The 60,948-nt window shown below is 36.2% G+C and overlaps 5 protein-coding genes across 5 annotated transcripts in view; 3 read left to right on the top strand and 2 right to left on the bottom strand.

Annotated features, from left to right (window-relative positions):
* Nucleotides 1-564, bottom strand: part of LOC105038450 (cytochrome b-c1 complex subunit 6-1, mitochondrial) — a 5,736-nt gene extending 5,172 nt beyond the window's left edge. Inside the window, exons 1-2 of the mRNA XM_019847727.3 lie at nucleotides 437-564; nucleotides 210-254 (exon numbers count right to left, since the gene is read on the bottom strand). Of these exons, the coding sequence (XP_019703286.1) occupies nucleotides 210-211 (2 nt within the window). The 5' untranslated portion in view covers nucleotides 212-254; nucleotides 437-564. The remainder of the gene's footprint in view (nucleotides 1-209; nucleotides 255-436) is intronic.
* An 8,356-nt stretch (nucleotides 565-8,920) lies between these two features.
* On the top strand, nucleotides 8,921-11,987 carry LOC105038335 (actin-101). Its single transcript, XM_010914104.4, has 5 exons — nucleotides 8,921-9,284; nucleotides 10,268-10,352; nucleotides 10,443-10,836; nucleotides 10,917-11,530; nucleotides 11,761-11,987. Exons 2-5 carry the CDS (start codon nucleotides 10,293-10,295, stop codon nucleotides 11,824-11,826), a joined length of 1,134 nt encoding a protein of 377 aa, XP_010912406.1. The 5' UTR covers nucleotides 8,921-9,284; nucleotides 10,268-10,292; the 3' UTR covers nucleotides 11,827-11,987.
* Nucleotides 11,988-14,815: 2,828 nt separating this feature from the next.
* On the top strand, nucleotides 14,816-15,468 carry LOC105038336 (histone H3.2). Its single transcript, XM_010914106.4, has one exon. It carries the CDS (start codon nucleotides 14,900-14,902, stop codon nucleotides 15,308-15,310), a length of 411 nt encoding a protein of 136 aa, XP_010912408.1. The 5' UTR covers nucleotides 14,816-14,899; the 3' UTR covers nucleotides 15,311-15,468.
* A 2,196-nt stretch (nucleotides 15,469-17,664) lies between these two features.
* On the top strand, nucleotides 17,665-33,828 carry LOC105038337 (VAMP-like protein YKT61). The gene is made up of 6 exons (XM_010914108.3): nucleotides 17,665-18,006; nucleotides 19,803-19,900; nucleotides 29,582-29,686; nucleotides 30,473-30,538; nucleotides 33,245-33,331; nucleotides 33,529-33,828. The coding sequence occupies exons 1-6, from the start codon at nucleotides 17,799-17,801 to the stop codon at nucleotides 33,577-33,579; spliced, it is 615 nt and encodes a 204-aa protein (XP_010912410.1). The 5' UTR covers nucleotides 17,665-17,798; the 3' UTR covers nucleotides 33,580-33,828.
* A 460-nt stretch (nucleotides 33,829-34,288) lies between these two features.
* On the bottom strand, nucleotides 34,289-59,375 carry LOC105038338 (uncharacterized). Its single transcript, XM_010914109.4, has 7 exons — nucleotides 58,637-59,375; nucleotides 56,075-56,153; nucleotides 54,536-54,690; nucleotides 39,629-39,752; nucleotides 39,346-39,531; nucleotides 36,309-36,380; nucleotides 34,289-35,337 (listed from the first exon to the last, which is right to left on the bottom strand). Exons 1-7 carry the CDS (start codon nucleotides 59,068-59,070, stop codon nucleotides 34,522-34,524), a joined length of 1,866 nt encoding a protein of 621 aa, XP_010912411.1. The 5' UTR covers nucleotides 59,071-59,375; the 3' UTR covers nucleotides 34,289-34,521.
* Between the last annotated feature and the right edge of the window lie 1,573 nt (nucleotides 59,376-60,948).

The raw sequence follows: 60,948 nt of genomic DNA on the forward strand, positions 1-60,948 counted from the left end.
GGGAAATTGCATCCTACAATAACTACTGCATTCATTTCAATCATCTATTCTCCCCATGCCTATGGATTCAAGAAGATGGAAAGAAAAATATATGCCCATAAAACATTTATATAAAAAACCAATCAACAGTGGAAAATACACGGGCAAAAAATTTATAAAGAAAGAAAAGAAAGAAAAGAAAAGGCAGTGAGCTAGATTTAAACACTCACATGGAGAACAAAATCGAGAGCTGGATACGGATTTGGAGATTCCTCCTGAGAATATTCAAGAAAAAAAATCAATTCTTTTACAGTTTAAGCATCAAATTCCATTGCAACTGCGCAGAAAAAGGGCTCGATCTATTCAGATCTTTGATCGCCGGAATTGGGATCACCGCGAGGAAAACATTTGAGGAACTGAGATCGTGGATCGCGTGAATGCGATCTGGAATCCTTACCTTTTTGACTGGATGGCTTTGGGCGTGGACTTTTGGAGGGCTCCTGGACTTCTGGGGGCGGGACGCAGATGAACCCTAGAAGAGGCGACAGCCTTATTATTCTCGTCCAGCACGTCCAATTTGGTGGCGTTCGATCTGGTCCGTCCAAACCGTGAATTTCAAAAACTGTGGGCACACGGTTCGATCCGGTTCGGACTTCTAAGAGAGCAGAGAACCGAACCGAGAATAAGTTACGGACGCACAAAATTTATATGCCACGTGGAGTGTTGCCACTGGGATTTCAAAAATCTTCCTTCTTCCAATTCTTATAATTCAGGAGAAAAAATAATCATTTGATTGAACAAGGCTGGGTTTTATTTCGTAAACTCAAAACAAATGGGGTCTTGAAAAAGTTGCAAATAACTATTTTTAGATATCTACAACAAGATGGATAGATCTCTATTAATCTTCTGAGCAATACTAATCTAAATATAAAATACCTCTACAACTTTTTTGACCTCAAATCAGATGTTGTCAAAATTGATTTTTATTTTCTGTGCACCTTTTTTTACCAAGCTTGTAACACTCTAAGACCTCATCCAAAAGACTAGCCATGAGATATTATTTGAAATTTTTGATCTTATATAAATATCGATAATCTACTAATTGTATAGTCGATACAAAATTAAATATATGCTCGTATAGATCCTCATATTCTCTTCTCATTTAAACCATAGTATTCTTATCAGACTAAGAGTCTAAATCTATTCAATCCAATTATAAGCACCACAAATTCAATCTAGACTCACATTGCATTATCTTTTAATCCATATGAGCCAAAGGTCGGATCTACTCTGATATCATTTATAAGATTTTAGATCTCATTTAAAAAGATTGGTCGAAAAATATTTCTTAGATTTCATATTCTTGTATAAATATCTAAGGTCTATCAATTGCATAGTTATTGTAGGGCAATTATATACTTGTACATCTCTTCATATAAATAAAAGTTAATTTGTGTACTGTAAGATCTAGCAACATGGAACTTTGGGAATAGAATAGCATGTTAAATATGAATTCACTTGCCTTTGAGGCTTTGACAAGCTCTCCTCGCTACGGAGGTCTCTATCTCTTGAAAAATACATAAATATATTAATTATAATCATATATAGTGAAAGAGATATAGTTTTAAGGATTTCAATTGCAATTATATACCATATGGGAAGAAGATGTGTGGAATATAAAATCTCAATTTACTCAATGAAAAATTATGAGTTTGTGCTACGAAACATTACCAGTTAAGGTACATAGATTAGCCTACTTCTACTCCCTTTTACTTCATAATAAATTGCTCCATCTTATACTGTAGAGTAATTTATTCCTGCATTATGTGGACTAAAAAAGGTTGAAAAGCAAAAGTTGTTCACCAACTCATCAAAAATATCCGTTCTATCCTTTTAAACAAGCGGTTTCACTCCGGTGAGTGTTTGATTTTTCTTTTTTTTTGGGGGGGGTGGGGGGTGTAAAAGTGAGTGTTCGATTGAAAAATGGTGGTATAGCTAGGTTAAATGATCTTTCCCATTTTTCCGTTTTCAAAAGCAGCCACACAGAGTCCCCTTGAATCCATACATGAGAAGCTTTGAATATATACATCCATACACATTGCCCTTCCCCAGTAACTTTTAATTCAGCAAGTGGCACAAAAAGAAATTGTAAAATAACTAAAAACAAAGTAAAAATACTCATAGCTATGAGAGTAGTTGCTCTGTCCAATTTCATAGAATGATAGGCAAGCATAGATGAAAACTCTAAATGATGAATAGTTTATGATAGCTTCTTGTTGGAATAATTACATACAACATAAGCAAACTGGTTCAAAAAAAGCGCTTAGTGCCCGCTGCCATGGTCCCCCTATGTTGCCTGAACTGGGGGCGCCCAATGGGTTAATAGGCGGGCGGCCGCAGATCTATGTCATGTGGTATGAAAGCCAGGCAAATGTGTCACAGCCCAATGGGTCATGGACTCTTACTAAACAATACCGGATCGCGTATGACCCCGGTAGGGGTGAGAGGGACCTGGGGAGCATAGGTGGCCCCTCTCTGTTGCTAGTGAATGGCTATAAGGTGGGGTGTGACCTGGGCTACATTTGTAATGAGTGAAAGGAGTAGATTGGAATGGGGAAGTGCCATAGTCCCACATCAATTGAATAGCGAGTACCATATGGATTTAAAGACCTCGAAGGTCCTTCATCCAATAGCTTAAGCTTTGTTCGAACTTGCTTTTCAAAATTTGTTTAGCAGATTTAAATTCATTTTAAACGTCATGTCTATTTTTCCCCAGATCTAATATTTACTGATTCTTTCTGCGTACCATAGCAAGTTAAATATGTACTGTGGTTGCCAAGGGGGCAGAAGGGAGGTGTAAATATATCCACAAAAATCTGAAAATAAATTAATAAAAAATTGCTACAAAGATATATAGAAGAATCCCATGACATAGATCCAATATAATTAGTTATATAGCTTGCGATCCATTCGGCAATATTGTTAGCTTCCCTATAGGTGTAAGAGATCTTAATAGAAGATAAAGTATGCATCATCCACCGATAAAAATGTAAAAGTATAGCAGCATTAATAGAAAATGGATCAAAAGCAATGAATCTTTCTTTAGATAAATATGGAAACATTCAAGTTTCATGTAATATAAATCAATCCTTTCCATGCAGCTCGTAATTCCATCATGTTATAGTACTATCAAAAATCTTGATATGGTTAGTTGCTAAAAAAAAAAAATTCATTAGTGTTTCTTATTACAAAACCTGCTCTCCAAAATTTGCTAATAGTTTATGACGTGAGAAACCTTGGCATCTCGTTCTTTTGTTAGTCTCGCCAGGAAGCACCGGTCCTTCGTATCAGGGAAGCGGGTACAAATATTACAAAATAGAAATAAGAGATACGGCAGAGTCCTTTACCTAAATAATTTATAAAAAAATTATTTATAAAAATAATATAATTTTTAATTTATTTATCAAACTAATACAAATCTTATAAAATGTCATTTAAAATGACGTTTTATAGTGTCCACGTCACCACACTTTTTCTATTCTTTTCCACATGAACGACGAAAAAAAAATTCAAAAATATTATTTCAAATGACATTTTTGAAAACGTCATTTGAAATGGCATTTTCAAAAACACCATTTCAAATGACGAGTTTAATTATTAATTCTTCAAAAAAATAAAAAAATAATAAAAATAAAAATTTTAATTTTTTTAAAAAATAAAAATTAGAATTTTGATTCAAATAAAAATCATCATTTCAAATTAGTATCCCCATTTCAAATTATATTTTAAAAAAAAAATTGAAAAAAAAATTGATGTAAAAAAAAATAAAAAAATATCATAAAAAAAGAAAAAAGGAAAAAAAAAGAATTGAAAAAAATAAAAATTATAATTCTAAATTTAAAAATAATAATAATTTTAATTTTAATTTAAAAAAATCATCATTTCAAATTACAATCCATTTTTCAAATTAATTCTTTTGAAAAAATATCCAAAAAAAATATCTTAAAAAATATAAAAAATAAAAAATACCATAAAAGAAAAAACAAATGAGAAAAAAATAAAAATTATAATTTTAAATTTAAAAAATAAAAATTTTAATTTTAATTCAAATAAAAACATCATTTCAAATTACTTTCCTAATTTCAAATTAATTTTTTTAAAAAAATATCTCAAAAAAATATCTTAAAAAATTAAAAAATAAAAAATATCATCAAAAAATGAGAAAAAATAAAAAAAATAAAAATTATAATTTTAAATTTAAAAAATTAAAAATTTTAATTTTAATTCAAATAAAAAATATCATTTCAAATTACTTTCTCCATTTAAAATTATTTTTTTTAAAAAATATTCCAAATAAAAAAATAATTTGAATATTTTTTAAATTTAATTTGAGTATTTTTTTTCTTTTGTTTGGAATATTTTTTAAAAAATTTAATTTTAAATGGGGAAAGTAATTTGAAATGATGTTTTTTATTTGAATTAAAATTAAAATTTTTATTTTTTTTATATTTAAAAAATATATTTTTTATTTTTTTCTATGTTTTTCTCATTTTTTATTTTTTTGGTATTTTTTATTTTTTTAATTTTTAAGATATTTTTTTGGGAAATTTTTTTTAAAAAATTAATTTGAAATATGGAAAGTAATTTGAAATGATATTTTTTATTTGAATTAAAATTAGAATTTTTATTTTTTTAAATTCAAAATTATAATTTCTATTTTTCTCATTTTTTTAATGATATTTTATATTATTTTAATTTTTTAAGATATTTTTTTGGGATATTTTTTTTAAATTAATTTGAAATGGGAAAAGTAATTTGAAATGATGTTTTTTATTTGAATTAAAATTAAAATTTTTAATTTTTTAAATTTAAAATTATAATTTTTATTTTTTTCTCATTTTTTTATGGTATTTTTTTTATTTTTAAGATATTTTTTTTGAGATATTTTTTTAAAAAATTAATTTGAAAAGGAGATTGTAATTTGAAATGATGATTTTTATTTGAATTAAAATTAAAATTTTTATTTTCTTAAAATTTAGAATTATAATTTTTATTTTTTTTCAATTCTTTTCCCTTTTTTTCTTTTTTTATGGTATTTTTTATTTTTTTTACACCAATTTTTATTTTTTTTAATATTTTTTTAAAAAGATAATTTGAAATTGGGATACTAATTTGAAATGATGATTTTTATTTGAATCAAAATTATAATTTTTATTTTTTAAAAAATTTAAAATTATATTTTTTTTATTTTTTATTAATTTTTTTTATTTTTTTTTGAAGAATTAATAATTAAACTCGCCATTTGAAATGGCGTTTTTGATTTTTTTTGTCATCCACATGAAAAAAGGATGGAAAAGGGGTGGTGACGTGGACACTATAAAATGTCATTTTGAATAGCGTTTTATAGAATTTGCATTAATTTGATAAATCAGTTAAAAATTATATTATTTTTGTAAATAATTTTTTTTTTAATTATTTAGGTAAAGGACTCAGATATGGCATCAGGGCTCATAGCACGAGTCCCAACTCCCATGCCGTGCACATTTCTGACATGATCACCATCCACCCGGAGAGTAAAAGAACCACGAGGGTATAATACCAATTGTTGCCCAGCTTTGATTAAATTAAGCACGATAGGCTAAGGTGAGTGCATAAATTAAAGATAGGACAAGCAAAATATGATTCGATCCACCAACTTGATTGATCTATCATAAATAATTTTGAATTTAGATTAAATGGATTTAGATCATAAATAGGTCGACTCATTTAATTCGTTTAATAATTGAATCTGATTTGGATTTTAAATATCGATCTATTTAATATTCAAGTCGGATTGAGTCAGATAATCCATTTAACTTGTTTAATCTATTTAATCTATTTTTGACTCATTTAATCTAATCTGCTTAACCTGTTTAACCCATTTAAGACCCATTTAACCTATTTAAAATATGTTTAACCTATTTCTGACCCATTTAATCCAATTTGTTTAATCCGTTTAATCTGTTTAACCTTTTTAACCTAATTTGATATATTTAATAAATAGGTTAAATGGGTCGAATCGAGTTACCTGTTTAATAAACAGTTCGGGTTCAGATTTGAATTTTTGATCCATTTAATAAACAGATCGAATTTGGATTGATGATTTTCTAATCCGACCTGTATTGATCCGATCCATTCATAATCCAACCTGATTGCCACCCCTAATTAAAGGGCAAAACATAGAAACATGGCATGAGATGCCTCACACGCTCCAACCTTCACGATTCCCACACACCCACGTGGTGCTTATGATTCTAGCTTTTTTTCAGTCCATGCGCTCCGAGCACATGTGAGATAGCTCATGGATCTCAGGGTCGTGAGTCTCACAAAACTATTAAGCACGTGAGCTTCAACTCTTCATCTTAGATTAGTAGAAATTATGATAAATTATTGCAATGGAGAGAAAAAATGAAGAGGTATATATTTTCATAATCCTAACTTCGATATATAATATTCTATATCCAATTTATTTTAAAAAATAATCAAAAATATCTAATTAAGTTTAAATTTAAAGTAGCTATCCACTTAAGTTTCCAGTAAAAGATCCTCTCCATTTGAAATATAACTTAAAAATAATTATCTAAATGAGTTGAAATGATTCAATTACCCTTGCAGTTACAAAGTAACACTACACTATTATAAAGTAATACCGTACTATTATAAAATAATATTACACTATAATAAAAATAATACTATACTAATATAAAGTAATACTATACTATTATAAAATTATACTATACTATTATAAAGCAACATTGCATAATTGTAAAGTAATACTATAATAAAAGAATAATACACTAATATAATATAATAAAGCAACACTGTATCATTATAAAAGAATACTACACTAATATGATGTAATATTATCTTATTATAAAGAAATACTATACTAATATAACACAATAAAGAAATACTACATTATTATAAAAAAATACTACACTAATATAATGTAATACAATTTTATTATAAAAGAATACTGCACTATAATAATGTAATATTGCAGTATTTTAAAGAATATAAGGGTGTAAAGATAATTTCAGCCAAAATGAGTAGTTACTTTTAACTTATGTTTAGAATGGATAGATACTTTTGTATAAAACTCATTTGAAATATTGCTTTTAAATTAAAAGTAAAGCTGGAGATTTATTTTTAGTTCTCTATTGATTTTATATTTCATTGTTGTTGATCTTTCTCTTAAGCAAATGATTCAAAATTTGATGAAAGATATTTTCCATAGTACGATGCAGTAGTCATACATGTTGAAATGAATAATCACTTTTCAAGCTATTTGCTTTTGGATAAGTGCTGTCATATAAGCTTATCGCTATATCGCACTGGATAGATTTTTGGTATTTAAATAGGATTAAAAAATCTAAATAATATTTTTTAACTAATCTTTCTGGATGAAATTCTATATTATTATAAATGATATCAGAGTAAATTTGATCCATAGCCCATATGTGTTAGGGGATACCGTAATACAGACCTATTAAGACTGGCCACGGGCTGATCATAGTGTCTATGATTGGATTTGAATAGATTTTGACCTATAGCCTGATGAGGGTGCAAGGGTTTAAATGGAGAGAGTATGTAAGGACGTGTGAATTCGTGTTTAGTTTCATGTTAGCTATACATAATATAAATCTTGAGTAGAATCAAGGAATCTAAGTAATATTTTTTATTTTTTTTGGATGAGATCCTGAATTGTAACAAACTTCTAAAATGCTGTTTATAAATGGTTTGTCTCCGATTAAAATTATTTTGCAGCCTACCTAGCAGGGGAAGGATGGGCTCAAATTTTAGTCAAATCCATTTAATAATATTTAAAAAGCATGATCTAATTAGGGGGATGTGTTATGAAGTGGATTTTTGTAGTAGAATCTAGGGCATCTATGCAACCTATACCTTCCCAATTAAAAAACTAAACTAGTTTAGGGGACAAATGGTTAAATCTCAAGCATACTCTCAAAAAACTAATCGATGACTTAACTCTTTATACACAAAAAATTGACATAATGATAAATCAATATCATTGCCTTGATTAAGATTTGAATGATCATTACCCAACCACACATATGCGATTGAAAGGATATCAATAATACCTATCTAAATACCTAAAAATAAACTTTTTATTTTGGTTCTTTCCATCAAAATGAAATGTATGCAGGAGTATATGACACTATTAACAAAAAAGTAGTGTTATCAGGGAAAAACACAACCTTGGATTATTGTATTTGCAACTTGGAAAATGCTCTAGGATGCTTAATAATTTCATGTGCATGCTTTTTTTTTTCAATATTTTAATACAAAATTTTCAGATCCACCAACCACGACAACTTAACATTCAACCACTCATTATGTGTGCCGCAAATTTTTATAGCGGCACTAATTTCTTTCTGCTATGTGATAGAAAACTTGTTATATATATATATATATATATATATATATATATATATATATATATATATATATATATGAATAAAGAGTTCAGTCATATCTTTTGCACACAAAAGAATGGTTCTTCTTCTTTCTTTTTTTTATGGGGTCAATTGTTGGATCATGTCGTTGCAGCTTTGAGAGTTGCACTGAAAAATAGAAAAAATTGCATTCTTTAAGCCTCGTGAAAGATAAAAATTGAATGCTTAAAGCCTTGTGAAAGATACAAGCTGATATTTGACATTGAAAAAAAAAAAAAAAAAAATCAATCGTCCTTTTGCACGAAAGATACAATCCGAACTCAGCAGCCGTACGGCATAACTCATCTAACTCACTTTAGTACGGTGACTTACAAAAAAAAATCATAATTACTCATATAATTTCATTAATTTGGCAACCACACCAAATTGGGTCTGGCTGGCTGTGGGCAGTCTGGGTTCTTCCTGCGAGGAAGGGGTGGATGACTGGTTGGCGTAAGCGCACGCCTTCCCGGCGCCCACCGCACGTTCCGCCCGGCCCGCCTTGCACGACGCGCCAGTGCCGATCCAACGGCCAATACCCTGCCGAACCTTCCCCATCCGACGGCCGTCTTTCCCAAGAGCCTATCCGCGCCAGCTCCCCGCACTCTCTCTTCTCTCTCTTTTTTTCCCATAATTTTTTTAAAGCGCGGCGCAAATGATTCACCCAAAATTTTGTGGAAGAAAGGTTTAGGCAAGTTCATTCGAATTTTTCTCCACAAAGCCCGACCCTATATAAAGGGCTATCGCCTCTCTTACCTCTTTCGTGTCGCCGTTCCTTCGGAATCGCCTCCACTCTTCTTCGGAAAAAAGGTCAGCCTGTCTCTTCTCTTCTGCTCTGGTCTCCCGATCTGTCGATTTAGCTTAGTTGGTGTTTGATAAAGAAATCTATTTGTTCAAGATGCTAACTGGAGATCTCTGATTGTCTTAGATCGAGAAATCGGAGATCGAGTATTGGGTTGTGAGTGTTTTCTTTGGAGTTTTTCTTTCTCTTTTATCTGCTGGCTAGATCGAGTAATTGGAAGTGAGATCCCGAGAAATGTTGATGATCCGTTTGTATAGCTTGCTTTTTATGCGAAGATTTGTTTTTTTGGTTGTCTCGTTGACGGATTTTTGAATGCTTTTGTCGAACCGGTGGCTGGTTCGACGGTATCCAGTCAGAGGTGCTTTTTTTGGTGGATTTTATTGACTCCACCTGATATTTTTCACACTACTTGCTTGGTTTCTTTCGTGCATGCAAGACTTTGTTGATAAATTTCTGATTACTTCAGTTGGTGAGCTCGTACTATCCTGTTTTGCTTTTGATAGTGCCCATTTGATATGTTATTTCGTGAGGACTTGCTTTCTTGATTCCTACAAAATCATATGGATTGCCATAAATATCCACTGTTTCAGTATATTACAATGGATCGAAGGTTAGGGTCTCTTGATGCCAGCAATAAACGAGATTATTGGTGCTGCATTTTAAACTGCCATGGGCAATTAGATCGCATGTCTTCAAGCTTCTTGCATCAAATATTTTGAAATCTTTTACATTTAACGTCAGAATATAAGGCCAGCAATTCTTTCTTGTATCCAACAGAAATTTGCTTATAAGTATTTCAATGTATTTTTCACTCATCTTACTTGGCACATTTGAAACACTTGGGATTACTATTTGAATAATTAGGTTCTCTCTGTGTAAGGAGACTCGATGCTTTTGATGAAAAAAGATGAGATTTTTCATCTTTTAATTTAACATTGAAACAGAAGGTAAATGCCCATCACTTACAATGGTAGACGATGCTTTAATGCAGTGCACGTTTAGGAGATCTTGGGAAGATGGCTGATGCCGAGGATATCCAGCCTCTTGTCTGTGACAATGGCACTGGAATGGTCAAGGTCAGGCAATCAACCCCATCTCTATTGCACTCTCGTAGGGCTGTTATAAATTGCCTGGTTGTATGGTCATGTTTATCATTCATCCTGCAGGCCGGCTTTGCTGGAGATGATGCACCTAGGGCAGTTTTTCCTAGTATTGTAGGTCGACCTCGCCACACTGGTGTCATGGTTGGGATGGGGCAGAAAGATGCGTATGTAGGTGACGAGGCACAGTCAAAAAGAGGAATCCTTACCTTGAAGTATCCGATTGAGCATGGTATTGTTAGCAACTGGGATGACATGGAGAAGATCTGGCATCACACCTTTTACAATGAGCTCCGTGTTGCCCCTGAGGAGCACCCTGTGTTGCTCACTGAAGCTCCTCTCAACCCCAAGGCAAACAGAGAAAAGATGACCCAGATTATGTTCGAAACCTTCAATGTGCCTGCCATGTATGTTGCTATCCAGGCCGTTCTCTCCCTTTATGCCAGTGGTCGTACAACTGGTAGGTATAATTGTCCGCGAACGAAATCTTCTGCCTTGTGTTCTTCTCTGTCTGAGTTGGTTGCACTCTTTTGCTTGCAGGTATTGTGCTGGATTCCGGTGATGGTGTGAGTCACACTGTCCCAATTTATGAAGGGTATGCTCTTCCTCATGCCATCCTTCGTTTGGATCTTGCTGGTCGTGATCTGACCGATGCCTTGATGAAGATCCTTACTGAGAGAGGGTATTCCTTCACTACCACTGCAGAACGGGAAATTGTCAGGGACATGAAGGAGAAGCTCGCCTATGTTGCCCTTGACTATGAGCAAGAGCTGGAGACAGCTAAGAGCAGCTCCTCTGTGGAGAAGAGCTATGAGCTGCCTGATGGTCAGGTGATTACTATTGGCGCAGAGAGATTCAGGTGCCCAGAGGTCCTCTTTCAGCCATCGCTGATTGGCATGGAAGCTGCTGGAATCCATGAGACCACTTACAACTCCATCATGAAGTGTGATGTGGATATCAGAAAGGATCTGTATGGTAACATTGTTCTCAGTGGTGGCTCAACTATGTTCCCAGGTATTGCTGATCGTATGAGCAAGGAAATCACGGCCCTTGCCCCGAGCAGCATGAAGATTAAGGTGGTTGCCCCACCTGAGAGAAAGTACAGTGTCTGGATTGGAGGTTCTATCCTTGCCTCTCTTAGCACTTTCCAGCAGGTAAATACTGATACCTTCCCCACATGGAACCCCCAACCCTACATGATTATAAAGCAATCAATTTGCCATTTTGTCAGATTTTGCTTCCTCTTAGTTATCTGTTTTCTTGTATATATATATGTATATATGGTAAATCAAAGTTATATATTTCCTTTTGTACATCAAAATTGGCATAATAGTTGTCTCCAAATTGTATGACACTAATCTGTCTGTTAACTTTGGATCAACAGATGTGGATATCTAGGGGAGAGTATGATGAGTCTGGTCCTTCGATTGTTCACCGGAAGTGCTTTTAAATTTCCAGGGTTGTTGTCTCCTCTCTTCAGGTGGCTTTTGAGTGAATCATGTAAGCTTTTCTAGTTGAGATTGTTGTGGCTTTATTGAGGATCTGTTAAATTTGCTTGGATCTTGTATACGTTAGATATTATCAGTATATTTCGTGGATACCATGAGATCAGTACTCGATCTTCATTCTTATTTTGTTCCAGCTTTGTAGGCTGTTACTGTATGGCAGTTCTAGCAGAGCATCTAATCATCAAATTTGGTTTTTGGTTTTTAGATGTAGCATCTTAAAGCACCCTTCTATTTAATCTAATTACTTGTTAATATATTGTGTGTTGAAATTTGGTACTCAGCTTGAGGTACTGAATTTTTATCATTCACCTTCAAATATATTTGTGTTGGTACGTAGAAGTTGCACACACAGGTCAAGATAACATGATCAATGATGATCGAACCCTGTTTTCGCCAATAATCCTGTTACCAGAAGTTTAACATTATTTCCCTACCGCACTTGAAGGTGTCTTCATGAATTTTTAACAGCATGCAATTTGATCATTAACCTAACAGTGGGTGCTTTTTAACAACTGCGGCATGTGTTAATGATGCATATAGCGGCGCAAGCGACTGTTGCATCGGCATGTGGCAGGTTGTATTTTTGCACCCTTATCTGTCCGACCTGATGAGTAAGACTATTTTTGCGTGGAGAGGACCGTGAGGCGGCAGCTACCCTGGCCTTCTTTAGCAAGGCAAGGCAGGCACGGATTGCTTGGTCTAGAACTATGGACCGCTTGGCATATGTTCTTCGTTTGGGAATCTATTTGATTGCTCCATGTGTGGTCATATTCCGTACTGTTCCTGACCACGTCTTGCCGCTGTCAAATAATGGCCACAACGAGATTTTCTGGTTCCCATGTGGTTTCACGAAGCATAATCTAAAGAATGCATGCCAAGCCCATACCAGAACACAATATATATATTCTATATGGCATGCATCATGTAGCCATACATGCCATCAATCACGGCTGCTTGTTTTTATAGCGATGTACCAAGATAAGCGTTTGATGAATAGAGCCCATGGACACAAGCGGTTGTGGCTTGAGGCATGCATGGCCACACTGTAGGATTTAAGTTCTCCATCATCAGGCATGAACTCAGGCTTAGAGATGGAAGTAGTTTTAATTCTCGGTACCTAGAAGGCTTTGATACTATTTGATCCTCCAGGTAAACTTCTACTACATGTAATTGTTGGGCAAATAATCGCTCTTCTAGCATGAGATTTGGGTCACAAATCTGCATCTTGAAGGAAGAAACAGGATCACTGGACCTGCAGTTATAGCCTGTGATATCTCTTCTTTCACTATTGCCCTTCTCAATCTTCCACCCTGCCACTGCCCTGGCCAGCTTTCAACTGTTCCCGGAGTTCATCCATGTTTATGAAACCCATATACGGTCGTCAGTTACTGAAAGGCCACTGATGTTATTCGAGCCAGTCGTTTGGGAACAGAACGTAGCCTAATTATAGTGAGTAATTACCCTTGGGAAAGGTTCGCTCACTTGCTTGACCCACACTGTAAAATGTTGAATGTCTGGCTGATGAGCATCTTGCCCTACCTACCTGTGGGAAGTGTGCCCCCACTTGCATGACTTGATCCACTGTAATCTGTAGGAAAGTGAACCCAGCATGAGCATCTAAAGTTCTGAATACGAGTCTCATGGTCTGCTAGTAGTAGTTCTTTGTATCCGATCTGTAGTGGAACTAAATCTCACCCATTTTTCAAAGCATGATGTATTCTGAAGGTTGATTCGTCTATCAAAATGAGAGATTATGTCAATTGTGCTGTAACACCTGATTCCACGATCTTTTGCTGCGTTCAGGCTGTTTCAAAAAACCATACCATCATGTGTGCAGAAAAGTTGGACTGTTGCTTTTTAGTTTCATGGATGCCAAAAGATGGCCGGTCATCAATTTTTAAAATGGGGTCAATCTGCCTGGATTACATTTTTCGTTTTATGCAAGTTCCTCGTATATCAAAGGATAGGCAATTGTTCCAACTCTTATCAGCATCCTCACTCCAACAAAAGAGCTGGTCTATGAAGCATTTTGATGAACACGCTAGGGGGTTGAAGGTTCCACCTCTGTTTATTAGATAAAGGCAGAAATAAGTTCTTTTATTCAAAACAAGAAATTTTACCAAATTAGCCAATTGGGTTTTTGTGGTTGAACTAAAGTGAAAAAATCACTTCCTATTATCAAACTTTGTGTCCCAGATTTACGAGAATGAAGCGCTTTCCGGAACAACATAGATCTCAATAAATAGCTAGCGAGGAATTGGCTCATTGCATGTTTGGTTGTTCTGGAATTATGGAAGGAAGAAAAAAAAAATTATTTTTTTAAAATAAAAATTATAATTAATTTAAATTTTTTTATATTAATTATAGTTAATTTATTATTTAAATAGTTAGAAATAAAATTTTAAATCTGATGAAATTTCTGATAGAATGGAATGTATCACTATCCCATCTCGTTCTGATGTTTGGGATAATAGATGTTTCAAGAAGTCCAGATTGGAATACTGGTATGATAATGGGATCTGTATCAAAGTTCAATATTTTTTCTGCTATTTTGATGTTCCAACTGATTTTCTGTTTTGGTAGAGCCGTGAACACGCATGTCGAGAATGGTAGAATAAAATCCTAGTATACTACCTTTGATAATAACTAGTTCAAAATTTTCCTAGACATCCATGGAAAGAAACTATATCAATCGCTCCGCTTTCGTCTGTCGGACCAACGCACCAGCACTTTTGGAAATCGCGCCGTTCGATACGCCAACAGAAGAGCGCCACGGATCGCGATCCGCGTGATGTTTTGGAACGAGATCTCGACCGTTCACCGGCAAACAATCCAACGCTCTAAATCAACGCGCGCCTGCAAAACTCCAGAATTTCGAACCTCCCGTCCCACCCCCCGCCTCCCGTCCCCTACAAATATCCCTCCCCCACCAAAAGATCCTGCATCCCTGCTCTTCAAAGCTCAAATCACCAATTCTCTAGTTCGAAACCCTGTCCCTAGCTTTCGTCTTTCGAGATGGCGAGAACCAAGCAGACGGCTCGGAAGTCGACCGGCGGCAAGGCCCCCCGTAAGCAGCTGGCGACGAAGGCGGCCCGGAAGTCGGCCCCGGCCACCGGCGGCGTGAAGAAGCCCCACCGTTTCCGCCCTGGGACGGTGGCGCTGCGGGAGATTCGCAAGTACCAGAAGAGCACGGAGCTCCTCATCCGCAAGCTCCCCTTCCAGCGCCTCGTCCGTGAGATAGCCCAGGACTTCAAGACCGACCTCCGCTTCCAGAGCTCCGCCGTCGCCGCCCTCCAGGAGGCCGCCGAGGCATATCTCGTCGGTCTCTTCGAGGATACCAACCTCTGCGCCATCCACGCCAAGCGCGTTACTATCATGCCCAAGGACATCCAGCTCGCCCGCCGCATCCGTGGAGAGAGGGCTTGATCTTGTTCCCTGTCTACTGTTCTCGTGTACTCTTGTGTTTTTATTCCCCTTTGCTTGGGATGCCAAGTGGCGGCAATCTGTTTGTAGAACTGTGGAAAGGAAGTGGTTGTATGTTCTGGTGAAATCGTAAAGCAATGGATCTTTTCTTTCTAACCTTATATCTGTTTTGATTCTTCTAAAATTTATTTATTTATTAGATAAAAAGGAGGCTCAAATAAGCCACCGTAATTTTATTCTGAGAAGAGGAATAGTTACAGAGTCGTCAGAGGGTTTTAGGACCAAGGAAACAGCACAAGGAGGCAAAAAAATTCGGCCAAGTCATCTTGTTTGCAGAGCAAGGATCAGTTTTTTTTGAAGAACTACAATCCCTCTGCGGCGATGGAGGCAATGGATTTGTGTTTGTTAAGGAACAATCTGCCGTTCCTCTCAATCCAACAAGATCATGCTATAGCATCAAGATGATCCGTCCTTTTCCTCTGGTAAAGTTGTGTTGCAACCAATCTGTGCAGAGATAATGGAAGGGGGCTCGAGGGTGAGGAACTTCCAAAGCCACGCAGATTGGTTTCCATATGGTGTAGAAAAAGGGATGGGAGGAGAAGGAGGTGATCAACCATTTCTGACGTTTGTCCGCAATTCCCGTGCGTGCCAAGATATTTGCGCGCAAAGGAGTAGAAGATACTCCTGAGGCTCAGAAAGTTGTACAGGGATGAAGTAAAAGAAGGAGCTGCTCTTCGACTTCCAAATGAAACGGGAGCTACATGAGAGAGAGATATTCGAGACCGAAGGGTGTATAGGTCATCAAACTGCGATCTAGTGTCAAGTGAAGCGTTACAAGGTAGCTTGAAGGATCAAGTAAAGGATCTGCAATTGAATATCTGAGCAATCATTCCATTCTTTTTTCTACTATGGGAGTAGAGACGTGGGAAGATTAAGTTTTAGTGGGGCATCAATACAATGAAGGATCCTTCCAAGAGAGAGTTTGCTGCCCATCATCAATTTGGAAGAGGATTCGATTCCAGAAGGCGGGGAGTGGGTTGCATACGTCGCACCAAGGGCTAGAGAACTTAAAAGGGGAGTGGGTTGAATATGTCGCACTAAAGGCTAGAGAACCTTTTAGGCGATCTTCAATTGCAATATACAAGATTAATTTGCTTCTTCTATAACCCATTTTCCATGAGAAGCATCCTCCAATCTATTTAGAAAGAAGAGATCAGTTCAAGAGATTGATATGTTTAATTCCAAGATTTCAATTCATCTTACAAGACAATCTGCTCCAAGAAAAGGATGCAGACCACAACAAAGATCTTCGACAACAGTCAATCCTTTTACCCATCCACAATGGCAATATAAAGAGTGGCGTAAAGTGGTAGGGAGGTGAGCATGGAGCTTACCTAACTGAGTTAGCTGGTGAAGGAGAGGAATTTAGCCCTTCAAGAGGAAAGCCGGAACTCGACGCGTTGTATGAGGATTATCAAGTCATCTTTGGGGGGCCTACCTCGGCCTAGAGGAAATTCAAGATATATGAAAGAAGTAGGCACCAAAGTACGGTCGAGCGAGCATGCAAATCTTCTTAGATTTAAGGTTTCGGAATCTCGTAATTCTTTCAAACCTGAAATTTTTTGATCTTTTGAAGGGAAACCATGATGTGATGGCTTGTTTACTTTGTGGGATACATATGATGCGATTTTTGTGTTGAAATATTTCCACTCAAAATTACTTTTGACCTACTAACATCAGTATAGAAGGTTATTGATCAAGTACTGCTAATGGGTATGAAATGATTACGGTCTGAAGTTTTAAATAATACATAATAGTAATTGCTTTGAATGAGAAATGATATAGGCTCCTCTTTGTGTTTGTCTTGTGTACACAACAAAGCTGCTTCGCCTATTTATGCTTGGGTCCCATAGCATATTGGATACTCGCCCATGAATAGTTGAGTAACACTTTGAATAGCGTTATCAAATTCTCAAATAATTATCAGCAATGTTGTTCTTCCAGTAATTATGTCAGTAAGCAATCAACATTAAGACCATGAACACAATATATACTTTAATGATTGAACTTTCACCAAAAAGAAGGCTTCTACTTTGGGGGAAAAAAAAAAATCTCCTTTGTAAATAACCCTTTGCAGCAAAAAAGTAATTATCTTTCGAAGGTGATAACTTAAAACAGAGGATCCGAGCCGGGTTCATGCCCATCGGCAAATAATACCCGACCGGATGAAAAGCCGGTTCGATGATCACAGATCCCCGCTTCAAAGACACCAATTCCCCAAAATACCCCCAACAACCAACGGAATGAGGAAATAGCGCGCATCTTACATATTTATATCCCTGCGTCTTCTTCCTTTCTTTCCCATTAATTGCTCATCGTTCCCTCTGTTTTTTTCGGCCCCCTCCGTCGAGATCGGAGAGAAGATCTTCGCGTCCTCTCCCCTTCCGCTCCTAGGGTTTCTCTACCGGGTGCCGCCGATCCGTCGACGCCGATGAAGATCACCGCCCTCCTCGTCCTCCGATGCGCCGGCGGCGACTCCTCCTCTGGGACGGCGGATCCGGTGGTTCTGGCCAACGCCTCCGATGTAAGTCACTTCGGTTACTTCCAGCGGACCGCCGCCAAGGAGTTCATCGTCTTCGTCGGCCGCACCGTCGCCAAGAGGACGCCTCCCGGTCAGCGCCAGTCCGTCCAGCATGAAGGTTTCCTCTCTAGATCTCTCTCCCCATTACTATGGTTCGGTTGTTGGATTATTATCTAGAGCGCGTGCCGTTCTGTTCTTATATTGGTTTCGAATTGCGGCTGGACTTTGTTTGTCTGAATCGTGGGAGGTCCTGTTGAGGATTTTGATCATTTTGAGTTGAATCCGATTATTCAGGGTTTCCTATTGATGTATAGCTTAATTTTGAAATGTATTCCAAATCTGAACACGTGTTCACCCCTTTTTTACCCTTCTCTGCATTGATTGGGTCCGAGATACAGCATGAGTTGTGCTTCATCAATTTGCCATGTCTGATCAGTGCAATTATTCACCAAAAAACAAAGTGAGGTTCGGGGAGCATCTGGTGTTGCTAGTGGTGCGTGTTACTTAGGATGACGTCAATGAGGGACAGCAAGATTGGCGTTTTACAAAGATATATGGGAACATGCATATCTAAACAGCATTAAAAATATGTATTATGTGGGAACAATGCAAACTAGGTACTTACTTGTGGCAGTAGGCATTTATTGAGGGTCAGTTGTAAGCCCGGACTTTAACTCTTTTTAAGGAGGTTCCTTGAGGCATATATCTGTCAGTGATAAAAGTTTTGTGCCATCAATGAACATATGACTGTTAAGTTGGAATTATGAGAGGGATTTTCTGATAACAAGAGCATGATATTTTTGGGTCATAGATTTGTTATTTGATTGGGATTGGGATGTGTTTGGGCCTGCAATTGTGATTAGGTAATGGGAGATTCACCAATTAAACTTCCCCATATATATCTTTTACAATCTCTATCTATGTTAGCATCCTACATCTTTCATGCATACATTAAAATACCCACCTTTATTGGAGCCTCTGTGGATTTTTCTTTATTAGATCTAATTGTGGAGAAGAAAAAGATTTCCTTCGACTTGTTCAATTCGGACATCTTGAATGAATAGGGAAAAATAAAAGTATTATCAAAGCAGGGTTTTAAGCCCTCTTTTCTTTCATTAATTGAATAATCAAATGGATTATAATCACTTTATTTATATTAGAGATGTCTGCCCTTGTGGAATCTGACTTGGATTCTTCTTCTAGTTGAAAGAGGTTATAATTGTTCTAAAATAGCCATGACTAATGAAAATAATCATGAAAAAGCAAAAATTCTATTAGAGCTAGATCTTGACTTCTGCATCAACTTTATATGCAAACGATTTGCTTAGTTCTTCTTAGATTGTGAGTTATCGCCAGTCAAAATCCTTCTCAAAAAAGAAGCTTCTATTTTGACCAGACCATTTTGAGATCCAAACATTGTCAAATTCTTACGATCACTTTGTGCATAAAACCTTTAAGGTGGATTTATTTGCATAGGTTTCGAAATTACTTAGGCTATAGCTCAGGGTGAAGCTTCTAGCACTTCTCCATCATGTGCCTACTGGTCATACAATTATTGTCGTAATTTTTCCAAGTTGTACTAGCTCTCTTCTTGATCTGCTTCCTTTTTGGCTCGGTTTTCCACAACTTTTATGTTGTCTTTTTTTTTTTTTAATCTTATCACCCTTCCCACCTTACCTTGTTTTATGTTTCTCCTCGATTCTCATGACCTTTATTGCTAGTTTCACTGATTTCTTCAACTTTAAAGAGCCTCAGCTCCTTTCGAATGTTCTTATAGAGACATGCAATGTACTTTATAAGAACACACATGATAATCACTAGAGATCTCTAGAGCAATAGCTTATTTATAAAACTTGGTGTTGTAGTCTTGGATAGATTGATCATACTTCTCTATTATTTGGACTTGTCTTGTAGAATATAAGGTGCATTCTTACAACACAAATGGGCTCTGTGCATTGGCATTTATGGATGATCATTATCCTGTGCGAAGTGCATTTTCTCTTCTGAACATGGTAAATGCCCTAGACTATACTAATTATCCTTTTTGTCGGTTGGAAATGATAAAAATTTTAGCTTTGCACTAGATTGCTTCTCGAATAATGTTGATTCGCTAGAACTGGTAAAATTTTAGTAGCAAAATTGTTTTTGGATTATGTTGAAATTTTAGTATTCATTGGCATGACTCTGTTTCTTTTCAATTCCCTTTTGTAGTCTAGTTCTATTAGTTTTATGTTAGTTTTCATGATTTGTGATTCTTTATTTCAGTTTAATCCACTATACTCAAATTGCAGTTTTCTGTGTTGGAAATAATCTTAATAAATCTTTTATTCTCAGTGATCTGAGCTCAATGTGTCACACTTTGTTGATCATCATAGACATTTCATAATAGAAAAAGAAATAGGTCAGCACTTCGTGGCCATGGTAGGCTTCCTTGACCACAGTCACAGAACTGGCATCTTTGTGTTAAAGATTATAGCTCATAGCATTTTCTTTACCATTCAATAAAGACAAGATATCTTCTTGAAAATTAATGAATGTATTGTTATGAGATATCTCAGAACAGCTAAAAACTTTAGAAAAGGATAGTGGTTAATTTGTCATCATTATCATTATGCAAGCCTCTTTTTAACAAATTTGGGGTCTACAGGTGAGTGCAACTCAAAGTTGAGAAGGCTCCATGGAAGGATTAATCAAAATTTTCAACTGGTTGTCATTTTAACATCAACCCTCTCATATGTACATATATGAGAGTGAAAAATTTAGGGGATAGGGAGAAGGAAGATGGAGAACTTTTGGTGAAAGTTTTTGAGGAAAGAATTCTGATCATCTATGTGGTTGTTTGAATTTATCTATGCTCAAAGTGAATGAAGAAAATTACATTTGCACATTTTGAGTGAAAGGATGAAAGGAGGAAGAATTCTCTGATAAGTGTTAAAAGTTCAATTATGGAATGCTGTGCATTCATTTATCCACTTAATTTCTTAGCAATCAGAACAAGATGTCAGTCTATGATTACTTCCATATTAGTGAATGTGAGTCCATTTGATTATTCTGTTGATTTGATTAATATGTATGCTGACATTTTAGGCACATATTTTGTTTGGTCCACTTAACTATGCTTCTTGAAATTTCAGCAGTTAATACGCCTTCAATATGGAATAGGAGAATTTTTTTGCAAGCTACCTCTGCACCTCAGCACCAAAGCTTCTAATAGACTGCATGAGAGAATATTATATTGAAGTGGTCTCCAAGTGGGCAAACTCATTTGATATTTAAAACACATTAGTATTTTGTCTGAAAATTGAGCATAATTAACTTCTCCAGTTACCTCTTCAAATTCTCTTCCTTGATAGGTCTTCCTAGAAACAGGACTCTAATTTATATCTTAATAGTTGAATTTGATATATTTAACCTGGATTTTTTCATTTGTACTAGCTACTGGAATATATATTTAATACCGGCCCCTAAAATTCTCCCTTGCACGAATCTTGGGGCCTGAATAAGAAAAAAAAGAAAAAAAAAGAGAACATTGAAGACTCCCACTGGGAGTCTTCTTCCACGAGAACAAATCGGAGAGAAAGTCGAATCCGAGAAGGATTCGGCCTCTCCTATGCCCTATAAAAATCCTCTCTCTTCTCCTCTAAGGCTGGCCACGATGAGCACCAGATCTCCCCTCTTATTTTCTTCGATTTTTTTCGTTGAAGCCGCGGACGCTCTTATCGTGTTTGTCTTAAATCCTCGTCGGAGATCTCACCAGAACCCAAGGTAAGCCCATCCCCTATTACTCTCTTCCTTCCTCTCCTTCCCATGCCATTGCACACGGCCGCTGACCGTTGGACTCGTCGGAAAACCCAAGAGAATGAAGACCCTGTTTTTTCCCTATTTTTAACAAGCCCTTTTTCCCTTTTTTCAGCCACCGGCGCTGCTTACTGTGGTGCCGCACCCATGGAACATGACCCTCCGACCTCTCTGCTACCTTTCCCAAATGTCATGGCCATCGGTGATCGGCCAATGACTGGTGAAATCCAAGAAAGAGATTGGATCCCTGTTTTCCATATTTTTGGCATGTTTTTCTTGACCGGCCGGTCACCACCGCCGGCCTTCCACTGCTACCTGTTGTCGGCCACCGCTATCAGACTTTCGGTTGTGCTGCCACACCTCGCTGAAGCACCAGGCCCCTCGTGTCCCTCCTCTGTTCGGCTAGGAAAAGAAAGAAGAAGAAGAAAAAAAGAAAAGAAAAGAAAAGAAGGAAAATTAGAGAATGGATTTTCTCTCTCCTTCTCTCTCTAGAATTTTTCTCTCTCTATTTTCTCTCCATCTAATTCACGGACCCTCATATGAACTTGAGATGATGTACCCAAAGAAGTTCGAAACTACTTTAATATCCATGCAAGATGTGGGACCCCACCCTGGTTATGTCGAGTGCCCTTGAAATCCCTATTGATTAACCATATGATTGATCTTGGCCTTGATTTCAATCCATCCTTCATGATTTCTTGATCGAGTCACCTAGATTTGATCATCGTCTAAAAAATCCTGAATTATCCCAGCATTCAGACTGCTTGTCGAACTAACCATATGATCTATAGTCTTCTTTCTTTATGATTGAATAATAAATAAAAATTAATGATGCTTTTAATATGTTAAATAGGTTTGATAAATTCATCTATTAAAGCTTGAAGGGATAGGACGAAAAAAGTAAATAATCTCGATACTTCTTACTTTTGAAATTATCGACTATTTTATCATAAAAAAATTTATTCTGTATTTTCATAAAATAAGGATCAAGTATGTGCATTGTGAAATTAATGATTTATCATAAAATAGTAATTTATGAATATTTTAATATGAATGACTTTTTATGAAATATGAACTCCATATTTATGAAATATATGCCTTGTTATGAAAAGAATGATTTTACGATTGTTTCACTGTTAAAGATTATTTATGGATTATGAACTTTATGAAATTATCTGGTATCTTATTTATGCATGATTTAAAAAAATGTGATTTGATAAAATATAATTTAAGAATGCTTATCTGAAGAAACATAAAAAAAAGCTCTCAGATAGATATGTATGACCCTGCTAGTGGATAATAGTAATTGGCATATGATTCTGCCAGTGGGTAATAGTAATTGGTATACAATCCTGCCAACGGATAATAGTAGTTGGTATACGATTCTGCCAATGGATAATAGTAGTTGGTACATGATTATGGCTTTGTCATGGGTATAATAGTGACCTTAGCATTTAGTCTGAGAGAATTATTAAGAAGCATGATATGACAAAAGAATAAAAGATTTATGACTGTATTGATAAAGGTAACATGATTTATAAATTTGTGATTGGTAATAAAATGACATTAGAAACTATGTTTACGAAAATTGTATGATTTATACATATGCAAGAGTACGATTATGAAAGTTTTATATTCTAATGATCATCATCTTCTTTAAGTGATTTATTGATGCATGCATAAACTTATGCTTGATCTGGATAAGATATTGTAAGATTTACTTACTGAGCTGATGTAGCTCATATCTTTTTTTTTTCTATCCAAACAAATAAGGTTAGGAAGCAAGGATGATCTAGGCTGGAGAGTTTACGCCAATGAGCATGGAGATTTGCAGTTGAAATTGAATTTATAGGATTATTATGGACTTATAATCAACTACTGATGAATTTTGAGATATTGGTTGGGTATTATCTTTTGGATTTAGTCATTCTGAATCAATATTGGTATATTTACTTGATGAATAATGAAATTTGATCTTTTATTATAACTTATTTTTAATGGATTTTAGCTGATTATAATTGATTGGCTTCATGTTATTGTGGGCCACATCTCTCGGTAGCATGGTCGTGTTATGTCTCGGATTTGGGGTGTGACATTTTATGGTATTAGAGCAATAGGTTTGATCATAGGTAGACTTAAAGTCTAGCAATGGATAGATAGGTCTCCTTCAGCTAGATCATGTTTAATTAAATAAGAATAGATAAGTTTTTCTTAGAATTTTCGTTGCTCATTTAAGGAAGTTAATTAATACTAGTATTTTTTATTTAGGTGACAATGAGCAACAAAGAGAATGAAGTCTCAATGAATCCTGCTAGTAGAAAGAGAGGAGCAAGAAGGACTACAAGAAAAAATGCCAACCAATTGATTGAGCAGGCCCCTAATGCACCGGCCACTTAAGCAGACATTGCTAGAGCAAGCCAAGTAGTGACTCAGTTTATTCAACAACAACAGACACAAGTCGCTTCTCAACTCCACCATCTTTAGAGTCATATTACGAGAGGATTAGAAGGCTTAATCCACCACTGTTTGAGGGTGAACCTGAACCTGTGGTTGCAGAGACATGGATTTGAGAAATGAAAAGGATGTTTGATGCACTACAGTATTCTGAGGATGTGAAGGTTAGGTTAGCCATTCCTATGCTAAAAAGAAACATCGAGTTTTGGTGGACCGCAATAAAGGCCGCATATGAAAATAATGATAATCAGTTGATATAGGAGTTCAAAAAGAGATTTTATGATCAATATTTTTCTGAGCCAGTGAGATTAGTGAAAGAAAATGAATTTTTGGATTTGAGACAAAAAGATGATATGACAGTACTAAAATATCCAAATAAATTCAATGAGTTAGATCGATTTTGCTCCCAGCTTATTGAGTCTGAAAGAAGCAAAGCAAATAGATTTGAGCATGGTCTAGGATATAAAATTCGGTCCTGCTTGTCCTCTCACCTTTTTAACAACTACAATGATATACAGGAATGAGCTTTGAAAGTTGAATCAGATATTAAAAGATCAGAACAAGAAAGAAAAAATAGAAAAAGTTCTAGATCAACTGGGACTCAGAATGACCAACATGACAACTTAGAGAACCACTCTAACAAGAAGAAAGGAACCAAGACTTGTGAGTACTATGATAAAAATCATAATGGGCCTTGCTATAAGAAACTCGGAATGTGCTTTGAGTGCGGCAAGAAGGGACATTTGGCACGAGATTGTCTTCATAAAAAGAATGACTCTAAGTCTGTCAAACTCACTGATCAGAACCAAAAAGAGAATGCACGAGTATTTGCTTTGACTGAGCAGGATGCCAATACAGGTAATCAAGTCATTACAGGTACGATTCTAGTCAATGCCCATGTGTTGTTTGATTTTATATATATATATATATATATATATATATATATATATATTATATTGCATTCTTTTGCATCTTTCAAGTTTAACTATATATTTAAAGAATTGAATAAATCATTATATGTTATCCCTTCAGTTAAGAAAAGTTATTTTCACTGCTGCCTTATTTAAGAATTGCGTCATAAAAAAGCTAGGGTTGACGGAAACTGATCTAAAGTATGATAAAGATGATATGAAGATAAAGTATCCTCACTTATTTGAAAATGAAGATATGTTAAGTTTCGAGGATGAAACTTTTTTTAAGGGGGATAGAATGTAATATCCGCCCTTAAAATTTTTTCTTGCACGAATCTTAGGGCATGAATAAGAAAAAAAAGAGAATATTGAAGACTCCTGCTGGGAGTCTTCTTCCATGAGAGCAAATCGGAGAGAAATTCAAATCCGAGAAGGATTCGGCCTCTCCTATGCCCTATAAAAATTCTCTCTTCTCCTCTAAGACTAGCCACGATGAGCACCAGATCTCCCCTCTTATTTTCTTCGATTTTTTTCGTTGAAGCCGCGGACGCTCTTATCGTGTTCATCTTAAATCCTCATCGGAGATCTCATCAGAGCCCAAGGTAAGCCCATCCCCTATTACTCTCTTCCTTCCTCTCCTTCCCATGCCATTGCACACGACCACCGACCGTTGGACTCGCCGAAAAACCCTAGAGAATGAAGACCCTGTTTTTTTTTCTATTTTGAACAAGCCCTTTTTCCAGCCACCGGTATTGCTTGCTGTGGTGCTGCATCCATGGAACATGACCCTCCGACCTCCCTGCTACCTTTCCCAAAGGTCATGGCCATCGGTGATCGGCCAGTGACCGGTGAAATCCAAAAAAGAGATCGGATCCCTGTTTTTCATATTTCTGGCATGATTTTCTTGACCGACCGGTCACCACTGCCGGCCTTCCACTGCTACCTGTTATCGGACACCACTATCAGACTTCTAGTTTTTCCGCCACATCTTGTTAGAGCACCAGGCCCCCTCGTGTCCCTCCTCTGTTCGGCCAAGAAAATAAAGAAGAAAAGAAAAGAAAGAAGAAGAAAAAAAGAAAAGAAAAGAAAGAAAAATAGAAAAAAAAGAGATTTTTCTCTCTCCTTCTCTCTCTAGGGTTTTTCTCCCTCTATTTTCTCTCCATCTGATTTACGGATCCTCGTATGAACTTGAAATGATATACCCAAGGAAGTCCGAAACTACTTTAATATTCGTGCAAGATGTCGGACCCCACCTTGGTCATGTTGAATACCCTTAAAATCCCTATTGATTAACCATACGATTGATCCTGATCTTGATTTCAATCCATGCCTCATGATTTCTTGATCGAGTCACCTAGATTTGATCCTCGTCTGAAAAATTCTGAATTATCCCAGCATCCGAACTGCTTGTCGAACTAACCATCCGATCTATAGTCTTCATTCTTTATGATTGAATTAATAAATAAAAATTAATGATACTTTTAATATGTTAAATAGATTTGATAAATTCATCTATTAAAGCTTGAAGGGCTAGGACGAAAAAGGTAAGTAATTCTGACACTTCTTACTTACTTTTGAAATTATTGACTATTTTATCATGAAAAGAATTATTCTATATTTTCATAAAATAAGGATCAAGTATATGCATTGTAAAGTTCATGATTTATCATAAAATAGTAATTTATGAATATTTTAATAGGAACGATTTTTTATGAAATATGAACTCCATATTTATGAAATGTATGTCTTGTTATGAAAAGAATGATTTCACGATTGTTTTACTGCTAAAGATTATTTATGGATTGTGAACTTTATAAAATTATCTAGTATCTTATATATGCATGATTTAAGAAAATATGATTTGATGAAATATGATTTAAGAATGTTTATCTTAAGAAATATGAAAAAAGGCTCTCAGATAGCTATGTATGACCCTACCAGTGGGTAATAGTAATTGGCATACGACCCTGCTAGTGGGTAATAGTAATTAGCATACGATCCTGCCAACGGATAATAGTAGTTAGTATACGATCCTGCCAACGGGTAATAGTAGTTGGTACATGATTATGGTCTTGTCACGGATATAATAGTGACCTTAACATTTAGTTTGAGAGAATTATTAAGAAGCATGATATGACAAAAAGACAAATGATTTATGACTTTATTGATAAAGTTAACATGATTTATAATTTATGATTAATGGTAAAATGACATTAGAAACTATGTTTACGAAAATTGCATTATTTATGCATATCCAAGAGTATGATTATGAAAGTTTTATATTTCAATGATCATCATCTTCTTTAAATAATTTATTGATACATGTATAAACTTATGTTTGATCCAGATAAGATATTGTAAGGTTTGCTTACTGAGCTGGTGTAGCTCATATCTTTTTCTTTTTCTTTTTTTTTTTCTATCTAGACAAATAAGGTTAGGAAGCAAGGATGATCTAAGCTGGAGAGTTTACGCCAATGAGCATGCAGATTTGCAGTTGAAATTGAATTTGTAGGATTATTATGGACTTATAATCAACTACTGATGAATTTTGAGATATGAGTTTGGTATTATCCTTTGGATTTAGTCGCTCTGAACCAATATTGATTTATTTACTTGATGAATAATAGAATTAAATCTTTTATTATAACTTATTTTTGATGGATTTTAGCTGATTATGATTGATTGGCTTCATGTTATCGTGGGCCCCATCCCTCGGTAGCATGGCCGTGTTATGTCCTGGATTTGGGGTGTGACAATATAACACGACGTGCAAATAATTAGGCATGCCTTAAAGATTTGGTTAACATTAATTTTATAACAATTTCCTGCAGCCTTCTTTTAAGGTTCTAAGTTTGGATAGTATGCTCCTTTTCCAGTAAGACTGTCCATTTTCATATAAGAAACTCCAATTGATTATATGTTACTGTAATTTTCTCTTTTTTGCCCTTGTTTTTACCTCTTACCATTCTTGGTAAGAGATGGACACAATCCCAGTGGCGTTGCATTTTCACTCTACTAACTTTTTAAACATAATTTGTTGCACCTAGGAGTAAGTTAAATTTTGTTCTCCCAGATATTCACCTCAGTGGATAGTTTCTCTTTTTCTTTTTGTGATTTTTTGGCACCTCAAACCCATTATATGCTCTTTGCACCACACCTAAATTTTTCTTAAGAAACGTCAAATCTAGACAATGCTTCAATGGCAGCATGAAGATTAGTCATGATCGGGGAACTTGGCTGAATATGTAGACTTTTCATGCGTAGGCTTTTAGGTACTGCTGTCTGTTGGTTGTTATGTGACAATGTTTAACAAAACATATTTGATGCCAAAGGTTGCTGAAGCTTTACTGCTGCTTGCTCCTGATATGTTCGGAATTTTTTTGGAGGTCCATTAGTGAGAATTGAGAAGGGCAGTTCTGGCTTTTTGATTTCCCCACTTTTAGGCTTCCTCAGGGGTTATAAATTGAGCCATTAGAAAGCATTAGGATGGCGCATTTTTTATTAAACTTTTAATGATTGTTGAAAAGTATCACAATGCTGAAACTGTATACCCAAAATTTCCAACTTCCAAAGATTACAATATACTCTAAAATGGCACAATTCTAAACTTGTTTTATTTTTTATATCTCTGTTTTTTTTTTCTAATCTTTTCACTCTTCATTATTTTTTGACAGAAAAATTTGGAGTTGAAGAAAACTGTTGAAACTGTATAAATCAGAACTTATATGTCCCAACTGGATTTCAACATAGCTTGAAAGTAGAAACTCATGCACAGTAAAGTTTTGATTACAATTTGTTTCTCATCTTGTATTTGAAGGTTTAAGGTAGTATTCATCCCTTAGCCTTTTGAACTGCCCCTCTGCCATGCATGCACATACACACGCATGGATAGATAGAGATAGATGGTCCTTAAGTTTTTACATGATGATCTGACACCAAAGCAATATAAGCTTCACAAGATGTCCCAAAGATTTTAGTGGGCTGCAGAATTTGCTAGTGGTAGCGAAAAATTTATCAGGGGCCATTGATTGGTGGAATGGTAAAAGGCTTGGGCTGACGATTAATGACATGAGTTTGTCCCTCCTAGGACCCTGGATTGCTAGGACCATAACTGAGTAATGACCCTTTTTAGCAAAATTTGGTTGTTAATTTTTTTGGACAAACCCAAGTTAGAAGAAAGAAAAATGATAGTTCTTTGTATGAATTGTTATTGCATAAACACCTGCCAGCATAGGTGCTTATGTGCTTCTGTGCTCTTTATCCGAGCAGGGCTCTTCCAAATATCAATAGTTTCTTGCAGCAACTTGAACATTTAATAAATATATCATTGCTTATAACTGACTCTTGGGGCTCCCTTCTAACCTTTCATTTATGAGAGCACACACATAAACTAATGATTAGGCTTCTTATCTTGATATGGCACCTGCATACCACATATAGATTTGATTATGATGATCTTGTTTGCAATACTCTGTCTTTGCAAATAAATTTGAAGTTTGTGAAGCTTATATTCGTGGAAATGCTACTTAGGTACTAGATGAATATCAGAAGGCTTTTGGGGATTCATGGAGATCAGCACAGACAGATGCCACTCAACCATGGCCATACTTAAATGAAGCATTGACAAAATTTCAGGTTTGTTTCATTTCTTTGATATTTTTAGATACAGGTAGTCAATTATAGATTGGGATGAATTCTATGCCTTTCTGTAAGGAGCTCTATCGGTTCCTTATTTTAACGCCCAAATACCTTAGTGCTGGAGAATGGGGTCTTGTTAAAGTTACAGCATATGTGTAGTCGTTTCATAGTTCATAAAACTTTCTATAAAAGAAAACATTGTTTTTATATTTATGTCACACATTGTTTTTATATTTATGTCACATGGGACTTGATACCTATATCTCTAAGTTTCCTCTTTACATGTTTCTGGAAAATGTGAAAACTTTTACTTACTACCAAAAAAATGGCCCCATCCCAACTTTTTGATTTTAGCTAAAACAGAATTTTTTTTCCCATCCATGTCAGAATTCATAAAACCTCCTTATAAAAAATATCTTTAAAAAAAAAAATCACTCAATTGTTGGGACCCATTCCCGTAAATTTCCTCCACATTTTTCTGTAGCTTATGAAAACTTTTACCGAAACTAGTGGCCTTATCACATTATGTATTGCCTTACGAACTTGCTATGTCGTTTATTTTGATCATTTCTATCAAACATACATACATACATGTAGAAAATGTGATGCTTTTGCATCATGTTCTGAAAGATTTGTTTCTTCACATTATAAGATTGAAGGTTTTAAGAGGTGTTATGCATTTCTTGTTGGAATCCAAAATATAGTGCTTTATTTTTTACTTATAATAAATTGAATGAATTGTGTTGAACTGTTTTTACTGTATGCACATTATGTTTGCCTTAGGACCCTGCAGAAGCCGACAAGTTGCTGAAAATTCAGAGGGACTTGGATGAAACCAAAATTATCCTTGTAAGTATTAATTATGAACTACATGGACCATATCATGATATATACTTTGTTTACCGTTCAAGGAGAAAATAAAGCAGCAGTTGTCTTACTGACTATCTAATGAAGAAAGTAGGACATGACTGCTCCTCTGCTCTTATGTCCTGAAGTATGTAAATAATGAAACAAACAGAGAATAAACATTCCTAGCCAGAATATTAATAATTTGTTATTGTATCTTCATAAATTAATCACAAGCTTATAATTTAATTTATGAGAGTGGCCGTATAAAATATAGTTTATACATAGTTTGTGTTTTTTCTTGTTCCCTAGAAAAGTCACTGATGCTGTGAAAAAGGATACTTCTAGAATCTGCATGAGCCGGGAGCTATTTGTATGAAAAGATGCCAAGGAAGCTCATGTCATTACAATTACTTGGGGGTGTGATAAATACTGAAATGGTTATAGAAGAAAGCACTATTTTAGAAAAGAACTTCATAGATATATCATGCTTGTATGAAAATATGGTAGGATGGTTTTCTTCCAATAAACAATACCTAGTAAAGTGCCCTTATTTGATCAAAAAATAATGCACTGTCACAAGACGCACACGAGCACATACACAAGCACACATCATACAAATACAGATGTTCTTTTGCTTTAAGCAGAGAAGAATACTTGGTTTTAAGAATCAGGAAGGGCCAAAAACAAAATGGAATGAAAGACTTTTGTAATGGAGGAGCAGATTGCAAATTGGGATTTCTTATGCAGTGCATTTTCTATATAGCTTGCTAACCAAAGAAAATCTTTGAAACAGCCATGTCACAGGTCACTTGTTATGACTTAGTTCTTTGTCCAGTCCCCAAAATCCTCGAACCAATATATTTTACCTCCTCTATGAGGACAGCAGACTAGTGTGGAGAGGGTTTCATTGAAGAAGTCATAGTGCTGAGAGGCGCTCACCTTCATCTAAAGAGTGAACCTTGAATCCAAAGCCATCTTGGATCAATTGGGCATGCACCTTTCATCAAGAATGATTATGCTCGTCAAGGCCCAACTATAGCCATGTCCTTCCATAACCACAGAAAAAGCAAGAGAAGTAGCCCCAGTCAGATAGCAAAGTGGCAAAGGTAAAAGGGAGAGCATCAGGTCAATCAGTTGATGATCTGATGGATCGATTCATTAGTCTTGCAGTTGATCAAGCCGAAGACTGAGTTGACTAAGCAACTGTGTAAGGAGTGGATGGTCAATAATTCACAGCAAAAGTGGATACAAGAACCGAGTTCGATAGTTGATACTGATCTCTGAACCAGAAGCAGCATACTTGTTGATTGCTGTGACTAACATGCACCAGCAATGGTTAAGCTTTATAAATGCACTTTTTAAAATGGGTTAGCAAGGAGAGTAGGATAGTTGTAATAGCACTTGATAACCATAGAGGTTTTGGTAGCAATTTTTCGTTGGGCAAGATAAGTATTAGGTTATCCATCTTGTATGTGGAGGAATATAGTGAGGATTAAGGTTTTCTTTAGTGAACAAGGATGTTGCTAGAGAATGTTTTAGGTTTCTGAAAAGGGGAAATTACTTTGTGCTCCCTATGTTGACTGCCGTTTAGTGATCAGTGCTTGACCAAAAATTTACCTCTCAATCCCTTGTTTTGATGTGCATTCCCTGTCCTCTATACAAAAAAATTATAAGTGCACAGTATGTATTAAATTTGCTAATTAGGTAGAAACTAGGCATGAGTGTGTATAAAATAAAGCACAAGTGATTACAATGACAGTCCGGGGACTAGAAGATAAATGACACATGGCCAGGGACTGCAGTGGTCATTTGATTGCCATCAAACCAAGGACCTGAAGGTGATTCATCTAAAAAGATCGCATTCTGACCGGATGGCAGAGAGGACCTGATTGGTAACTTTTTGTGCTGATATCATGAGATTTGGCTCTTACATTCTAATCTTACCCTAGAACCATGGTGTCTTATGACTTTACATTGATGACAGTCTCCTGATGTTTTAATAAAAAATGCTTTTGCAGGCAGCAGGAAATGCAGAGAGAGACTGCATCATGTTAATCCCTTTAATTCAAGTTTTTAATTAGCATCTATTGTTTAGCCACACTATTTCTCTCTCTCTTTTGGATGTCCTGGAACTTTCTTTGATATATCTGGCTTCATTTTAGTTTCCAACAGCCATTATAGCAAATCTTTTTGCCATTACTTAAAGGCTTATTAGCTAATTGGTTTTCTGTGATTGATTCTTTTCTGAATCTTTTCTGTTAAAGTTTGTCATACTTGAAAGTCGGCAGTAGGATCTATTTGTTGCATATCATTGCAATGGTGATGTTTGTCGCTTTTGCTTAAACCCTTGTGTTGCTTTCAGCTATGCCTTTTGCTTTGTTTCTTGGTACAGGCTTTTCTTTACACACTTTTTTTTTTTAAGTTGTTCTAAAGAGAGAAAGGAGACTAATTAACCAAATGGGCAATTTACTGTTATGGATATGGAAACTTAATGATACGAGTCAATTACGCTTACAATGGGTCTAGAAGGATGATGAAGGGTTGTTTGATGTCCACTCCCTATATTTCAATATGACTAGGAGAGGTGTTAACATTTTTGTGAAAATCCACTCTTTAGATATTATTATGTCAAAGAGATATAACTACTACATTGTTATATCATTCTGGTTAACTGGTTTTCACACATGCTTGTTGAAACTTATGCAGCATAAGACCATTGATAGCGTGCTTGCACGAGGGGAGAAATTGGATAGCTTAGTGGAGAAAAGTTCAGATCTGAGTGCCGCCTCCCAGGTATGAATTTATAAGGGCACTAGCATCTTCACTAATATCTTATTCAAGTGCATACAGACACATAGGAATTAATGATAATTTGATGCTCTATGCCTTCCCCGATTGTTGGATGGCTCATACATAATTGATGCACGTGCGAACCATACTCTAAAGCTTGTTTTCTGATAATATGGTTATTTTTTTGCTGCCCTCCACAGATGTTCTACAAGCAAGCCAAGAAAACCAACCAGTGCTGTACGATACTGTGAATCTTATTAGGTCGAGTGATGAATGGTGTAATCTATGTTTTACTGGTCAAATCCTGATAAAACGATGGTTGTATTCCTAATATCATTCATTGAATTGCCTGTGGAATATTATGACCCTGCACATTCTTTTAAAAATTTATTTTTGTAGGAAAATATAGTGTTAATGGCTTGTGGAAGCTCGATTCAATGTGACATAGCTCATCGCCGGATGTACCAAGTTCTTGAATTCTATCTGTATTTTGTCATAAATCTTTTGGTCTTCTTAGTGGCTTTCTTTTTTTTTTTTTTTTTTTTGCTTTTTTTTCTTTTGGCTGGAATATGAAATGTTCTAGTAGAAAGCTAGGATTCTTTGTAAAATCATTTTAGAAATGCTGGTGTATAACATTACAGGTTCTGTCCACGTCACTGGAGCTGTGCTCTGCTCAGTTTCGGGCATCTCAAACCGTATCATCGGTTTCGCTTCCTGGATCTTTTTTCGCTGCTTGCTGTTCTAGATTTATTGCTAGCTGCAGGGAAAAGAATCCAAAATTTTATGCCCAAGTGCTAGCATTGGTGGCTTTTCACTAGGTAAGATCTCACGCACTGCAGTTTTTAAAGAGTCGTTATTGCGGTTATGAAATTACAGTACTCCATTTGAGCCATGACAGGGTGCCAGCTCAAAAGCACCTGCAACATATATCTGGCATTTCCATTCCAATTGAAGTTGAGATTTCACTAAATTACGTATAAGATTTCACAAGAAAACTGATATTTCAGTGTGCATAATAAAATAAGGAAATAAACAGAAGCCAATTACAACAATCAGGCACTTTGGGTTTGCATGTGATTGCCTCAAGCTGGAATAGACTGCATTACCATGGCTGCACGTACCGCCCCCCCCCCATAAGCAGGTGTTCGTGGGGAAAAGAAAAACATACCTCATGGGACTGCATTCATGGACTCCTATACGATACTGGGAGCATCTCCAGCCCAGCAACAAGTGGCACGGGGCCACCGGGTTCTAATGCAGTCCACCAGTGGAGCATGCTGGGAAGGTTGATTGACCTCAACGACCCCACTCTCTTTCCCACTTGGATCGCTGCTTGAAGCAGTCACCACGTCAGCCAGAAACTCTTCCTGGGTCCACCTTGGAGGGACCGACACGCTCAATTTACAGAGCCTTGGTCTCTGCGGCGGATTCTCACCTCCTGCTGCTGAATTCCCATTCAATACTGACTTGGCAATTCCATTGAAATGGTAGATATCAAAAAGCTTCTTCCCCATTGACCCAGATGAGTCCTTGAAACCTCCCATGCTTTTATCCAGATCCAGCAACGCCTGCCAGAATTCACTCCATACAATAAATCCTGTACAGCAGAGGTTTTCAAGCTTTTCTGATGGCATGGTTATGCTGGTCTCCCTGAGAACTTGATGAAATCCTTCCGCACTGATGAAACCTCCCCCCCCACTCTGGTCTTGGGCATCGAATGCTCTTCTGATCTTGGACGCCCGTACTTCCAGCTCATTTTCTTCTTGCACCGAGGGGTCAAGTGCAAAAAGAACAGTGTAGTGGGACTCACTACCCACCACCCATATTGGCCACTTGGGGCATTTTAGAAACTGACCAACCTTGCAAAAATTAAGGGATTCCAAAAGGGAAAGGAATCCAACCTCCACCTTTGTGGGTATGCCTTTGAGGAACATGCCACCACCAAGATCCATTCTGCCATCAAATACATTTGCGACAGCCTGTCCACAAAGCAGTAGATTCACGATTTCCTGAGGAAAACAAGATTTGTTATCAATTAAACAGATCTACCATAGGATCATAGAAATGCTCTGCAACCAAAGCACATGGCTAAAATATTTATTTATTAAGGCAATCATTTTAGCAATATAAACTAACTTCTAGCCTTTGTACATAATGATTGTCAATAGGACAAACCTTTTCTTTGAATGCTAGAGCTACCTAGCATTCAAACTTTTGAAACGTTATTTGCTGGATTTTTTGACCCTCTATCATCTTACTACCATTTTGAATATCTTTTACCAACCAAACACCTGCTGAAAAATCTCAACTATCAAAACCTAAAAATTTAAATAACAAAATAGAACAAGATCATGGTTTTGAAATGTAAGATGCCCTAATGCAGCCTCAGGGTTTAATGTTGGAACGGGAAAGCAAAAAAGCAACAGGCAGGACCAGGAGTTGACTTAAAATACCAAGAATATGAAATCATAGAAGAGAAACAAGCACTTTGGGAATAGATATCTGTAGGAAAGCAGAAAAGTTCTATTAGCTTGGAAGACAAATGCCAGCTCTTCAAACCAGAATTAGTTATCCACTTAAGCCACACAATAATACAGCTTCCATTTTGATACAGATGACAACATTTGCCTCTTGTATCAAATTGGGACCCAAAGATATTGAAGGAACACTGATTGACAGTAAAATCATCAAATGTAACTAAGATTAAGGCGGAAATGTCCGAAAAGAGCTGAGAATTGGCATGAGGGATGTCTGTCTACAAGCAATATTTATTCATACAAACAGGAACAATGGGACTAAACCTGATGCTTCAGAACAGGATGGCAGGAGGACATCCATTGCTAGTCAAAGTATTCTTATAAACCATCACATGATCCCTCCCCCATCCTTTCTACAAATATGAAGTTTACTGTTTATCCAAAGAAAAAGTAATTTGGCGAAATATTTTTCCAACAATAACTATTCAAGTCACATGATATACCTGTGAGGCATGCCCAAATGGAGCTGTGACCAGTGGTAGGCTAGGATCATCCCTATCTTCTTGAATGGATTCCTACATTGCGATAAGGTCAATAAAGCTTCAGCAACAGCCACCCTTAAACAATAGGTTCTTCAAATTCAAACTCAATAATTACTACTTTGCAAGCATCAGCAACATATAAACTGAAATTTTGTGACAGAAAATGTACAGCTAGCTTGACCAAAAATATCCATAAGAAAATGAGTTTGCATATGTGAATTGTTGACCAAACATGTTAATCGGCTCAGATGATTTCCATTTTTTACAAACTTCTCTCACATTCCAAGAGTGAGTCTAACTGCAATCATGAAATTGCATGATATCATTGAAACTGAGTTTTGCTTTTAGCACATCTAGCGTTAGTGGCTTAGAAAAGGCCCTTAAATTGCTGGATATAGAATAATATCTTCCTGATGTATGCCTAGTAAATAAACAATGAACAGTTAAAAGCTATTGAAAAAATTTCTATTGCCACTAAGAATATAGTTCAAAGATGGTCATCACAATCCCAAAGTAAAAAATTTTACCATTTGAGAACAATGCAGCCACCCTTCCACTGAATTCAAAAAAAATGGTAGAGAAGATTCTAAATAACAGATACATCTTCTCAAAGCACTAATGGTATTTCAGAGGTTTTAACCCGGTTCAGCTTGCTAAGTAAATGAAGGCTGGGATTCTCTTTCCGTAGTTGATCCTAGCTATCAAGCATTTTTTTTTAAAGAGTGAAGGACCCCTAACTAGGTTCAAATCAGTCAATTAGATTCCACCTCTATTGTTTTTCATCTCTTCAACCTTCAACTCTAAGCCATCTTTCTTCATTCCATAGATTCCCCTGGTATATCCAAATCTGACCCAAATTAAGTAGAATATTAGTTTTGTGCATCTATTGTTCCCAAGCATTTCAGTGGCATGTTTCAAATTCAGTTGGACGCTTGGATTTATGCCCTTGGCTATTCATCCATGGATTTTGGACTCTTTTTTTCTTGGGCATGCCAATTGTTCAATGTCTGTATTCTTTAGGGTTTTTGTTTCTTCCTACTTGACAGGTCCTTCTTTTGGCTCCTCTATCTTGATTGTCCTATAGAAAAGTTCATGTCTTCATGTCCCCCGACAAAAGAATTTACTGATCTTTAAAATAATATTTACCTCTTTCTTGATGACCAGTTTATTCTCTCATGTTTGAAAGCTGATAAAATTTTCAAGGATATAGCTTGTAATTTTACAAATTTACATCATTTGCTATCTTATGATCTATTCATTGCCAATTTCGACACTTTAACATGAATCCATTTCTTGTGTTGACAAAAAAAAAAAAAACATTCATGTTATTTTGCTTCTATTTAATAGACAAACCTCTCTTTTGCTTCCATGCTAAATTTGATTCCTTCTACTATCTTATAACAGTCATTCAAGAACAAAGTTCCCACCTTTTCTTCCTTCAATGAATTTCACAAATACATCTTGGCCCTATTTGCGTTCCTTGGTTAATATCTATCTTTTTTATTGCTGCATTATAGATAATCTAAATGTGGTCTCCTAGCAGGCATCTCTGCTATTCTCGTCTCCTAGCAGGCATCACTGCTACAATCTCCACTGCTTGTCACATCTCTCGTTTTTTGAAGCTATTGCTAATATTGTTCATTTGTGACAATGATTTGGAGAGCCTCATTTCACTTTTCTTAGCAACTACCTTGAGGCTCAAGCATCACTATATGTTCTCTCATCATGCATGCACTAGGTTTTCGGCCTCCCACCCCCCTGTGCCCACGAATTTCAAATTTGCGAAGTTTCAAGTTATGCATAATCAATGCTACTCAGATATGTGGCAAGGGTTGCAAGTGCCCAAGCATCCAAGAAAAAAGAAACATGACATTAAGAGCCATTAAGAAATCCAACATGGGACACCTCCATATGTTATACATGTGTGTGTAAATAAGTATGGATTTATGCATATGATGAATATTTAGTTGGACTGACTGCTCTACGAATTTATGAAATTGATAAAGCATTTGCTAATAGTTGGGTTAGACTAGACAACTTAGATGTAGGTGTGTTAAAAGTATACATGCAATGGTGATGACACCTTGATTCAGTAATCTGGAACATGGAGTGATATGAAGTGTCCAAAGTGTTCCAGTGGTCCACACATCATCAAAAGAACTTGGAGTATCAGGTAACAAGCTGGCAGAAGTTCTACCTTAGAGAGATAATCGTATCTTAAAGTTCATTGGCTGTTTGTTTCAACAAAACCTCCCAAGGCTCCACTAACTGAAAATTCTATACGGTAATCATCTTATCACTATCATTTCCCTTGTCACCTGATCATTATGCAATAAGTTTCTCTCATACCATGTTATTTCCTTTTTTAAAAAAAAAAAAAAAAAAGCTTCTACTGTACCATGTCAGCTTGCCTTTTGCCCCTAATCACCAGCATCATGCGATCACAACCTCCATCTCAGTTAATCAGGTGTCACTAAATATTTGCAATCATTCACTCATGACTACTCATACACAAGCATCACCTGAAGTCACCTGTGATCCGATGTTTTTATATCCAATACTTGAATCATTGTTATCATGCTACCTCTCTAACACTTTCTTTTTCCTGTTAGTCGATTTACCATATATTACAAACTTAATTATCATCATGAAGGTGAAATTTAATTGAATAATTCAAGAATAGTGTTTTCCCCAGAGGCACTCATCTATTCCCTGCATATACTGTAAACGAGTTGTATGTGATAAAATCCATAACTAAGTTCTAAACATGGGTCTCATATGACAATGCATTATGTACACTTTGTCTTACTTCCCAGAAGGCAAATTGCAAGTGCGAGATTTAGTTGGTAATTTCACCAATCAAATAAAGTCTTAGAAATGCCAAATAAACTAGTCCAACAAATAAATTCAAGCAACATGTTTCTTAAAACAAGGAAAAGCTGGGAGACTAAATTCATAAGCTGGTATTATAAACGAAAAGTTGTAGACTTGCACATACCAGTCCCCGTGAAAGTAGAGCAGATATGAGGAATAGTATTGCCCCCATACGACTTCGAAATACAGGAAGTGTCGCAATAAGATGATGAAAAGCATCTGTCTGTGAAGCATATTCATTGACCCTTAGAACTTTCTGCAAATCTGAAGCTGACTCGATTGATAGGCCTTCTAAGACTTTAGTTACCATCTGTTTAAATGTTGCATCAACAGCATTAGTAAAACTGGAACAGCCCCAAATAAGTAGGCTGAAACTGATTGCCAGAAAATTTATCAATCATCATCACCTCATTCTGATCAACTTTAGATCCATCAGCTGCTTGATGGCTTAAAACTCCTAGGGTTGCAACCACAGCTCTTTTTCCACACCCACATAAAAATAATATTTCAACCATACTGTGAACCAATGCTCTGAAAAAACAAACTTGTGGTCAGTTCATACTCAAAACCAAATGATATTAACTATAAAAGCCAGCAAAACCATCCAACTGCAGAGATCAAAAGGTAGCCCACAATGATAAACAAATAAATAAATAAATAAACTCCTACTGATCTTGGCAGAAAAACTTAAAATCTAGATGATTTTTTTCAGAAAACAATCTACAGTAAACTCTACCATGGCTGCTTCCACATTTCGTGTGACTATACATTCCAATTGACATATAACTCACGTTCTGACATAACTAGCACAACAATAGAATTAATACATTGAGTGCATTAGAAGGGAACCTGGGCATACTCAGCACCAGAAGCCAGCTCAATAACCAACAATTGGTAAATCTTGCCAACCCACACACTCAGCTGCCTATCACCGTTTCTCCCTTTCAACAATTGTCAAATGAATGTACACAATGTAAAAGAACTTCTCACAGGGGTGTGGGAGGGTAATAGTTCCTTTATTGCATGTAAACCCCAAGTTCGCAACCTTTCTATTTAAGGAAAGTTTACTTCGGTGTTTCTTCCATTTTCACCTGAAAAATAAAGAGAATCTTTTGAAACTGACAGTTGTATCAATTTGGATGGGTCTTATTAGTTTGGATTTCCATGCGTATATAAGTTATCTTGCCCTATTTTACCCAGATTCATCATATAATTCTTGAGCACCAGTGCGCAGCACTTAAACATAGATGGTATGAAACTTGGATAGAAGTCCATGAGAACAAATTTTTAGACATTCGAAGGATCTAACTGAGACATGTACACAAGTCCATGCAACAAGAATAAATGCAACTAGAAATGAAAGGACTACTTAAAAGCATCAGCAACAACTACGTATGCAGCTGGCAGCAGCACCACTAATAAGCAACTAGTGGCAAAGATGCACGAATTCCAAGGAGAGAAGACTGACACTACAACACCAGTGGTAAATTAGGCCAGCACCATCATCTTCACTGGGATCACTCAATAAATGCAAGTTTTCTTCCATTCTTTCTCCCATACACCCTTTCTTCCTCATTTACATCAAGAGAGAGTGTGAAGGCCTCAAATTTCTATTTGCTTTTTTTAGTCAAATTTTGCTGCATCTTTTGGAAAATTCAAGTGCCAAAACTCTCAAAGAAAGATTTATCATGCCTAGACATAGGGCAAGACCTAGCCACCATTAATTTACATAGAATTATAATAAAGGCTAATAATCTGGCTTATTCAAAGCACATAGGAGAAAAAAAAAATTCTCAGATTTAAATCATGTTATATAAAAAATAAATTCTTTTTTATCAGTTTGAAACAACACAATTAATCCATATGGGCTCATCACCTAGTGTACCATAACAAAAATTAGAAATATTGCATAAAAGAAAAGAAGGTTAATTATACACAATCCGTAGTTTAAGTAAGAAGAAATTGACAAACTTCCTGGCAATTACTTAAACGTCTTTAAATACATAGAATTTCTAAAAAGGATAGAGTTTGGATATCCTAACCTTTGAAAACAGTTTTAGTCATTTTATAAGCAATTTTAAAATATTATTTGCTCTTTTGTGTAAAAGAAATACCACTGGTAGCTGTTGTATGAGGAAATACATAAATATATCATTGAAACAGAATTCAATGCCAAAAATATGTGCATTAATAATAACTGAAACAGATAAATAAAATGGTCATGGGAAAATAAGAGATATCAATGGCAGGTTAGAATGCATCACAAGTAGACAAAAGATTACCAACATGAACTTTAACTTAGAACAGTGCAAAAAAAATGAAAAGATCAGTGATTAAACAGGTAAACAAATAACAAAGTTGTGTGCTGTCATAATTGATAGCAGCAGCAAAAGTAAGATGTGAGCAGAGCTAAAAAGAAACATAGTGTGTGAATGATGTAAAGCCAACCTATGTGAAACAAATTTTATTGCTAGTAGAAAGTTGCCAAAATTAATCCCCTTATGTAGTTACGGACGCCCCCAAGTTTGCGAGGAAAGCAAATAGGGTAGTATAGTCAACAGCTATCATCATCACTATGACCATCATCCAACCCTTCTCCTATCAAAATTAGGTTAGCCATGGAGCAAAACTTTGATGAGAGGACAAAGCAGATCTCTATATCCAGCTGTCAACCTGACTGTATCCCATTACATGTACTAATATAAAAAAGTAACTGAGAAAGACATAGCTAAAATATATGTAAGGATTAATGACGGATGGTTCTAGAAAGGAGCAGAAATCAGGGTGTGAGAGATGTAGAAGGGATAACAGTAGAGGATCCGTCCGAATGAGAGCTGGATAGAAGCAAAAAAGCAAAATCTGCCATGTCTGGGATAACCATAACAGAGATAGAGAGGTACCAATAAAAGTATTACTGATTAAGTTTGCATATATAAACCATGAGAGAATATATTTTTACTAAGTTCTGAATATGGTATCTAATAGTTCTCAAATTATCCAGAAACACAATATGATGGGAAGGTATTAAATTGTTCATTTTAAGTCTTAGTGGAAACCTATTGCAGGCTGTCGTAGACTTAATATTGTGATAGCGTATTAAATGGAAAATCAATCATGTTGTCATAGGTGTTGTAGAAAGTAAAACAATGTTAGAATTAATTGAATATAAACAGAAGCTTCAACTAGAATGAGAGGAGTCTTGAAGAAGATACTGCAGACAAAGGAAGATGGTGCAGGACAAGGAAAGGGTACAGTGATTATTTCTAAAACTACAGTCTTCGCTATAATTATAAATGGAGATTTAAGATTTTTTTTTTTCTTCTTGCAAAAGAGATTTGAGTATAATTTCAAATAGCTATTCAAAATGCTAAAGCAAGTTGGTAAGAGTTTTAATTAAACTTCAAATTGAAAGTTCAATGTATTGAGAAAGATATGCTCATTAAGAGATTCTTTACATGCAAACAGAGAGGCATACAGGAAGATCGAAGAGCAATGGAGATAAACATAAGATCTAAGGAAAAGCAGCCAATGAGAAGTTCATGTGGGGCATAATTAGGGTGTGTCATTGTTAAATTAAAGTTTAACTAGGAGATGTATTGGCATTTTGAGGATAAAAATGATAGACATACCTATCGAAATACCCAAAATCATACTTTTGGAGGATAGGTGCCAATAAGCATGCCAGTCACCCTTCAACATGGTATGCATTGTGCCATGCTGGTAAGCTTGTTCCATATTGTTGGAAAAAGGCTTCAAAACCCCTTTAATTAAAAAATATATATAAAAAAGAGTTCAAGATATGTCATGCCAACCCATGCTTGGCGTTGATACTGGCTCACTAGGGCTGTTCATAATTCGATTTCATACTCAAAATCAGCCCGAACCAAACCAAAACCGAACTGAATATAGTTCGGTTCAGTTTTCGGTTTTCATTTTCAAGAATTTCGATTTTCGGTTTGGTTCGGTTAAAAACCGAACCAAAAACCGACAACTTTATGAAATAATTACTAACTCTTATTTAAATTTATTTTGTTTACTATGTTGAGAACTTGTTGATTATATGGATGGATAATTGGATATTTAGATTTGATCTATTGTTATAATTTGCTATGATGCTTGATTGCTTGTTTGTATTGTAGATGATGTGATTTTTGATATGTTCCATTTTGCTTATTATTGATTTATCATGTATCAATTACCAATGTACCATTACTTATCAATTGTTGATTTTTAATGTAAAAAATTACCAATCAACAAATTCAATATATCCTAAATTTTTAATTAAATGTAATGTATCAAACTAACAATGAATCGGCAATAATTATTTGAATATGTTGTATCAAAAATAGATAATTGAAAATAAAAAAAAATTGCAAAATAAAAATGAATAATGGAACCGAACCGAACCAAAATTCTTGGTCCGGTTACGGCTCAGTTCCTCTTATTCAAGTCAGTTTTCAATTTTTATTTTTCTGTTATTTGGTTTTCAGGCCGAACTGGTTAAAATCGAATGAACAGCGCTTTGGCTCACCACACATGACACTTGAAACCGTGCTAGGCTTACAAAAAAAATGGACCCAAACATGAACATGTTCATTCAACATGCCAAGCAATTAGTTAAGAATAAAAAATCAAGCAAGGCACACCATGACGGCCAATATAGTACTAAAACAAGCCACAAAGGCCTAGCATCTCATCGATCAATGGGTTCCTACCGCATTCATTTCATGTTAGTGCTCTAACTTACACGATGCCACTTAGGTGGATATGACATTATCTACTTGACAAAAGCATCTGAACATAGGTACTTGCAACAATGGATTTGAGTGCTAGCAGCATGGCATGGTAGAGTACATTTTATGCCAATGAATTACCAACACCAAGGTGCAATACCAGCTACATGTTATCACTTGGTATACTATCATGCCTGCATGTGCCAAGCCATCTAATTCTCACATGGAATTGTTGGATTTCGGGATTTGGTGCATGCATATGTATTTTAAAATTTTTATTTTCTAAACACCGCAGCGGAGAATAAAATTAAAACACTTTTAATCTGAATTTTGCATGCATAAAAATATAAAACCACACGAATCTATTTCATATGCTTAAATTGATATATGCTGAAATTTAGATTGTGATCAAATCACATACCTGTTTCGCAATCCCTTTCTTCAAATCTGGATCTGGAAGAAACGAGGCTCTCTGTTAGCCGCACAAATGTCCGACCTCTACGAGTATCCACTCGGGATCAGCCCTCTATAATCTGAATTTTGAATCTCCAAAATTCAGCCTGCTGAATCTAAACGAAGCCTGGATCGCGATCAACACTTGATCTTTCTCCTTGATCTTCTTCTTTTCCTCTTCTCTAGAGTTTTTCCTTGCTATATGCTGCTACCAGATGCTAGAAACCAGCAAGAAAGAAGCACCCAACATCTTTTGGGCATGAACCACGTTGGGACGCGCGTCCTAAGAGAAGGACGTGTAGAACGCCCAAGAGAAGAAACAGGGAGAGGAAGAGAGGGCATGAGGAGAGCCTTTGGGTGTGAGGGACTGCTGGTTTTGATGCTAAAGGGGCATAAGGATTGAATCCTATTCAATCTCATATTACAAGTCCTCGTTGCATTAAGATTCCTATTAACTTAAGTTATCCAACTTACATTAGGAAGCCCATTAGGGGCCAACTATTGGAGTCCTTGCACCAATAATTAGACACCCTCTTTTGCACCCAAGAGACACCCCATATAAAAATCAAAGGCCCTCTAATCAATGGACACGTCCAAATTGAACAATTCAAAGTGGCGCCCCATAATCAAGGAGATTCATAAGGGATTTGCACCCTTAATTTATGTGATCTATAACCTTAGACACCGAACAATTGAAATCTTATGAATCTTATTCATGTAGATTATTAGCAGATAATTAAGTTAGAATTGACTTATCAAATAAGTAATTCCAATGAAAAGAGAAATTGGGTCCAACCATGTGCTAGCAAAGTTACCATAAACCTAATGGGTTTCTCTAAACTCAATCGACACTTCATAAGCTCAATTACTTATTTCAGACCTAATCTCTTTATTGTGTGACCTCATAGGTTCAATTCTATCTGGTAGTGAGACATACAATGATCTCTATCATCGTATTATTGAAACTTTTTCAATCGATCGGAATAATTCTACTCTAACTCAACAAGGATTATCGATCCAAAACAACCCTAGTGAGCTCTTACAATCTACTAGTGATATCTAACAGTATGTAGTGGCAATCCAGTAGAACTGAAATGAACCTCTAGGTGTAGTTAATATATATGATTCAGTCCCTCTATCGTGAGTCCCGACTAGATGACAGATCTTGGATAAATCGTCAAACCTCAACATTGGTCATATGATAGATTCAATCAGCTTAAGTCCATATATAATTCTATGAAAACTCTTTTCTATCAATCACACTGCTATGACCATAGACTTAAGGACTCAGCCTCTTAAATCCCATAGGACTACTCCCTTCTACTAGGATCGATAGATCCCATCTTGATGCACACCCTACTCCTACAGTGGATCAATTGTCGTCAACATCCACTACAAGAACTCATTGAGATCCATGTTGATGTATTAGTCAAACTCCAGCAACCTCACTGCGAACAGTAGTGTCATCTCAGGTCAAAGGACCAGTCATACAACTACAGCATCGAGAAAGTCACTAATGAGTGAGCTGACATCCATGTGACTTCTCATGTTGATCACACTCAGTGCTAGTTGTTCTCTAACAACTATCTACACTCTCGCTCCAGTGTCTCTACAATGCAGACTCGAGACCCATCTGCCCGAAGAAAGTGATCCGTGTATTGGCCTATCCGGATCAATCACCATCCCCATGATGATCCTATGACCAGGAGCAATTTAGGAATCAACCATTAATGACACATACATCAAATTCTCAACTCTTTGAGAATATGTCCCTTGGATGATTCATGGACACATAAACATGAATGGTACTATAACTGTCCAATAAGTACAAAATCATGTCCTAGAGATATGAAATGTATCAGCCAAGATTGACTTCTAGGATATACATCCAACAATCTCCCACTTGCACTAAAGCCAATCTGCCATATACCAAGCCCCATCCTCATAAGACAAGCTTTAGTCTTAGACTAGCAGAGTGACTTACCAGTGGGTTATCTACATCACATGTGGAGCTTGCTCTCTGCACCTCTATGTATTTCTACTTGAGGCAGTCGCATGTTCTGCTGCTCTGTGTTTGAATGTCTGATGAGACCTAGGCTCCTTAGCAAAAGCTATGGTACCGTTATCTTTGCAGTATAATGTCACGACATCTGATGGCATGATAATCAATTCTGCAACTAACATTGAAACCAGAATATATCCCACACATCTACAGTGTACTCAGCTTTCATCGATCGATTATTTGGAATCCTTCCAAGATATCGACACACCCAATGATGTAGATATTCTACCATCAACATCAGATATAAAGTCTGAATTGGTGTATCTTCCTACTCCCAACTTTGATCCTTCTCCAAATTAAGAATATATCCTCAGTTCTTCTTAAGAGCTTGAGGATGTTTTCACAGCAATCCAGCGCTCACAACCTAAATACAACTGATATCTACTTGTGACATTCACAGCAATAACTATATCAGTTCAAGTACATTACATGGCACATATCTATATCCGAGAGGGTAGCAGATCCCTCTCCGAGATTTCTATACTGAATCCTTTCAGCATCCAGTCTCTGTACTTTATCTGTGAAAACACAAGCATCTAATTGCATCTATCTCTATAGATCTTTAGAATGCTCGCTTTATGTCTTTCATAGAGAAATCTATATTCAACCATATTTTAACCGATGTCAGTTTTGGACACTCCCACTGATCTTTTTGAAAACCACATAATTCCTTGTATCTGATCAAATAATTTGATCATATCATCGTAACGACAATTCTAACTCCAAGATTTTTATAGACTTTATGATCTCCTATCACAAGTGAAATCCATAGGCTATTCCATATAGAAATCTTTAAAAGATCTCTACTCAGAAAAGCTATTTCACATCCTTTCTTGGAGTCGATGTCTCACATCGCCTCGTTGTAGGTTCTGAAATCATCTTTATGCTCTCATCTCCTATGAGAAACGACTTTCTCTATATCCTCTGTCAAACATACCCGAGTACCTTTTAAGAGGATTGGAGATCCTACTATGTATACGAAATGGAGAAGGAATATACGTCTACTGGCTCATAATGAATAGGTTCTTAAAGTCCCAAGGCTCGCTGCTTTTCAGAGACACTCTCTTTGAGCTTAACTTTCCTTCCACTGTTTTACCTTGGTTAAACAATGTTCCAAAAAGATAGCATGTTGGATTACAATTATATTGCAATCCTTTCAAAAAGTAATATCCCAAACTCTTTTAGGATGAACTTTATAGACCTATTCTCTAACATATCCACCTGCTGTCCTAGACATAGATTAGACATCCTTGAATCTCAAAATAATCAAAATTCAATCTCACCATATGTCATATCTCATACGGTGTGGTAAGAACAGGTTTAGAGAGAACCTAATTTCATAGAAATAAAGCATGTCCCTAAAGAAACATAAATCAGTGAAATCCATTATGGACCAGACCATATCTCATATAGTCCCTTAACTCTTCTTATCTCGTTGAGATGAGATGTATTAAGAGCAGTCCAATATGAAATTATGCCATTTTATGAGATAACCGATAAATTTCTTTCATTGGTATTGCATCTTCGATTCGATCGAAATACCTTTAGAATTTTTCGATTTGTTTCTCTACTTACATCTGAATTCTTTGAACCTTTCAAGAATTTCAGATTTGTATCTCATATACAATGTAGAGACAACTCCTTGGTTAGCACATTACATGGGCTACACACATCAAATGTGTACAAGGATAAGTATCTCAGTGGTCCTTTTTCTTTTGTCCCACAAGAGTAGTTTGATCGTATTTTCTCAAAGAGATAATGCATAAACTAGATTTGACTCAACAGTCAATGAGCCCAAGCCTATATTTCTCCAGTTTGTTAATCATTTCTTCTCCAATACGACTTAACCATAGGTTCCACATATACTTTAAATTTTATCTCAATTCTAGATCTCTCAGATCCAATAGCAATCACTGCTTGCTCAATTAAATTCACATATGCATCACCATGTAAATGATAGAGACTATCTCTAAGAACTAAATCCAAACGATGATCGCAAAGGATAGATATCCATGGCCACAGCAGCAACTATTGCCCTATAGCCAATTCAAGAATTACTTTCTCTGCCTTTGATTTTCCCATCGACTCTACACTAGAGTCCATAGCTCAACTGGGAGAAGAAAAAATCGTAAGGACAGTATTGAGCAATCTTGACATACCTACTCTAGGTGCGTCTTTGTTTCTTTAGGCTCTCCAGGTATCTACCTCTGAACTCTTTCAAAGTTTCTTTGTTATCAACACTTTAACTAATTCAGATCAGGTGCCATAATGATCTTTCATATGGTAGTTTATAATAAACTACCCATATAAACTAATCAGAAATCGCAGGATCAAATCAATAAGCAATTTCTTGTGCATGATCATATCGAGCCTTTTAAGCTCCTTAATGTCCTTGATCATTATCAAATAACGATCATAGACTGACTGTCCATCACACATCACATGCGCTGTGCGACTCTGATCATCTCACAATACTTGTAGATGAATCAACATGCCGTTGGTAGTAAACATGTGGTCATACATAGCATCTATTTTAATTATCATTGTCCATCCACTCATCAAATATAGCTCGTTGACAATAGGTTAGACGAGTTGTCAACATTAGAATAACTGGTAAAGAATATAGCTTAATTTTCTAAATTAAGAATAATGTTTAGATTTATGAGCCAGTCTATGTACTCGATTTCGGTTAATCGGTTGATATCTAGGACTCAAGCTAGAGGGTTGGAAGCTGACACAATGAACAGCAGAAAGTAAAGATTCTAATTGGATGTTTGTACTTATTATATGATTTGTACTAGAGACTTTTAGATGCAAAAAGAGACTCCCATTATTTTATCAAATCTCCCACACTCTCCGGGTGGAGAAATGAAAATCCTGACGCGACAATTGGATTTCTAGTGGGTGTTGCGGTCCCACCGATACTGTGCACCTCACCTAACAGTTATTGGTACCACGAATAAACACCGATGCATGGATAACTCTTTGCCCAGATGCTTCTCTAAGCATGTTGCAGCCACTTGATCTCCAAGTTATGTGGGCTCACCTAACAGTTATTGTCCACACTTCTGAGTTAAGTTAGACCCACCGTTCACAAGCAGATGTAAAGCCGTCATTGGATCCCTCACCTAACAATTATTGGACCCAACCCCATCTTTACCCTGCAGCAACTCTTTGCTAATAGAGTGTTGCGTGTTTTCGATTCAACTGAACCACTGTGACCAGCCGAGAACAATCAACGCCAGTAGCACGCCCGCACATCTACAACGGTGGAAGATCTTGAACTTAATATTTTGTAGAGAGATTTGGATTTAGGTCTCATCTAATCAGTCATCACATGACTGCTGTAATTGACATGGGCTAAATCAGACCACCAAGCAACCATATTTGTAACTCAATCTTTCAAATTGGTCAGATAAGTAGAGATTGGTGGGGGTCCCCCCGTTGCTTTCCTTAGATACCAATAAATTGGCCAGATAAGCAAACGAAATCAATTAAATAACCATATTTCAATTACTTGCCTTAGACACCAATTGGACAATTGATCAGAATTGGTTAGCTCAAGTGAATCGGGCTCAAATCAACAAGCCAAATTAGATCCTTAGGTTAATCGATTATACATATGGGACTCAATCGATTTGATCAACAACAATTGTATGATCGTTAACTTCATTGATCTAACTCAATTCAACACTTGACTCGGTTTAATCAATTACTTAATCGAATTAGACCCATATGACTCAAATCAAAAACCTTAGATGTAATCCTATTACATGACCTAATTTTTGATTTTTTTATGACCAAAATCCTCATGCACAAACACAAATTTCAGATTCTAAAGTCATATTTCAGATCTAAATTCTTTGCATGAAAGGAAGTATTAAAACATGAAAATAATTTTCAAATTCTAACATACAAATATATATCACATATATGCATGTAAAATCAGATCTAAACAAAATTTAAGATCTAAGCATGATATCATATATCTCATATACTAATCATGAATAAGATTAAAAATAAATTTATGATCTAAATATACAATCATATATCACATATATGAACCAAAATTCAGATCATAAAAAATTTCAGATTTCATACATGCATCTATATTTCATATGAACATTAACTAGAACTCTTTCTACATCAAAATTCAGATCTATGCATGCAATAACATATCAACTATATGTTCTATAACTAAATCCAAAATTAGATTTCAGATTTGAAGATCCATCCATACATCTTATGTATTAAGGAAAAAATGATTTTTGAAATCTTTTCAAAAACATGTATATCAAAATTCAGCATACAAAAACTCGTGGATCTGATACCATTGTTGAATTTCGGGATTTGGTGCATGCATATATGTTTCAAAATTTTTATTTTCTAAACATCGCAGCGGAGAATAAGATTAAAATACTTTTAATCTGAATTTTGTATGCATAAAAATATAAAACCATACGGATCTATTTCTTATGCTAAAATTGATATATGCTAAAATTTAGATTGTGATCAAATCGCATACCTGTTTCGCAATCCCTTTCTTCAAATCTGGATCTGGAAGAGACGAGGCTCTCTGTTAGCCGCACAAGTGTCCGACCTTTACGAGTATCTACTCGGAATCAGTCTAGAACAACCCTCTATAATCTGAATTTTGAATCTCCAAAATTCAGCCTGCTGAATCTGAACGAAGTCTGGATCGCCATCAAAACTTGATCTTCTTCTCCTCTTCTCTAGAATTTTTCCTTGCTATGTGCTGCTATCAGATGCTATAAACCAGCAAGGAAGAGACACCCAACATCTTTTGGGCATGAACCACGTTGGGACGTGCGTCCCAAGAGAAGGATGTGTAGAATGCCCAAGAGAAGAGAAATGGAGAGGAAGAGAGGGCGTGGGGAGAGCCTTTGGGTGTGAGGGGCTGCTGGTTTCGATGCTAAAGAAACCTTAAGGGAGGTCCCTTTAAATAGGCATAAGGATTGAATCCTATTCAATCTCATATTATAAGTCCTATTTGCATTAGGATTCCTATTAACTTAAGTTATCCAACTTACATTAGGAAGCCCATTAGGTGCCAACTATTGGAGCCCTTGCACCCATAATTAGACACCTTCTTTTGCACCCAAGAGACCCCATATGAAAATCAAAAGCTCTCTAATCAATGAACACGCCCAAATTGAACAATTCAAAGTGGCGCCCCATAATAACTATCAAGGAGATTCATAAGGGATTTGCACCCTTAATTTATGTGATCCATAACCTTAGACACCCAACAATTGAAGTCTCATGAATCTTATTCATGTAGATTATTAGCAGATAATTAAGTTAGAATTAACTTATCAAATAAGTAATTCCAACGAAAAGAGAAATTGGATCCAACCATGTGCTAGCAAGGTTATCATGAACCCAATAAATTTCTCTAAACCCAATTGACACTTCATAAGCTCAATTACTTATTCCAGACCTAATCCCTTTTTTGTGTGACCTCATAACTTCAATTCTATCTGATAGTGAGACATACAATGATCTCTATCATCGTATCATTGAAACTCTTTTCAATGGATCGGAATAATTTCACTCTAACTCAACAAGGATTGTCGATCCAGAACAATCCTAGTGAGCTCTCACAATCTACTAGTGACACCTAGCAGTATGTAGTGACAACTCAGTAGAACTAAAATGAACCTCTAGATGTAGTTAACGTGTGATTCAATCCCTCTATCGTGAGTCCCAACTAGATGACAGGTCATAGATACATCGTCAAACCTCAACATCGATCATATGATAGATTCAATCAGCTTAAGTCCATATGTAATTCTATGAAAATTCTTTTCCATCAATCATACTGCTATAGCCATAGACTTAAGGACTCCGCCTCTTAAATCTCATAGGACTACTCTCTTCTGCTAGGGTCGATAAATCCCATCTTGATGCACACCCCACTCCTACAGTGGACCAACTGTCGCCAACATTCACTACAAGGGCTCATTGAGACTCATGTTGATGTGTCGTCAGACTCCAACAGCTTCACTGTGAGCAGTAGTGTCATCTCAGGTCAAAGGATCAGTCATACAACTACAGCATCGAGAAAGTCACTAACGAGTGAGCAAACATCCATGTGACTTCTCATGTTAAACACACTCAGTGCTAGTTGTTCTCTAACAACCACCTGCACTCTCGCTTCAGTGTCTCTACACTGCAGACTCGAGATCCATCTACCCGAAGGAAACGATTCGTGCACTGATCTATTCGGATCAATCATCATCCCCATGATGATCCTATGACCGGAAGCAATTTAGGAATCAACCATTAATGACACATGCCTCAAATTCTCAACTCTTTGAGAATATATGTCATTATCTTATTAATCCCTTGGATGATTCATGGACACATAAACATGAATGGTACTATAACTGCCCAATAAGTATAAAATCATATCCTAGAGATATGAAATATGTCAGCCAAGATTGGCTTCTAAGGCATACATCCAACAGGAATAACATGGAGTAAAATGTTATTTATCATGCTAGTGTCATGCTGACAAACCACTAGCATGCAATATTGCAATCTCTACTTGCATCACAAGCACTAGTTCATGGAGCGGCATACTGAAAACCTTTAAACAAAAGAGGTTATTCACCACCAAGCTAAGCCCCATTAAGTTGTTTCCATCATTTTATTATTCTACAATTACATGTTAAGAATAAAAAGTTTTTAACTTGTATTTGAATGTGATCCACTTTAAGGAGTTCATTTAAAAAAAAAAAAAAAACTTTGTGATTAGTCACCACCTCAAAGGTCTTATATGGTTTGTGGGTTAGAAATGTCATATTTGGAAAGCAGACTAGATTTGAGGACAGTTAAGGAGCAATTTGGGCTAGGTGATATAGGCCATATAGAAAAGTACAAAAGACGAGTGGCATAACAAAGATTGGAACAAGATTTTCTGTATCAACTGATACAACCAAGTGCGTGGCATACTGCAACAACCCAATAAGGTACTGGTGGGCTCAAAAAAATATTGCATTAATAATATGGTATATCTACTGTCTAGCCACAAGTAGCATACCACGTATTGGTATGGGAGTGTATCATACCATCCTGATCCATATCAGTAAGCTACAAATACAGGATCTGGTATCAAGACAGAAAACTTTAGTTCAGAACATCCAAGTAACAATAAAGAGTCAAAACTAGACCATATGTAATTTTCTTAGAAATTAATGAGATCAAGAAATCATAGCTTTATTTTAAAGAAAATTTCTCATTAAATCCATGTGTCTCCCTTCCGTGTTTGCTTTCCCGATTTTTTTCACACTGTCCCCTTGTAGATACATACTCTCATTTTGTTTTATCCCATCAATTGTTCTCTCCTTCCCTTTTTTAGTGCAATACTCTTTCTTTTTTTTCCGTATGTAAATACACCTTTCTTTCTCACCTAGCAGTTCCATCATTCCTTTCTTCCCAGTAGTCCCATTGACCAAATCACAGCTAAGAAGCAGCAAGACAGACCACTCCTATTGGTATTCTTTCACCCTCTTTTGCATTACAACTTTCAACCATGCATGTTCTTCATGTTTTCAGTTGGGCCAAATAACACTATAGAAAATAGAATAAAACTATCTTGATAAACTTTCAGTGTTCTCATTTCTTTGTCAAGAATCCAAAAGGCAAAGCATAACAGATAACTCATTACAAGTATGACAGAAAATGTTGTTGCAATTATTTCAAGTCAAAAAAGATCTTTCACAATCAGAAGCTTTCTGAATTTAATAGTGACAAGCTGAGCAAATAAATTTGTTTTTCTCAGAATAAGCATTGATATTCATGTCAAAGAAAATTATCATTCCCAACAGGGACATTATATGATATATACAAAAACAAATTGACGGGACAAAAGAATCCGTAAAGACAAAAAATGCCCTAAAAGGCAAACAATAACAAGTTCAAAGAAGAATATAATAGCAAATTAACAACAATTTGTCCTTCAATAAGCATGATTGCAATCCTTAAAAATCAAGGATATACACTTACAGTCAGATAAAAGTTGTTATGGGCAGAGTAATCACCTTTCCTTCATATCATCAGTTATACATGCAAAATTATCAGTTGCCACAAATGAACTTTGATAAAATCTCCTTTGACCTAAACTATACAGTGGACTATTGGCTTCAAGTTTACCCAATTCATCGTGAAAAAATAAAAGATATTTGAGGACATAGGCCTGCAGGACAAAGAGAAGTTAATGTAAGAAAGGACCTTAGGAAAGAGTAAATAATGCTTAAGGTCAGTAGGCATATATAGGAGGGTCATTATACAGAATATTAATTCAGGCATCCAGAGTTGCTGCTATACAATGTTCTACATTGAACTTACAAATAGCAACATTTGAAAGTTAAGATGTTATGAGCACATAATCCACAAAAAATGCATACAAAATTTTATAAAATTTTGGTGAGATTGCATCACAACAACCAATTGCAGCAAATTGTTTCTAATTGCAACATCTGCTTGCGAGCCAGATCTTCAAATCAACTAAATTTTTATGCAAATCTGGAAGAATAATAGACAACCTTTTTTCCCTTTTTCCCAAATACCCTTTTGTGGGCTTCATACAAGACCACCTTACCATTTGGTCACACATGCCTGAGCTAGTCCAGTGAAAAGAAAAGGAATAAATGAAAACAAGAAGGAAACATAAAATGACAACAGAACTTAACTGGGCAACACCTTCTAGAAAACTTGCAAACATTTCCAGGAAGAGCTATGGGCTTAATAAGCATTGGAAACTAAAACAAAAGGCTATGAAGCAACTCAAGACTTAGTTGGTAATGGAGGCAGTATGCTATGAAAGTTTCATAAACATATCAGTTATTGATGCTATATAAGAACAACACCATTGCATAAAGGTGGAAAAAAGGCTCAAAACAGTATGAAACCACGATCCGAGTCCGAGCTGTTGGAATTGGAATAGGTTCGGCAGCGGATCACGAAATCTTGGCGATCTTCTCTATCTAATGAATGAGGAGTTCCATAACATAAAAGTAGATCAACATGTTCACTTAGCAAGAAAGACAAAAAAATTATGCAAAAAATTAAAAAAGGTAAAATTATGGATAAGAGAAGATTTCAGTAAATGTGAAAATGATCACAGAGATCGGTATCTCTACCTAAATCAGTACAAAACAAGGGAGAGGGGAAGACAGGTAAGAAAGGAACTAAATAAGTTGTGCACTAATATACACTATGGAACCTACAAATTGTAAAAGCAAGCATCATCCAACCATATGGTTAACCATAGTAAGTTACTAAGCAAGATATAGGTGATCTTGTACCCGTAACAACTGAATTTGAACTAAAGAATTTTGACTTTTTCCAAGCATAAGCTCTTATACATTCAGGGTCTGCCATCTTTTACAAATTCACTATAAAGAAATCTTAAAGATTGAGCACTCCAAGGGCATCAATAAATAAGGGAATAAAAAATTATTGAAAGTCAAAAAAAAAACAGAGGATATACAAAAAAATGCAATAAGATTGGGCAATAAAATGTCATTGCGAGGCAGAAATGGAGCATCGCATGTAAATCAACAAGCAAAGAGTACTACCTGTAAGGTTGCCAAGACACCACAAGGACCTCCCTCATGCTGGACCAGGCCTATGCATGTTTCTGGATCAGAGCTAAACCTATAAGCATTAGGTCACATAAAATCAGCAAAATAAAGGAAATACAAGTCAGGAGTTCATTAGTACTAAGCAACAAATTCTCATAACTTGTTTATTTAAGGATTATTAAAAAAAAATCTTGTAATTTGGAAGTTCTTGAGTAATTAGAAAAAGGTTGAATAATAAACTATCAGACAGGTTACTGATCAAAAAGCAAAAATCCAGTGCTTCTAATAACAAATGGCTTTATAGCTTGGTTGTGAATGATATTTGCTGGTCCTGAGATAGGTCATGATAGGTTATGACCTGGGCCATAGAGCTGTAATTAAAGACAGAGGGCTCATTGATGGTGCAGCACCATGGATGGGACATGTGAATTAGAAAAAGTAATAAGCATATCATAAGAATGGTTATTTCCTGCTTTTCCTAAAATCAACACAAACGCCTACGCATTGTAAACATTGCTTTAAAAAGAAAGAAATTGTTTTAAGATTTCTAATCAAGTTCAAAGCACAAGGAGAATCAACGATCCAAGCCCCCAAAGAATTCACAATTCACTCATTGAGAACATGATAATATTGTCCCATCACAATATTAAATGAGAAGCAAGTACTTTGGTTATGAATCAACAACCCCCTGAAGTCAATACTTCCAACCAATGTTTCAAAACCTGGTATTAGAGGGTGTACCAGTTGTTGGAGAACTGGTATAGTGACAGCTACAAACACATGGTATAGGCCACATCTCATACTAACACACCATGTAGTAATGCCGGGTTTCTATCAGAATGGTATGTTATTTCTTGTACCATCCTATTCAGTGGTTTTTAAAACCTTGCTTCCAACATTGCCTTAGCACAAGCAAGTCAACTACCAAAATCAACAACATTAAGGCCAAGCATCACTTAAAAGCTGTGCTAAGCCATCTAAATCTTACAATATGGCTCAAATTATGGTGTATATTAAGGATTGAATCTTTGTATCTTTATCACGTTGGAGTTCCAGAGGTCAAATGAGAATCCTATCAATCTTGAGTTCCATGTTGCAAGCTTCAAATTTGGATATGAATAAATGCCATATAAGTATAGCTCAATTTGTGAAGTAAATGACTTTTATGCATCACATTTTTTAGTTATAAACACTACAAATACTAGAATAATTTTTAGGAAGAAGCTTTATGGATGTAGCATATTTTAGGTTAATGTTAGCAAAAAAATCTTCCATTGCCAGCATTGAAACCCATACCATTTTGTGCGAGAAAGTATCCATGTGGCAATATGCATTAAAAAAAGGGAAATCACTGGTAGCGGACACCTCGCTGGTGACTTAACTTTAGATTCTATCCAAAAGCCTAAAAGCCTACTGGACAACCCTCATGATTTCAATTTTCAACAATCATGACTTTATACAACAATTATCAGACCCAGTTGTTAGACACAAAGCACGCAAATCTCCAAATTGTTTCATTCTCTCTTAAATCAGAACCAAATATGGTGCACCACTAATGGAGAAACACACCACATTGATTATTCAGTAAGATCTCAAAGTCTACCTCTATGACCTCATAATTTCCTTCAAAATTATCCAATCTTTGTACCCGACAAGATAAAGCATCACTAAAAAAAGACATTTCCACTCAAATCAACCATAATATTTTTGACAGCTATTAACTCTCCATTAAAAAGATGTTTCCCAATGTCTCCAATAATCCTGTATCCATATACACTAAATGACAGCCAATTTTATTCTACCGAACTGACTTTGTACTCTCTCCAGTGTTCAGATGCACAAACCTTTTTGCTTGGTTCAAGGTTTGAAGCACATCCAAAGTCCCTCATCTCTAACACCCTATGGGAGCTAGACTATCCAAAAAGAGCCAAGCATTCTGATCACATTTGAAAGATGAGCAGGAGATGGACTGAAGCGTGAATTAGTTCAAGGACTGGAGTTCAAAAATTCGTACTGAGTTAAGCTGTTCAGAATTCATTGTAAGTGCTTGCACAGTCCATCAGAAGTGCATCATGAGTTCTTATTATGACATGATAATTCGATTAAAATCATCGATGACTATCAAAGTTTAATTGAAGAATTTCTCATAATATGAACACAGCAGAAACTAAGGTCACCCATTGCCATTTTCCTTTTTCGTTTGAAAGCCTTCCAAAAGAATGTGAACCCGGTGACACAATAAATAATATAACTCTGGAGTGTTCATGGTGTAGATGATGTCCGTCTAGGGTTCCCTTTAACACCAATGACCAATAAAAATAGAAAAAGAAAAAGAAAACTCGTATATTGTTTCCTGGCTCACGGAAAATTACTTAGAGATCAAAGAGTCAATATAATGAAATTATATACTGAATTTCCATGCCCAAACTAGAAGATAATAAAACACGAAAAAAAATCTAGCAGAGAGAAAAGAATGACTGGAAAAATGGCGGAAAATTAATAAAAATGTTTAAAAAAAAGAGAGTAAACTTTGACAGATAGACCAGTTAGACTCGCCTGATACCCTGATTGCTCCATTGTGCCAGCACATCCCTCGACACGCCACTCCCAAATACCATCAGAAACAGCTGGTCAGCGTCCGAGGGCGACAGCTCCTCCCCAGAATCCAAACCCCTGCGGTCTCCCTCCTCCACCTTTCCCCCCAGCGGATCCCCCACCTCGGCTTTCGCCACCGCAGCGCTCTTGTCCACCACCTCCTCCCTCGCGCCCACCGGCCGCGCAGGGCTGACGCTCTTGTTCTCCGTAGCCCCCATAGCCCTGATCCGCTTCTCTGCCGCCGATGCCAGGAGCTCCCTCTGTAACATCCGATTCCGAGCCTCCACCGACTCCTCCGGGCTCTCCCTCGGCTTGCTTCGTTTCGCCTCCGGCGGCGAACCCTGGAGGCTCATCCGCAGCGCCATCTGAAGCTCCTCATCCTCGCGATCCGCCATGGGAAACGATACCACCAACAATCCCGGGAATCACAACCGAACCCTACGGGATCGAAATCTAGGGTTCCGATGGATCGAATTAGAACGCCTCGAGAGATCGAACCAGAAGGAGATCAATCCTAGTATCGATCGGACTGTATCTATCATGGAATTTGATTCGAAAAGGGATTGGTATTGGGATCGAGACTGGGAACCTAGGGGCGAGGGGACTTAGGCGGCGAGGGTTCGTCGAGGCGGAGACCGGACGGGCGACGGGAGGCGGAGGCGGAGGCGGAGGAGGAGGCCAGAAAGTATCGGGGAGTTAAATTGCGGGAGAGCCTTTTTGTCCACACTTGGCTGGACAGATTGACGAAAATGCCCCGGAACACGCTATCCGTCTAATTACAACCATCCCCAGCCGTCCATCTGATTGATACATGTAAAGAGTGGATCATGGCCGTCTGATGGGGGTAGTTTGGTTATTTTGGGGCGAAATGGGGCATGCTATCCGGAATCGGGCAAGGAGGTCAGAATATACAGCTAGCATTGGGATGAGAGTGAGGATTGAGCATTAAAAACTTGCCATCCGAGGAATTCGTCAGGGATGATCCTAAAGAACGCAAATCAACCACCAAACCGCTTCCAACCTGATGTGGCGCCCTTTCAATGGCATTCATCCGCTCACGTCATGTGGGATTCCGACATTGTTTGGTAAAATCATTGTGTCATGTAGGAGCATTCAAACAAGGGTGCCACTTAGGCATGGAAAATGATGGACTTGTACATAATTATTCAAAACAATATTTTAATTACAGTGCCATCCATTGGCAACGGATTTGACACATGCTGGGTTATAATTTATAACAACCACGATGCCTTATAACGTGTACTTTAGTATAAAAAAATAATTGTTATAACACTGTTGTAATAAAAACAATATGCAATAATACAAAAAATGACATTATTTCCTAATCATCGTTTATTTAATATTAAACTATTATTTTCTAAAATAAAAAATAATTATTATAATATTGTTGTAATGAAAACATTATGCAACAACAGACAACGTGACATTATTTCCAAGTCATTGTTTGTTTAATATTAACCTATTATTTTTCAAATAATATAGAAATGAGTTTGAAAAAATAAAAGTTTAAAAATTGTTACCATGCATCGAATTTTTAGATGCCGGGGTTTCCACATCTTTCTCTATAAAATGCTATTTTATTTAAAGAAACAATATAGATGCAAATAACGACTGTTGTTGTTTTTATTTTTTGTTATAATAGTCTATTATAACACTAAATAACTTGTTTTAAAATTTGAGGTTTGATGACGAGGTTGCTTATAAAAGAATGAATGACTAGCATCACAAGGGTAGAGCTGTCAATGGAGCGGGATATTTTAATATTTTATCCATCTACAAACTGAACAGGATGGTTTTTAATCAGAAATTAAATGAGAATGGTTACAATGATGGTTTTAAAAATCAAAATCCCTTCGGTTTTGGATTTGATGTTGGTTTTGGTTTCAGTTTGGATGAATTCCTCAATCCGAGCCCAACTTGAAACAAAACTGATATTGAATCTAGCATCAAATCCGAAACTGAATATATCCTGTCTCTTGGTAACCTTTATATTTAATCTAAGTCCTAGCCATTTATCTGAATCATTTTGGATAGTCCATAGCTCATGGATAGATAAATGCCTAAATATAGAAATCTCAGAGGTCGGAGAGGCGGCTTTTTTCTTATATTAGATTCTTTTTCATGATTATTATGTTTATTGGATTTGTTTTCCATGATATAACTGGACTTGTTTTTCACTTGAATTATTGTGGTTATCGGATGGTTGTATTATTATTTTATAATTATGAAGTTTGTTGAATGATTGTATTATT

The sequence above is a fragment of the Elaeis guineensis genome, chromosome 1, assembly GCF_000442705.2.
Source record: "Elaeis guineensis isolate ETL-2024a chromosome 1, EG11, whole genome shotgun sequence".
In the NCBI taxonomy this organism is placed as follows: domain Eukaryota; kingdom Viridiplantae; phylum Streptophyta; class Magnoliopsida; order Arecales; family Arecaceae; genus Elaeis; species Elaeis guineensis.

What these genes read in the sequence shown, in the direction of transcription:
- LOC105038335 (XM_010914104.4), top strand. Translation starts at nt 10,293, where the DNA reads ATGGCTGATGCCGAGGATATCCAGCCTCTTGTCTGTGACAATGGCACT. An exon ending in ATGGCACTGGAATGGTCAAG is followed by an intron (nt 10,353 to 10,442) that starts GTCAGGCAATCA and finishes TTCATCCTGCAG; the next exon opens with GCCGGCTTTGCTGGAGATGA. An exon ending in TGCCAGTGGTCGTACAACTG is followed by an intron (nt 10,837 to 10,916) that starts GTAGGTATAATT and finishes TTTTGCTTGCAG; the next exon opens with GTATTGTGCTGGATTCCGGT.
- LOC105038336 (XM_010914106.4), top strand. Translation starts at nt 14,900, where the DNA reads ATGGCGAGAACCAAGCAGACGGCTCGGAAGTCGACCGGCGGCAAGGCC.
- LOC105038337 (XM_010914108.3), top strand. Translation starts at nt 17,799, where the DNA reads ATGAAGATCACCGCCCTCCTCGTCCTCCGATGCGCCGGCGGCGACTCC. An exon ending in CCAGTCCGTCCAGCATGAAG is followed by an intron (nt 18,007 to 19,802) that starts GTTTCCTCTCTA and finishes CTTGTCTTGTAG; the next exon opens with AATATAAGGTGCATTCTTAC. An exon ending in ATCTGAGTGCCGCCTCCCAG is followed by an intron (nt 33,332 to 33,528) that starts GTATGAATTTAT and finishes TGCCCTCCACAG; the next exon opens with ATGTTCTACAAGCAAGCCAA.
- LOC105038338 (XM_010914109.4), bottom strand. Translation starts at nt 59,070, where the DNA reads ATGGCGGATCGCGAGGATGAGGAGCTTCAGATGGCGCTGCGGATGAGC. An exon ending in TGGAGCAATCAGGGTATCAG is followed by an intron (nt 56,154 to 58,636) that starts GCGAGTCTAACT and finishes TAATGCTTATAG; the next exon opens with GTTTAGCTCTGATCCAGAAA. An exon ending in CTAAAGTTGATCAGAATGAG is followed by an intron (nt 39,532 to 39,628) that starts GTGATGATGATT and finishes ACATTTAAACAG; the next exon opens with ATGGTAACTAAAGTCTTAGA.